We start from the raw sequence: 65,664 nt of genomic DNA on the forward strand, positions 1-65,664 counted from the left end.
GGTCACTTGCTGCCAACCTCCACTTCGCAGGGGAGGAGGATGAGGTCAGGGAAGACTTTCTTGCCCACACTGACTTGACCAGCGATGCCAGCGCCAGAGTGAACATGCCCCCTCCTATGACAGCCTGCACTCAGAGGCTGATGCTGAAACAGTCATGCCAAAGGCAACCAATCCCTGTGTACAAGGAGAAAAAAATAGTTCCTCAGAGCTGTGTCCCTGGGCCAGCCATCTGGACCCCTCTCAATCTCTTTCCTTCTCCCTACACTTGGGCTGAATCCACCTTCCCTGCCTGCCAGGTTTGGTTTGGGTCCAAATGAGTGAAAGTCTGTGAGATGCCCCCAAGTATTCAAGTGCTTAGTAAATGACAAAAGCCCGATTCGTTGACCATGACGATGTGCCAGGCATTGCGCAGAGCATCATTTCACCATCACAATAAGCACTGCTGGGCGTCAGGGACACACCCACCCTCCTTGTACACCCAGAAGTAGGACTTTGGTGAAACGGTTCTCTTAAGGCCTCACAGCCTTGAAAACTCAAGCACTTATTTAATCCCCAACAATACTATCTTTTGGCCATGCAATGTGTCATGGCCCATAATTAGATTTGCAAACACATATAACCAAAGACAATTAGAGAAGAAATATATTCTACATAAATTACATGAAAATAACACTTTCAGTATTTTCCTGATTTTTTCTGGTAATTAAAAATGATGGCCCTTTATATTTCTTCATGGATACAGCTGCATTGTTTTTAACAAATTGTAGCCCCCCCTTTTTAAAGAGTGAATTAGTGCTAGTGAGAAAATAGTGTTATCCAAGATTTTAAGAATCTATTGTGTGGTGTGTGTGTGTGTGTGTGTGTGTGTGTGTAGGATGGGTTTTCTAAAATACTTTTCTTGCATGCAAATGTGTAATTTTAAAGATTGGCTTTTAAAATACTGAATTGAGGTAAATTCAGCTTTTCTTACAGACTCTATGATAAATGTGAAATTGAAAATGGAAATGCTCCATTCAGATTGTGCGCCAACTGCAACCTCAACATATGGATAATTCGCTGAAATAAGTAACTTCCTCAAGGAATATGATGGCCAGCCTTTGTTTTGGGTAAACATTTAATGAACCGATTTCCTATTAGTTTCTGCTTTTCGGCAAGTTGTGTCAGTTGCTGATAAATATCCAGCCTTTTACTAAGGAACACTGATTTTCTCAAGTCTCAGTGTGTGGAGGGGATGGGAGTTTGGTGGGGAAGCTTTTCAATTTGAGAAGCTTTGCCATTTTTTGTTTCAATCATGACTAATATATAAAAGTCCTTGGTCAGCATTGCCAGTTGCTACCTGATCACTGCCTCCCCGAGGGGTAATGAGGCCATCCAGAGTTTTAATGATTAAAATATTTTATTATTTGTATTCACACCATCATTAAGAAAAATAACTTCTAGTGGATCAATACGGCAAATGAGTAAACCAGAAGATGGCGTTGAAGATTAGCAATTACATTTAAAAACAAGGTAGTGGTGTGAAGGCTCAGAGTTTCACACAATGACTGTTGTTCTGAACTAAAAGCAGAGGATGTAGATGAGTGAGGGAGGGTATGTTGAAAATGACTAAACCCGGTGCAGAGGACACGTGTACGAAAGTGCAAAAATTTGCCATTTTTATCCTTAGCAAACTCCTCTCTGGTACGTTTGTGAACGTTTGAGGGGAAGGTAACTATTGACTAAAATATAATGCAACAAGAAGGCAACGATCTTGCTTTGTTCACTAATGTGTTCCAAGTGCCTAGGACAGTTCCTGACAAGTAGCAGGTGCTCAAAATATATTTGTCAAATGAACAAATCTGTGAAAGGAAAGGAAGAAAAACAGGTTGTGACCAGAACTTTTTTTGAACAAAACCCTGTTGTTTATTACATAGACTTTGGTAATGGAAAACTTACTTGGGTGAAATAAAAAATGGCATCCTGTTAATTTCTGAGAATGTCTGTTGGTTGTAGGAAAAGCATACCTACCCACACCTCACTACCTGTTCTGCTCTAGCCTAGACCTAGTTTCTCCTTTGTTTAGGAGACATTGACCCAACATATAAGATTAAAACAAAACTGAGAAATAAGTGAAATCAAAAGCTTTTCAAAAGTTGCAAGTTGACCTACGGCGGTAGTGGTCTGAAATCATATAGAAACCAGTGATCTGATGGTTTACCTGAAAATGCGAAGTAAATACACATACTCAGCATCCCAGACCATCTGGTGAAAGCTCAACGGGTGAAAGCTCAGAGGGTTAATTTTGCGATTAAAGACATCTTGGAAAAGTATGTAAAATCGCTGGTCCACTTAAGTATTATTCCTATTTTGGACTATTATTTATTTATTTTGAGATGGAGTCTTGCTCTGCCGCCCGGGGCTCGTGCAGTGGCACCATCTCGGCTCACTGCAACTTCAGCCTCCCGGGTTCAAGCGATTATCGTGGCTCGTCCTCCCAAGCAGCTGGGACCACAGGAGCCCGCCACCACGCCCGGCTAATTTTTGTATTTTTAGTAGAGATGGGGTTTCACCGTGTTGGCCAGGCTGGTCTCGAACTCCTGACCTCAGGCGATCCACCGCCTCGGCCTCCCAAAGTGCTGGGATTACAGGCTTGAACCCCAGCGCCCGGCCTATTTTGGGCTTTTATACCCCACTAGGAAACTGCTTTCCTCCAGGTTGAGGTTAAAACGACATCATTTTAAGGTGAACTAAGTCTGGAAGTGATTAAGCACTTGGATCCTTGGGGATCTCTCCCCGCCGCCATCTCTTTTATGCTAAGATAATTAAAACTCTGGGGGCCGGGGCATTGTCTGAGTCACTTCAGTTCACCAGCCTAATAGATGCGAAGGGATGTAAGCATGGCAGGCGCGCAAAAACAGTATTTGAATCAAGCTCGAGGGGGCCAGGCCATTTCCTATTTCTTCTTAGTGAGTGCGATGTTCTCCAAGCGCCGCGGAGGGGCAGGGTTCTCGGTGCCGGCCTGGCCAGGCTCTCCCGCAGCCTCCACTCCAGCTCCATCTGGACCGTTCCTCCGTCTTCGGTTCCGCGCTCTGCAAAGCCAAGTCCCCTTCGCACCGGACTCCCGCCGCTGCACGCCCGTCTCCCGCCCCGCACGTCGCCGCAGTTTAGCTGCCGTCGGTGACTGACCGGCCTCCGGAGGTCCCGGCGCAAAGGCGAGATTCGCATGTCGCACCTCGCCCTTCGCGGGAAACGGCCCGAGGGACAGTCCCCGAAGCCGAGGCGGCGCGCGCCGGGCGGAGGGTGCGCTCTCCGGGCGCGGCGCGGGGGGTCGCCCAGGGCGCGGGAACCCCACGCTTCACGCGGGCCCCGGGGCTCGCCCGCCCGGCCCGGCTCTCGGCTGCGCAGCCCCGCTCCCCGCTCCAACCCGCGGCCCCGCCCCGCCCCAGGCCCCGCCCCGGAGAGTTCTATAAAGTTCCTCTTTCCCACCTCGCGCTCTCAGTTCCACCGCTCGGGCTCGCGACCCACCGCTGCCCTCAGCTCCGAGTCCAGGGCGAGGTAAGGCTGGAGTCGGCCGGAGGAGGGGTGTGAGGCCGATACCACGGAGGACCGCGAGCGCCAGCCGGGGGTTCGATCTCCAGGGCAGCGCCGGGTACCCGGCTTCGGGGCGGGAAGGGAGCGCGCCCGGTCCTGGAGCTCCGACTCCCACCCCATCCGCGCAGAGCCGGGGGCGCTGCTGCGGGCTCCAGGGCCCACCTCCCGGGGCGCGGCCCGAGTCCCGTCTGCTCTCCTCGCTCCCGCGCTGGGGTCGCCACGAGCCGGACGGGATGAGCTAACGGGACTGTCGGGGCCCAGGAGTGGCTGAGGCGGGGCCGTCCAAGGCACCCACACAAGACGGCACCATTGCCCGCGAGAAACAGCGCCGACCCTGTGGAACCCCGTCCGAGGCTCCTTCCCCTGCTCTTCGTTCCTGAGGGGCCCAAACTCACCGCGGCCTCCAGCGCGGCGCTCGCCCGCCAGTGCATTTGGGTCTCTCCGAGCGCGGCGTGCGGTGGCCCAGCCGGCCTGGGGCGGTCCCTGCCTCCCCGGCTCCGCGGCTGGCGTCGCCCTTTCCCGCGCCCTCCCCGCCTCCGCTCTCCCGGGCCTGCTCCGGGGTCGCGCGGACGCTCTGCGCGCGGAATCCCCCACCACTGGGCTGCAGCCCCCGCGTCACCGCCACTAGTTGTTTGCAGAGCCCACTCGATCCTCGCTAGCTGGGCAGGGATAGGGGTCCTATTCGGGGCGAAGGGTCTGGATGCGAGCAGAGAAAGCGGAGGGTGGAGGAACCCGGTGCTGCGCCCCTGGAACGCCCGGCCGCAGGCGAGGTCCAGGGGCGTGGAAAGTGACAGAGTCGCGGGGAAGGGGCGAGAAACGGTTTGGGAGTGAGCGAAGAGAAGCCAGAGCTACCAGTGAGTGCGGACGGAGGGCCCGGAGGGGGCGGCGGGAGGGCAGAGTGTGCAAAACCAGCAACGTGTGTCGGGAGCCTTTGGGCCGCAGGTGCGTTCCAAGAGTGCACAGGTGGAGCCGCGGGCAGGGGCCTTCGCGGGGGCCGAGCTCGGAAGGCGGACGGCTGTGCCCGCCCAGGGGATGCGCCCGGGCCAGCCGCGAAGGTGCCTTCTTCCGGGGGCCTCGACGACCCTGACGCGGCACGCGCGCGCTTCGCAGCCTCAGAGACTCCAGGGCCTCCGGGTCACCGACACAGGGTCGGGCGGGTCCCGGCGCGCTGCGCCTCGTGGCTGAAGGGCCGCGCTCCTCCCCGCAGCGCAGAGCAGAGCGGGCGGAGCACCCCGGGCGCGGGCGCGGACGGCACGCGGGGCATGAACCTGGAGGGCAGCGGCCGAGGCGGAGAGTTCGGCATGAGCGCGGTGAGCTGCGGCAACGGGAAGCTCCGCCAGTGGCTGATCGACCAGATCGACAGCGGCAAGTACCCCGGGCTGGTGTGGGAGAACGAGGAGAAGAGCATCTTCCGCATCCCCTGGAAGCACGCGGGCAAGCAGGACTACAACCGCGAGGAGGACGCCGCGCTCTTCAAGGTCTCCGGCCTGGGGAGCCGGCGGGGGCGCGGGGGAGGGCCCAGAGGTAGAGCCCGGTCCCGGCGCCCACTCCGCGGCGAGCCCAGGGCCCTGCGCGGGGCGGACTGGCGGGCAGCGGAAGCACCGGGTGGCATCGCCAGAGCCACAGGAGGAGGAGAGGAGGCCTGGGCTCTTAGGGGGACGGGAGCCAGGCGCCAGTCCTGAGCGCGGGGAGCCTGCAGGGGAACCCCCGGAGGCGGGGCCTGGGGAAGGGCAGTCCAAGACTCGAGGGGTTTTGGTTGTTGGTCTGTGTGTTCCCGTTTCCACGCAAGCCTCCCACGCTTCCCCGGATTCCTGTCTGCCTCCTCCATCCGTGGGTCTCCGTCTCTCGCGGTGCGTCCGCGCCTGTGCTCGTTTCTCTCACCGCGTTTGTCTCTGTTTCTCTTTCGCTGCTTTTCTCTCTGAGTCTCTCTCTCTGCATATGTTTCCTGAGGTCATCCTCTCTTCTCTCTCCTGTTAGCTCTTCGGGAACTTCCACCTCTGTGTCTTTCTCTCTGTGTGTGTCTCTGTCTCTCTCTTTCCAAGTCTCTGGAGACCTCCCCCCATCGCTCTGGAACTCAGGGCCTCTGTCTAGATCTGTCTCCCTTGCCCTTTGCGCGAGTGCACACACCTGTGTCCCTGTTAGGACTGTTTTTCCCTAAGGCAGTGTACCCAGAGAACTGTGCGTCTGGGCCCAGCCCCCACCTGTGGGCAGAGCAGGGGAAGGGGACTTCCTCCGGGAATTTGGTCTGAATTTGCTCTCAGAGTGCCTCAGCTGTGCGGCCATCCAGATGTCTCCTGTGGGCGGCAGCTCACACCACAGCTGTCCTTAGTCCTAGGCAAGCTCACCTCAGACACTGGGTGGGTAGAGCCCCCTCAAGGAGCCTCCGCATCTCACTCTACCTTTTCTAAATACCCAGAAAATGTGTCTTCAGCTTGGCAGTGATAGGGTCCAAGATGGAAAATCATTTTCCTAGAGGATAGTTGGGGTCTTTCAGTTTACATTTTGAGCAATGGTGTAAATCTGAAGGACCCACGTACCATTCTTTCCTTTAGAAATACAATTTCAAGATTCCTTACAAAAGATCTGTCCTTTGGGTTTAGCATGGTGGCTCACACCTGTCATCCCAGCACTTTGGGAAGATGAGGTGGAAGGATGCCTATGCAACACAGTGAGACCCTGTCTCTGCAGAAAATAGTAAAAAAAAAATTAGCCAGGTGTGGTGGTGAACACCTGTAGGCCCAGGGCCCAGCTATTCTGGAGGCTGAGATAGGAGGATCCCTAGAACTCAGGATGCTGCAGTGGGCTGTCATCATGCCACTGTACTCTAGCCTGGGTGACACAGCAGGACTCTGTCTCCAAAAAGAAAACTAATAAACCAGACCTGTATTTTGACTTTGCATTCTCTTCATTCTTTCCCACCAGGCTTGGGCACTATTTAAAGGAAAGTTCCGAGAAGGCATCGACAAGCCAGACCCTCCTACCTGGAAGACTCGTTTACGGTGCGCTCTGAACAAGAGCAATGACTTTGAGGAACTGGTCGAGCGGAGCCAGCTGGACATCTCGGACCCGTACAAAGTGTACAGGATTGTTCCTGAGGGAGCCAAAAAAGGTAGGGGCTTTCCGGAATTTGGGTCACAGAACAGAGGCAGCCAGATCCTTGAGGCACCTTAACTTCACTTCATTCTGAGCATCACTTTCTAGCCTTCCTTTTGTATTGCCTGCCTGCCTTCTGCCTCACAGTGAAGCCCAGCCTCTCTGCCTGGGTTATGTGGGTCACAAGCTGAAGTTCCTGTGATGTTTAGCATAGGGGAATTAATCACACTGTATGCCTCAACGTATATGGGGGGGTGTGTGCATTGAATATGTGTTTTCCAGTTAGTCTTTCAAAAAAAGAAACCCAGATAACTTGTTAAAATTGACTTATCTAATAGTCTTTAGTGAGTAACTATTTTGCAGAAGAGGGATAATGAGAGGAATATCTCATTACCATTCATGGTAATAAAATGGTCAGCTGAGGTGCTTATTAAAAGTCAGATTCCTGGACCCCTCTTTTCAAGATTCTGACCAGTGTGTCTGGAAGAGAGCCCAGGAATCTGCATCTCAAACAGATCCTTCAGGTGACCTCACTTGGGAAACATCTGGCTGGCGAGGTCCTTCATGTCACAAGGCACATTCGCATGCCATCTGTCCTGTATTTCTCTACCTGTCCTGTACAACTCAGACCTTGTGGAAAAAAAATCAGTTTAATAGCATGAACAAATAACTTCCCAAGGGAGTTGCTGAAAAATACCTTATTTGTCAACACCGTGTTATGCATTCTAAGAATTAAATGCTCAGGTATTTTTACAAGATTTGACATTTAGTTAGGTCAGTTCCTGTTTTTACATTGTGCCATTTCCCTTTTCTCCAAACACGTAGGAGCCAAGCAGCTCATGGAGGACCCGCAGATGTCCATGAGCCACCCCTACACCATGACAGCGCCTTACCCCTCGCTCCCAGCCCAGGTATGGTGGAGGGCACTGGGCTCCCTGAGGGTGGGGCTGTGCAGGCCAGCTGCCCACGTGGCCAGAGAACTACAGCAGCCCAGACAGCAGAACTTGCCATTTGCTGTTGCTGGTCCAACAGCCCAGAAAAACCCCAGGTCACCGAACGAATGTCTCTCCTTCCACACGGTGCTGCCATTGGTGTGGGTCTTAAGCAGGGGAGGGTTGGGCATGTCCGCCTGCTGGCATATGCTCCTCAGGTCTTCTGGGAAACAGATCTTTTGTGGAAGTGGAAGGTTTTGGAAGTAGTGTCTTATCATGTGAAACCACAGGGCAGCTGATCTCTTCAGGCTTTCTTGATGTGAACAACAGCTTTGTTTCATCCACTTTGGTGGGTAAAAGAAGGCAAATTCCCCTGTGGTATTTTGGTGTCAGGTTTAGCCATATGACGAAGCTTTACATAAAACAGCACAAGTGTCTCCATTGTCCTTTATGATCCGTGGGTGTCTCCACCTAGTGTGATGAACGATTCACTCCAGTCTTTTTGGATGATAAAATTCTTCGGCTGTCAGCCTAATAAGGGATTCCCTTAGGAGTCTGGAGGCTATAAGAGCACCCCCCTACCCGCCGTCTCAATGCCAGTGCTGCTTCTCTCAGCCTCTCCTGTGCTCCTTTAGCAGGTTCACAACTACGTGATGCCACCCCTTGACCGAAGCTGGAGGGACTATGTCCCAGATCAGCCGCACCCGGAAATCCCGTACCAATGTCCCGTAACGTTCGGACCTCGCGGCCACCACTGGCAAGGCCCAGCTTGTGAAAATGGTAAGGAAGTTACAGGGCAGGAAACAGAAGAACTAACTGCTAATTTGGCCATGGGCCATGGTGAATCCTGGTCTGTCCTGGGCAGCACCAAAGCTCTTTCCCCTTCTTGGAGGCTGCGTGTGCAGCTCAGGGGAGAGGAGGGTTTTCTCAGTCCTGTGGGATGGTGGCATCCCACAGCCAAGTTTACTGTCAGGATCCATGCTAGGCACTGCCCTTCATGGGATCTTATTTAAATGCCACGGAGATCACTCCAGGCAGTGGAAAACAGTCCCCCACTTTTTATATATAGAAGAGATCATGGAAGCTCGTAGATAATAAGTAGGGATGCTGGGAGATTACCGAGCTGGTATATTTCTCTCGAATAGTGGTGTGTTCATTGTTGCTATTGTTGGTATTAGAGGTGATACTAAAAAAGGAATGGGAAAATACCATGGGCAAACACATGAAAAGTCTCTACAGGTGTCTACCTACCAGTGGGTCCCAGAGAGACTTCTGATTCTGGAGTAGATGTGGTCCCCTGCCCTCAGGAGTTCCCCAGATATCAAAATAAGCTCCATCCGCAGAAGCACTCATTAGCTAGGTGCAGGGAGAATCTCACAATGCTGTAACTCAGGCTTTCAGGACTTTTGAGTTAGTTACTTAAATAGAAGTCCTGAGATGGGTCAACACATTGAACCCTTTGGATGTTTTAGGAATATTTGTTCCTTTGCAATTTGGCCTTTTTTCCCCCAGTCACGTTCAGGTTATCCTTGGCTGCAGGTAGTGAAGAGGTGTACCGCTATTTAATGTTTGTATTGAGTGGCACGTTCACAAAAAAGCCCAGAATTCAGTGGGATTGGCTTTTCAAGAGGGATTTGTAGCAAGGGCTGGTTTCCAATATGGTAGTGGAGGAATCGGCTGACATAAAACTAGTTCCTGAAATTCAGACTTGTGTTCAGTGCTCTGGCTCTATGGAGTTAGTGACCATGGGAAAGAGGCGAGGCCTAGAATTGTGTAAAGTGATGGTGGAATAGATAGAGACCTGTCTTGAAGCATAGGTAACAGTAAATGAAGCGGCAGCACAATCAGGTGTTCTGTGCCACATTCTTCCTCCATTCGTGTTTCATACAACATTGTCTTCAGGAACATGGTTCAGTCTTCTCCCAACCCACAAGAGACAAGCAAAATAAACATGGACTAAACCATTTGTTACTTTTTTAATTGGGCTCTTTGGCACAAACTCAAGTGGACCTGAACTCTCAGCTCTGTTGTGAACCCGCTTTGCGAACAAGGACAAATCATGTCATCTGTCTCTGAGCCTCAGTTTCCCTGTGGGTCAGTTACAGAGAGAGCACTCCAAGTTTCCTTTCAAAGCCGCGCACTGTCTCGTTTTTCCCTCAGCTTTGGTTTTCCAGTTGGCCTCCGGCTCGTCTTTGCCTCACAAGAGTATGCCCTGCTAGTCACTGGTGCTGGGAGTGGGTGGGAAGGTGACTGGGCGCCAGCCTCTTCCTTCCCAGGCTTCACACACACACCCCAGGAAGCCCTGCAGTGCGTCGGACTCTCTGCCTAGACATCATCTGATTTTTATTTGCAAATGCAGGTTGCCAGGTGACAGGAACCTTTTATGCTTGTGCCCCACCTGAGTCCCAGGCTCCCGGCATCCCCACAGAGCCAAGCATAAGGTCTGCTGAAGCCTTGGCGCTCTCAGGTGAGTGCAGGGTTTGGTTCCGGAGGCACCGCAGGAGGCCAGCCTCTGCTGCCAGCTCTGTCATCTTTGGGCAGATTTGATGGGACTTTAGACACTTGCTTTGCTCCCCCTGAGGTCTGGAGTAGATGTGGACACATCCTGTGCGTGAGGTGACCAGAGTGAATTAGGAGCACCACTGGAAAAACCCAGCATCATTGCTTGTGGTTCTGCTGACAGTTTCAGCCACTGGCTTGAATGGAGTCATTCTGGCGTCTTCACTGGCACCTCTCCGAATTTCCAGGAATGTGCAAACACTCCAGTTTCCTTTACCAAGAGCCCCTCTTCAGCCAGCATTCTCCATGTGGAAGTGTGGAAGGGCTTCTCAATTTGAGAGGCTGATCATCCTTCCAGGTTGAGCCACAAATAAGTCCTCCTCCTCTGCTCCCTGGGGACATTAGTTCTGGTCCCTCCATAACATTGATATGCCTAAAAGTAATACACATTTTGGTCTTTAATATAGCTTGCAAACAAATATGGATTCAACCTGATTTTTAAAGTTTTATTTCTAAAAAAAGAAAAAAGAAAAAAACTATCATAAAGAAGGCACCCTCAGACTTGCCAAGCATGTGTGCTATACGTCTATTCATTTTTTAGATAATATTTTGGATTGTTTTTAAGGTTTGGAATTCTCATCTTGCCCTTTGGCATCTTTAAAAATCATTGAAGAAAAATGCTAACTAAATTCTGAAGATTTCAGGGAGACGAGAGTTGTGGCACTACGGCTGCTCATGGGGGCTGGAGTTTTACCTGCCCGCTCCTTCTAATTCTGAATGAGGCTTGCACCTTTTTTTCTGAGATGCTCATGAGTACCGAGGATGCCCTTTGGGAGGAGTTACTTCTGAGCAGGAAGGCTTGTGTTTGTTTTTAGAAACTTTCAAACCCTTTTCTTGAACACCTAAGATTTGTGTGGGTGCCTGAAGAGTAGGAAATAAACAGCTATTTATATCTCTGCAACCTCGTGATTTCTGATGACATTAAATGAAATGAAACCTGCCCCGAGAATCACCTCGAATGGCCAACACCCACTCTCTTTGGGGCGCACTGTCTGACTCGTTCTCAGTGCGTCAAAGCAGAGAATTGAGACAGTGATGTGGGTTAAGTCTCAAAACCTGCTATTGAGGAATAAGACAGTTTTGTGGGTTTCTTTTTTTTTTGGTATGCATAATACAGATTATCAGCCATGAGCACATTTGTTAGAGAACTGTGATTCCCATTGATTGTGGGATCCCATATGGTTACCAGTGGCAACTGCTCCCTGTCTGTGCCACTCCCCTGCAGTCTGGCTGAGGAGCTTATGCAAACCTAGCTTGGTTCTTTCAACTCATGGGCGATGTTTCAAAGAGGTTTCTGAAATCAGCAAAACATTTGTAAATGGATTCATCTTGTTTAAAGTTTCAGAGAGTTTTAGAGTTTTTTTCAAACTTAAACACAAAACCCAGTCAGCAGACTTTACATGAACTTTTAGAGCATTTTTCTCATTAATTTCTTTCTTTTCACAAGAATTAATTTTGTGATAAAAACACCACATATCCAGTGTGGAAAACTAATTTAAAAATCAGAAAAACAAAAATGGAAAATAAAAACGTCACATTCCGCCACCCAGAAATCACCATTAAGGCCTTAGTACCTACCCTTTAATGTGTATATGTGTGTGTATGTTTACATATAAACTCTATAGACATAAATAAGCACCTAATTATATATATAATTTATATATATGTATACACACACACACACATACTTGCTTTTACCTAAATGATGTCATATTATTATTTTGAGGACCTTTCAGGTTTGTGGACAGACTTGCTTCTCTCTGAAACACTGTCATATTTTTTGCTAGTAGAAATTAAACTTAGGGTTCATTTCTTACCAAAGTAAAAACTGATTTGCTTAAAGATGAATTTTCATTCAGTGACACACGACTTAAATGTCATCACCACTATCATCATCATCATTCACAAATAAGACTTAGTAAGCTCTTAGTGGTGATGATCTATAATATGAATTCAACTTACTTTTCCAGAAAATTAACGAAAGACACACTAGTCCCTTAAAAAAAGAGTCTGTGGCCACATACGTTTGAAATATGCTGGTTTAGACAAATTAAATGGGTTTATTTCCACGGGACTTCTCTAAGTGTTGACCGAGTTCGTGCTGCCTGTGGATCTCGGGGGAAACGGCAATGCAGCATCTCCCAGGCCTCCTGGACGCCACAACCTTTTGTTCCTCCACGGAGCCTGGGGGACAGTAGAGTCCCGCCACAGGTGCTTGGCTCTGTGGAGCCGATGGCCTCGAGCTGGTGTCCTCGGCCCCTAGCACTGACTCCGGAGCCTTGTGTTTGCAGACTGCCGGCTGCACATCTGCCTGTACTACCGGGAAATCCTCGTGAAGGAGCTGACCACGTCCAGCCCCGAGGGCTGCCGAATCTCCCATGGACATTCCTACGACGCCAGCAACCTGGACCAGGTCCTGTTCCCCTACCCAGAGGACAACGGCCAGAGGAAAAACATTGAGAAGCTGCTGGGCCACCTGGAGAGGGGCGTGGTCCTCTGGATGGCCCCTGACGGGCTCTATGCGAAAAGACTCTGCCAGAGCCGGATCTACTGGGACGGGCCCCTGGCGCTGTGCAGCGACCGGCCCAACAAACTGGAGAGAGACCAGACCTGCAAGCTCTTTGACACACAGCAGTTTTTGTCAGGTGAGGCACTTCATTATCTGTTAGAATGGAGGTGGTGATGGCCCGTCTGCCACAGGGGTCAGAAACGACAGGGTCCCTCTCACCCCAGGCTGAGGTCTTCCTCCTGTTGACTCCGGCGCCCACCGGGCTTGGGGCTTGACCCAGTAGAGATCTTCTGTCTGGCTCTGTTGAGGGCAGAGAGTCCGGATCAGATGGTCCAGGTGGACCGTGGCTCAGGCTGTACTCTTGCAATTCTGGTTTTCAACAGTCACCTCTTAACACAGTTCCGTTTTATTGCACTGTGATCTCAACAAACACGTCTGCTGATGTGACGGCTCTTTTCAGGTTCCCAGAAAAATCATAAAGGTTAGAAGCATATTGTTAACATTCTTGGTTGTGAGAGGGGTCACCCTCATGCAGATGCCGCCCCACGAGTGAGACGAAGGGTGGAGCGGACTGTACTGGTTTTGCACAGGAGAAGTTACAGGACAGTGCTATGAGTGGGCTCTGTGATATGAACGTTTCTAAGCATAGTTTTTAGAACCAGTGAGTTTTGTTTTTCTCCCTTGGATTTCATGACCATTCAGTGAAGCTCTGGCTGGCTTCTGGGAAGCCCCTGGCCCTGTCACACTGGGCTTCCTCCCAGGCTTCCTGCGGCTGTCCAGGTGGAGGGAGCCTCCCATGAGGCAGGGAGCTGCTCTGCCTGCCACCCCACCGCCAACTCTTCCCCTGCCTTTTCCCAGCCCTGCTCCTTCCCGAGCCGCTTCAGAAACTCCTGTGTCTTTGGTTTTTCATGTGCCTCCCCTTTTCTTGAATGTGCTCCTTCATTCCACTTATTTAAAATAAAAGCAGGACCCACCTCTGTGCTCTGGCACTGCAGACACGTGCTCGTGCTTTCAGGTGTCAGTGGCCCACATGTGTAAGCTCATCCAGATTTTCTTTTGGTGCCCAAAGCAAATGTGTCCCTAGATAACTAAGCTTCAGGCCGGGTGTGGTGGCCCATGCCTGTAATCCCAGCACTTTTGGGAGGCTGAGGCGGGCAGGTCAGTTGAGGCCAGGAGTTCGAGACCAGTCTGGCCAACATGGCAAAACCTCATCTCTACTAAAGATATAAAAATGAGCCAGGCGTGGTGGTGGCGCCTGTAGTCCCAGCTACTCAGGAGGCTGAGGCACAAGAATTGCTTGAACCTGGGAGGCGGAGGTTGCAGTGAGCTGAGATCGCACCCCTGTGCTCCAGTTCGCAGGACAGAGCAAGACTCCATTCCAGCCCCCAACCCTCACCGCCAAAAAAAAAAAAAAAAGATAACTAAGCTTCACACAGAGGCTGACAATAGGAAGAGGGAGAACTGTGCAGGTTCCCCGAGGTGAGGAAGTCACCTTGGGCTGGACACCTCTCATTCTAAGGGCAGAACCATCCCCAGACCCCAGCCAGGGAGGTTCCACCCTTCTTGGGGTTGGGCGTGGTGTTCACGGGGAAACCAAGGAAATTGAAGGGCGACTGGGGAGACCCCCCGTCAGCCTCTCCCGTGTCTGCCTTGGGGTCTGGAAGAGCTCACATGGGCCAGGAAGGCTAAGGCCCAGTGGGCCTGGATTTCTGAAGACTCTGGACCTTGGTGCCAGTGGTTTCGGAAGATACCACATGGTGAGGGCTTTCTGATGAAGGTGTCACAAGGAACGGGCACTGTCTTCTCCGAGTGCCTCTTGCCGGGCGTTTTTAGGAAGGTGGAGCCCCCATGGTGACTAAGCTGGAAGGTGCACTCTGAGTCACAGGTACGCTGCGTGAGAGAAGGCACAGGCGGGGGTGGACGCCTGTGAGTGTCCTGGGGCTGTGGACTTGCAAGCCTAGAACTTACTATGAATCTGTGAGCGAGAGCTGGTCTTGGCTTTCATTCCTTCCTCTGTGACCGAGGGCTGTGCTCTGCCCACTGCAGCCTCTCACCTCAACGTGTTCACTGAGGTTCAAGGAGGATGCTGTGAACGTAAAAACTGCAGCCGTGCGGACCAGCGTCTGCAGAATTAAGGATTCCCACCAAATGCTCTCATGTTTTCTAGGGTTGGAGGCAGGCTTTTTCAGAGAATTGTGCCAACTCGCCATTCTGATTAGCCTGTGTAGGTGTAGTCTCAGATCATGGCAGTGTGAATGTGTTTTACACATTCTGACTAAGTCATTTGGGTTTGATTTGAATTCTGGAAAAAAAAAAAAAAGCAGGAAGTCAAGCAGTCCTGTAAGTTAGCTAGAAATTTCTGTTCAGTTGAAGAGAACAGTGGAGATCTCTGATATCTCCCCTTTCAGGTCTGCACAGCACTGGGGACAGCCCCGGGGCACGGCCCCAGGGTGTGAGTCTGATAGGGACACATCTGTTCTGCATTAGCTTTAGCAGCTCCTGTGTCAACTGGTTTCTTTTGCGGGCTTGACATTTTATTGTAGGTACAGGCAGAAGATTTGTCTTCTGTATGGGGGAGGGGCATGGCTAAAGTCAGGGGATGGGCATTTGTCCTTCCAACAATGTTCCAGTCCCTTTCCTATCTTTTGGGTAGGTGTGGTGGCTTCAGGAGGTATTTGTGCGTATCCACAAGCAGGAGGCCTTCCCCACTCCCCTTCTCAGGTCAGGTTACTGTTCTGTCCCTGGAGATAGGCACGAGTCTACTCAGAGTCACGCAGTTCAGGCCCAGGGACAGCAGGACTCAGCTGGCGAGGGCTGGTGCTAGTCACCGCGTTGGTGTTACGTGTTTTCTGTGGTGCCTGAGTTACGTGGATATCTGCAGTAGCACAGACACTGGATTGTGTGGGCTCTGTAGGGACGGGATGAGGTTTTAAAATGATCCCAGGATGTCAAAACTTTCTGATTTTTTAAATGAAAACTTGTCCATGGCATAAATCAATCTTTTGCCATGGCGTGACTACGTTTCTCATCCCTTATCTCCCAACTTCACTGCGGTCTACTACCTTTGTGGGCCCACTGCTGCAAAGCGGTGTGCTTTAGCTGTCGACTAGTTCCTCCTGAAGCATGGAGGGAGACCGAGGGCCCTGGGGAGAAAGCACGCATGCTGTTTTCTATCTGAGATGTTCACATCAAGAGCCCTGCTCAGGGAAGTCGACGATTCAGAGTCACAGTAAGCTCCTGCTTCCTGTTTAACCTGGTGTGTTTGGTGACGAGGGTTTCTGAACGTGGTCTTTTTCCTGTGGGCCTCTGCAGAGTTGCAAGCGTTTGCTCACCACGGCCGCTCCCTGCCGAGATTCCAGGTGACTCTGTGCTTCGGAGAGGAGTTTCCAGACCCTCAGAGGCAAAGGAAGCTCATCACAGCTCACGTGAGTCCTCAGTTGCACTCACCCCACAGTGGCTTCCTGTTCTTTGTAAAGGGCAGAGTTTCATTTAGAAAAGTCCCAAATGAAAAGTGAATGTCAAATGACCTGGAAAAGTAAGCGTAAGCCTTGAACTCATGAGGGAGGAAGCATGGTCCAGCAAGCAGTACCGTCTGAGGACCCACGTGCTCCTCCCAGACTTGAGACCTGCTCGTCAAAGACCCGGGGAGGACAGCCTCCATGGAGGGTGCCTCTCTCCCCATCTTTTTTATTTTTCAGGAAAGTTGTCATAGTTCCATTTTATAGGGATTGAGAAAGATTGATGGTAAAAGCTGCCCTTTAAAATTCTCCATGCTAAGATGGCTTTAAGAATGCTGTCTAGCCTGTAGTCCCAGCTACTCGGGAGGCTGAGGCAGGAGAATGGCGTAAACCCGGGAGGCGAAGCTTGCAGTGAGCTGAGATCCGGCCACTGCACTCCAGCCTGGCGACTGCAAGACTCCGTCTCAAAAAAAAAAAAAAAAAAAAAAAAAAAAGAATGCTGTCTAGCTGGTGGAGCTTCGTTCAGTGGAAAAGCTTTTCCCAGGTGGGAACCTATCCATTCCCTGGAGGCATTTTGTAGGTCTGCATGTGTGTCCTAGCACCTCTTTTACTTCTGGAATTTTAGAAATTATTCAATTATTGGGCATATGATATTTGAAAGAGGCTGAATCTTTCAAGGAATTCAAGTAAATCAGACCCTCGTAATGTTCTCTGGGATAGTTCAAGATGGGTTCAACTGTGGCAAGTAATGCTAAAGGGTTAGGGTTAGGGTTAGGGTTAGTTTTCTTTTTTATGAGAAAAGGTTTCCATAGATAACATGAAGCATTAATTTGCCGTGGAAAACAGAATCTTGAACCCTTAAGACTTTTGAATTTGAAAACTTCACATTGCTACCTTCCTGCAAGCTTCATTAATGGGCTTGCATGGTGAGCAATACCAGGTAAAACTTACACCCCTAACATCAAAATTCCCATCATATTGTAGCTCTGATGCTGTTTCTCATTGAAAACTGAAATGAAACATGGTTTAATCTCGAACATACAACCCCCCTTCTTGATTTTAAAAACAAAGACCAACCCACCAACCAATATATAATCCCATAGACTGAGGATTTCTCATGAGTTCTCTCCAGTGATTGACTTAACAATTGCTATGATTGTTGAAATCATAACTGATATGTTGTTAACAACAGGAATTGCTAAATGACTAAATAAACTTGGCATTGATAAGCAGCATTTAAGAAGTTGATGATCGGCCAGGTGCAGTGGCTCACACCTGTAATCCCAGCCCAGCGCTTTGGGAGGCTGAGGTGGGCGGATCACGTGGTCAGAAATTTGAGACCAGCCTGACCAACATGGTGAAACCCCCCTCTACTAAAAATACAAAAATTAGCCGGGTGTGGTGGTGCGCACCTGTAATCCCAGCTACTCAGGAGGCTGAAGCAAGAGAATCACTTGAATCCAGGAGTCAGAGGTTGCGGTGAGCCGAGACCGCACCACTGCACTCCAGCCTGGGCGAGAGAGTGAGACTCTGTCTCGGAAAAAAAAAAAAAAGAAAACAAAAGAAATTGATGATCAGCTCAGCTATACATCAGTCCAATTTTAAGGGTGACTTGGATGAAGTTGCCGTCCTCTAAGTCAGGGAAAGATGGATCTCCAGATGATCCCGTCATCCTGAAGACGAGGCTGTGTGGTCCGTAAAATGAATAAACGCACATGTACACCTATGAGTTCCACTTTTAAAAGTTATTAATTTAATTCATTTCAGGTACTCAGGAGTTTTGCTTAAATCGCTATATATAAAATATAGACTTTAATATCATGATTGATGGAGAGCATTCAGCTTGCCTTAGATGCTGTAAATATAGGAAAAGCTGAACGTTAAGTTGCTTTTGTTTTTTGGTGAGCGTGATGCATGCTAATAACCAGACGGGATAAATTTGAGGCCAGTTAACTTCTCTTTTTCCACAAGAGTAGTTTTGTTGTTGTTTAACTTTACTTTTTATTTCTTTTACCTCTGGTTTAGAACTATACCGATGACCTGGAAATCAAATCATTCAGGATGAGCTCCTTGCTTCTTTCAAACTGCAGTTGTGGAAAAACAAAATCATTGGCCTAAATTACCCTGCAGATTACCTCAGACTTCCTTTTAATTTAATCACTTTACTTGATTTGATTCAGTTTTAGTTAAATGTACATTTTAAGTGGCAGTTGATTTGAAAGTAACATCTTTAACCCAGAATTAAGTCGCTTTGGCTGTCTTTTTACATGTTGATCTGTGGAAGGACTAACAAAAAAATTGCTTCTTTAGATGGCTCCAAATATGAAATGTTTTGATGTGTTCTAGGACATAACTTTGGGCTTTACGTTACTGTCTCCTTAGAATCTGAGCGCTGTTTAATAGTGAGCCAGTTGCGGGATATCTCAGTAATGTCTTTTTTAAAATCTCTTATTAAAGGTAGAACCTCTGCTCGCCAGACAACTGTATTATTTCGCTCAGCAAAACAGTGGACATTTCCTGAGGGGCTACGATTTACCGGAGCACATCAGCAATCCGGAAGATTACCACAGATCTATCCGCCATTCCTCCATTCAAGAATGAAAAATGTCAAGATGAGTGGTTTTCTTTTTCCTTTTTTTTCTATTTTTATTTTTTATTTTATTTTTTTGATACAGGGTCTTGCTGTGTCTCCCAGGCCGGAGTGCAGTGACACGATCTCAGCTCACTGCGACCTCCCCCTCCCAGGTTCAAGAGACTCTCCTGCCTCAGCCTCCCTGGTAGCTGGGATTAAAGTGTGAACCACTGCGCCCACCCAACACAAATGATTTTCGTTGTAAATATTTGACTTTAGTGAAAGCATCCAATTGACTGCCCTCTTGCTGTTTTGAGGAACTCAGAAGTGAAGATTTCAGTGCAGCAGTTGCGGAGAATTGCCGCCAGACAAGTGTGGAAAATCAGTGACATCTGATTGGCAGATAAGCTTACTCCGAAAGGAAGGTGGCTTTGCACTTCTTGCGCTCTGTAAACTGCCATCATTGATGATCACTGTGAAAATTGACCAAGTGATGTGTTTACATTTACTGAAATGCGCTCTTTAATTTGTTGTAGACTAGGTCTTGCTGGAAGACTGAGAAAACTTGCCTTTCAGTATTGACACTGACTGGAGTGATGACTGCTTGTAGGCATGTCTGTACCACTTCTCAGGGAAGTAAACGGAAGAAGCCTCACACATAACAGGAATGTATTAACGTATGTAGGAGCTGCCGTTCTTGTGGAAGACACTTGCGGAGTGAAGGAAATGGAATCTTTGACTGAAGTGGTGCCTGTAGCCTGGGGGAGGCCCCTTCCCCACCTGCCAGCGGTTTGCTGGTGTGGGCCCCTCGGCCCCACCCTCCTTCCCACTGGCTTCTCTCCTTGGCCTCCCCTGGAAGTCAGTTAGTAAACTTACTAATTTCTTGTGCCAAAAAACAGGAGAGCTCCTCTTGGTTGGAACATTTTTGTCTGTCTTACCATCTAGTCATGTCTAAGTAATGGTTAAGTTTTCTTGTTTCTGTGTCTTTTTGTCTCTCATTCTCTAGAAATGCTAAAATTCTTCTCATAAAGAAGAAGAAATTAAGGAGCATATATCTTACTACCTGAACTGTTGCCCTTCTGTCCAAGTACTAACCTGTCTGTTCCCCTCCTCTGTGCCACTCTCCTCTGTCTGTTTGGCTATGCACTAATCAGCCACGGTGACACTAAAGGAGGAGGAGCCGGGACGCGCAGGCTGGAGAGCACTGCCAGGAGCCGCCCCTGGAAGCAGGATGGAGCTGGCGGCGGAACTGCACACCCAGTGGGCTGTTTCTGCTTCTTTCGTCTGTTCTGTGCTTCCTCACACCAATTATAGTTTGACAGGGTCTTAAAATTACTTGGCTTTTTACAAATGCATCTATTTATAGAATCCCAAAGACCTCCACTGGCTTAAGTCAACCTGAAAAAAGGAAAACATTTTTGTGGTTTTGAGAAAGTACAACGGTGTAGACAGGGGCGCCTTCCCCAGGGTGTTTCTTGTACTGCAGGATATTTCCTGTCACTCCCAGGATCCACAGACTGCGTAGCTCTCAGACGTGTGCTCCTGCTTTTCTAATCGGTATTTTAAATGGATTCAACAAGCACATAATAGGCGTCTGCTGTATCCATACATGACACAGTTCAGCCTTTATCAAGCTTAGTGAGCAGTGAGCACTGAAACATCATTTTTTAATGTTTAAAAAATTTCTAATATTAAAGTCATATGTATTAACTACAGAAAAGACAAACAGTAGAGAAGAGCAAAAAATAAAAAGCATCTCCTTTATTCCCAGCTCAAATTCTTCTCTCTCAAAGGGTCTACAAGAAGGGGTGTTTACTCTTCCAACACATTCCACTTTTCTGTAAATATACATAAACTTAAAAAGAAAACCTCATGGGGTCATCTTGCACACACTTTCATGCAGTGCTCTTCGTAGCTAACAGTGAAGATTTACCTCGTTCTGCGCAGAGGCCTTGCTGTGGAGCTCCACTGCCCTGTACCCAGTAGGGTTTGACATTTCATTAGCCATGCAACACGGACACGTATTGGGAGCACACTGTGTGTCGTGAACTGAAGTGATGTATGCATCTTATAGATGCAAAGTGTTTTGGGGTATATTATCCTAAGGGAAGGTAAAGATGATATTAAGAACCGCTGTTTCATGGGGCCCTTACCTGTGACCCTCTTCGCTGAAGAATAACCCCACACAGCACTTCAAAGAATGTCTAAAGGGCATTCTGTCTTAATTCTCCAAGCCGATGCCCCATTTCAGTTGCTTTGTGACTTCTTTTTCTTTGTGTTTTTAAATATTGTGCTGCTTTAACAGTGGAGCTGAATTTTCTGGAACATCCTTGTTGACTGGGGCCACTACCTCCTTTCTTATCTTCACATCTATGTGTATGTTGACTTTTTAAAGTTTTGAGTGGTCCAGGGTATGACCTAGGGAATAAACTAGCTGTGAAATACTCAGGGTTGGGAATCCCAGCACTTGTCTCAGGACTCTGAAAAGGAACAGCTTCCTCATTCCTTGTCTTGATAAAGAGGAATTGGCAAACTAGAATTCAGTTTGTACTCAGTGGACAAAGCTGTTGAAGAGTTTGGGGACCTTGTTACGTTAAAGAGCATTGGGTCACATGGAAAAAATGTACGTGTCTCCCAGCTGCATTTCTTGGTTGATGTCTTGTTCGTGAGATTTTGTATATTTAGGAGAACCTCAAGCAGTCATTAATATCTCCTGGAACACTGTAGAGAACCAAGTGACCGACTCATTTACAACTGAAGCCTTGGAAGCCGCTGACTCATTTACAACTGAAGCCTTGGAAGCCGCTCAGTTAGAACCTTGGAAGCCCCTCCGTCCTGAGCAAAAGCAGGAGAGTTAGTTGCCCTGCGGAAAACCCAGCTAAACTATTGGGTATGAGCTAAAAAGAGACTGCGCTATGGTGAGAAAACATGTAAAATCCTACCGTGGAATGAGCAGCCCTTACAGTGTCATTACCACCAAGGGCAGGTAGGTGTTTGTGTTTGAAAAAGATGGTCTTTGGGTGAGGGCATAACTGCAGCAAGCCCCAGGGGTGGAGCGACTCTGGGCGTCTTGGGTGCTTGTGCCTCTTGGCTTTGTGGATGCTCCACCAGGAAGGCCACTTTGTGTGTGCGTGTCAGTTACTTTTTTAGTAACAATTCAGATCCAGTGTAAAGTTCCTTTCATTGCTCTCCAGTCACATGCCCCCACTCCCCACCGGTGAAAGTTTTTCTGAAAGTGCTGGGATTGGTTAAGGTCTTTATTTGTACTGCATATCTCCCCAAGTCTTCCGTGGCCATCTGCATCTGTCTGGATGGTGCAAGAAGGCTGCCAGACCTTACACACCAGTTTGCAGGTTATGTTTTACATGCCCCGTTTTTGAGACAGATCCTCAATGTAGGTGGATCTCCTTGAGATCCTTATAGCCTGTTACATTAATGAAGTAACAGTCAGTTTTTCTTGTATTGATTTTCACAGCTTTAAGGAACATGCCTAAGAAATGTAGCTGAAGTAGAGGGGATGTGAGAGAAGGGCCAGGCCGGCAGGCCAACCCTCCTCCAGTGGAAATTCCCATGTTTCAAACTCTGAGATAAATGGGACTTAACAGGCAATGGGGTCCGCGTCCCCCTCTTCAGCACCCCCTGTGCCCCACTTTCTGCTAAATGAACTGCTGGCAGGTGGGACCTCAGAGACCCCCAGCTGAAAGCTTGAATTTCCCCTACTGGCTCTGTGTGTTGCTGAGATCTATAGCAAGGGATGCATCACAAACTGAGGTGGTCAGTGCTATGCTGCCATTGGTATACGTCGTGAATTTTTATGTAAATTGCTCTGCAAAGCAAATTGATATGTTTGATAACTTTATGTTTTTAGATAAATAAAAACTTCTAAAAATTTGTTATGGAATGTGTGTGTGTTATTAAACACGCATCCTGATAGCTGTTAAAGCACTTTCTCCTGCGGTTACGTTCCTTCGGAGAGGCAGCTGTATGTGTCCCTGCAATCAGACCTCCACGTGTTCACCTTGTAGAAGAGATAAACACTGCCCCAGTGCCGGGCGGCTCCTCTCGCACAAAGGAGTGTCTGTGAAGAGTGATCGTCCTGCTCTCCCGTTGGCATCTGCCTCCTCTTCCTTTACCTGTACTTTAAAAGGTTTAGGGCTTTCAAGGAAGTTGTTTTTAATGTTTTCTTTTGTTTATATTCGAAGCTCCTCTGATTTTGGTCATTGCTAAAAAGAAGGGATATAGGTTAACTAACATTTGAAATGTGAAAGCCGAATGAAAACTGGATACAGAGAACAGGATTTAGATGGAACCCCTGGGGATCTGTACATCTGCTGTTGACCTCAGCTCCAAACTCTTCCTCTCTCTGAGCAGCCAGGCAAGGGAGTCTCCTTTCTCAGCTTCATCACTTCTACTGATTACATGGCTCAGCTCCTATGCACCTACTATCTTCCAGTCCAGCAGAAAAACTCAAAGAACCAGGCTGCAGCTACTGGTGCTAAAATCCTTGCAGCTGAAGGTTACATGGAGCTGTCACAAAACTTTGTAGTTTGGATCCAGAACCCCCCTAGAATAGGAGATTAGCATAATTTTGATTTTGCTAAATGGTAACTAAAGGAGAGGAAATATAATTTCTAAACCCTCATAAGTTCCGTTGAGACACCTTCCTGAAAACAGAAGTCAGATTAACAGAAAAATCAGCAGGTGGTGTGTGCTGTACTTACTGTGTGGAAGAGATTGCAGTTCAAAAGTATCTCTCAAGGCAGTGGCGTAAGGGTCTTGCTTAAATGGTATTTTAACAAAGATCAATAAGTCTTAGCATAATGACAACACAAAGGAGACAGCAGCTCCAGAGTTTTAAAAGGGGACAAAATAAGAGAAGGTAGTAAAATCTGTTTCCAGATTCCACTGCTGCCTTCTCTGGCAAGTGCTGTTCCCAGGAAGGAAGGATTTACGGCCCGACCTCAGGAAAACAGGCTTAAGCAGAGCACTTCCCTGCGAGTTCAGTGTTCCTAACTTAACAATTCTCAACATTTTGGGGAGAAATATTTTGGTTTCCTTCAGTCCCCGCTTGAAACTGTACTTTCAGAAATTTCACATGTTAAAAGCTAAGTTGGTAGTTTTGGAGAGACTTGGGTTAGAAGTTTTAAGATAAGAGATTTGGCAAAGCAGGAGAAGAACACAGTTTGGAACAAGTAGAAAGCAACCAGTTTGGGTACATTGTCCCATCTCTTATCATATCAGTCTTTCAGTCCTGAAAACAGGTCAGTTCCGTTAAATCATTGCATCCCATTTCAGAGGTGGTGTAAGCGGATTTCCATCAGAGTTAGGTCTGCATATGGTGTAGGCAAACAGGTACTTTATCAGAGACATTTCTATGGAAACAAAAAGAAGACAAAGGTCTATGTTTCAAGCAGTCTATAAGCTAGTTTCTGGAGAGCAACCAGCTGAGATTTCTAGATTTGGGTTCAAATAATTTAAGTTGGAATGGACAGGTGGTGGCAATCTGACAGATTTTTCTGGATTATAGTTTGCATCAGACATTCCAGTGAAGTTTTGTGCATAAATAAATTGTGATGATTTCTCCAAAGTTTATGTCAAGTTATCCAGCTTTAGTCTGCGGGGCTTCGGGAAAGGCACAGTTTTAATTTTTAATAATTTCAAGTCAGAAAAGTGGGAGAAAGTTGGGAATGTTAGTCTGAAGAGCCGTAGCAGGTATTAGAGGAAACTAAAAATTCGGGATTCAGTCCAGATAATTTTTAAAAACTCTGAAACAATGGACAGGGCTAGAATCTAATAACAGCTATAATATAGCTATTCTGAAACATATTTTTCCTCTTTACAATCACCTCCCTGTTTACCAAAGATAATCACAGCAAGTCCAATTCACTTACAAAATAAGTTTAGTGTCATTATATTTAACCTGATCACTTACCTAAGTACAGCAAGAACAGTGCTTTAACATGTAAGCTCTTTTTAAGTTGGATTTGCTGGAACTTTTGGTAAAGAATTTTATTAGATTAGAACACTAAAATCCTCTCCAGGCTAGGAAACTGTGCCACAGACTTACTGACATATTTTATCTGAGATACCTGGCTAAAATTTTTTTCTTGAGGTCTCCAAAATGTTTTTGAGGTTCCTGGGCCTGTCAGAAAATGACATTATTTATTTACTGCAAGGCTAGAAATGCTGGAAGGGCACCACATAGTTCAAGAACAAAGTGCCAGGCCAGTTCTTTCAAGGTTTTTATTGGCTGCTTAAAGTTAACGCTCATTCCTTAAAGCAGTCCGGTCATATCTGAAAAACTGACATCCCCGTCCTAGCCTTGGTGAAACAACCTGTGCTTCCAGTCGTTCCAATCTGAAGAGAGCAGATTCCTAGTGAACTTATGCAAATAACTATCTTGCCATAAAAATAAAATTTCTCACATACAGTTTCTAAATCCTGCAGGGCTCGGGTAAAGAAAAAGATAAATGTTTCAATATTTGTGCACAAAAATACACTTTACAAAATTACTGTAAAGCCATAGACTACTTAAGAGGGAAAAAAACGTTTTCTCAACTATGGAAAGAAAACATAAAAAGAATCAGCAATGTTTTAAACAAAAAATGTTGCAAAACATCATTTTAGTCCTTCCTTGGTTTAGTTTTGTGTAATTCTTGTTTTGCTTGATTTGGGGTTGGTAATTTTAGGAGTCCAGTTTTTTTTTTTCATTAGCATTCTGGGAATTTTTAATGACTCCAATAATACGGTCTCAAAGTTGTCAGGAACCTGTATTTAACTTCTTGCAATCCTTTCTATGAACCTTCTTGAAGACATAACACTTTAGGATCTGCACAGAGCTTTTAGAAAAAAGTATCATAATAAAGCAATTAGTAGCAGATAACAAGACAAAATGGACATAGTTAAAGGCACAACTGACATGGAAATTTGGTTACTATCTGTGGCCTACAACAATTTAACATAATACCCATAATTATAACTGACAACATATACCAAAACAGATTTTTAGGACTCTCATACAATTTTGGCACACATATTAATAACATATCCATATGATATGGTCTGGATCTGAGTCCTCACCCAAATTTCATGTTGAAATGTAAACCTCAAGGCCAGAGGTGAGGACTGGATTACGGGGTGGTCCCTCATGAATGGTTTAGCACCATCCTCTCAGTACTGCTCTCATGATGTTGAGTGAGTGCTCTCAAGATCTAGTTGTTTAAAAGTGTGTGGCACCTCCCCCACTTCCTCCTGCTCCTGCCATATGAGATATACCTGGTTCCCCTTCACCATCCACCATGACTCTGTGTTTACTGAGGCCTTCCCAGAAGCCAGGCAGATGCTGCCATGCTTCCTGTACAGTTGGCAGAACTGTGAGCTAATTAAACCTCTTTTCTTTATAAATTACCCAGTCTCAGGTATTTCTTTATGAAGTGCAAGAATGGAGTAATACAGAAAATTGGTACCAGTAGTGGGATATTGTGATAACGATAGCTGAAAATGTGGAAGCGGCTTTGGAACTGGATAACAGATTGGAAGAGTGTGGAGGGCTCAGAAGAAGACAGGAAGATAAGGGAAAATTTGGAACTCCCGAAGGACTTGCTGAATGATTGTGACCAAAATGCTGATAGTGATGTAGACAATGAAGGCCAGGCTGAGGAGGTCTCAGACGGAAATGAGGAACTTATTGGGAACTGGAGTAATGGTCACTTTTGTTACGCATTAGCAAGGAGCCTCTGCTCTAAAGATCTGTGGAACGTTGAACTTGAGAGCAATGATTTAAGGTATTTGGCAGAAGAAATTTCTAAGCAGCCGTGTTTAAGAGGTGACCTGGCTGCTTCTAACAGCTTAGGCTTATATGTGTGAACAAAGAAATAACCTGAAACTGGAACTTATATTTAAAATAGAAGCAGAGCATGAAAGTTTGAAAAATTTGCAGCCTGGTCATGTGGTATCTTTAAGAAAGGAAAATCTTGTTAGCACCTCTATCTAGGGTCTCAGGTTCTCATCTGACAAAGTACACAAAGGCCTTACAACCCCATGTGTCCACAGATAGAAGAATAAAAAAGACAATCTGTAAGGAGGAAATCAAAAGCTGTTCATGCTGGTAGAAAGGATTACCAATGGGTACCACAAAAAGTCAAGACTCATATAAATAATTAAAAACAAGCCATTTAAACTAATTTGTATAAATGTTTCTCTCCCAAGCTAAGGTATTCACTAAGGAAATCAATTTGGTGGTGGGTCTAAAGAACTTTAACTCTGTGTCAAATCCAATCTCTGCTCGAATGCTGCTTAATTTCCTGAATGACATTTCAAAAACGTGGTAAGATTAACATCTTCCATGAGCTGAGAAAGACTTAGAGAATCAAGCTGAAGAGCATTTTGTCAATCTTGCAATGACTTACAGGCAATTGAAACATGAACTTCTCTAAAAGAAATTTATTTTAAATACAGTCAGTCTAATTTATTTCAAAGTGATTTAAAGTGAACTTCTCTAAAAGAAATTTATTTTAAATATAACCAGTCTAATTTATTTCAAAGTGATTTAAACCAATAAGCCAAAATAAAAACACCAGAGTCACTATATCTAAGAGCCAATTTATACAAATAATTTTCTCCTATTAATTTGAATTTGGAAATGAAGGAAAAAAGAAAAAAACTCTTACCCTCCCCTCTCAACTGAGCACTACAAATAGAGATGTGAAGAGCTGACATTGGTAAGAAACCTTAACCTTTTCTGCTGGTTTCTGTCAGATCTCTCAGAGCTCCATCCACTGGCCCTAGTACGAGCAGAGTGTCCCTTTGTGGTTGTCAAATTGAAGGAAAGAAAATATAATTTATTTTCTCAATCCTCATATTTTCTTACCTGAGACATTTTCCTGGAAAAAAAAAAAGTCATATTAACAAGAGAAAAGCCAGAAGAGGTTTATTGATGAATATTGTACCCATCACATAGGAGAAGGCCTCAGTTCAAATGTATTTCTCTCTCAGGGCAGAGTAGATGAGGAATCTTTCTTAAGTAGCATTTTAACAAAAAACAGTAAATCTTGGCACAGAGACAAAGCAAAGGACGGAGCAGTTCCAGTCTTTTGAAGACTGGGAAAACGTGGAAAGATAGTAAAACTTGTTCCCAGATTCTTCTGGTGCTTGCTGATGCCTTCTCTGGGCCGATTTCTAGTAAAGAAGGATTTACGTCCTGACATCAGGCAAACAGAGGTAGAGAGGCAGAGTGTTTCCTTGCATTTTCAGTATGTTTAACTTAATATTCCTCAATATTTTTGGAAGAAGTATTTTGGTTTCCTTCATAATGAAATAGAAGTAACGGACAAATAAACTATCATTCTTCTCAGGGCTCCATTTGCTCAACAAATATAGGCGGACTCAAGTCAGTATACGTACATAGGCAAGTTTTTCTTCAAATTATATACCAACTGGTTATATCTAAAAGGGTATTCCAAAGGGTTTTGAGCCCTTGAGATTGCTCTGAAGCAATTTTATGTATCTTTCAGGTACCAGTGTTTATTCTCATAGTGAAACTGTTCTGTAACTACAGCACAAGTTTGACTGTATTAGATCAGATTTCCTAAAAACAGTTATCACCTGACAATTAAACACGCTTGTTCCCGTGTGCCACCAGTGCTCCCCTAGGCGAGAAAGACATGTTGGGTCCTATCTCATCTCTCTGCAAAGGAGCTCTGGGCAGGCTATACCTAAATTAACCCAGGCAGACATGTATTCTCTGTATTAGTGTAGCATTATGAATTATATGGTGTTTGAAGGCAACCTGGTATTTTCAGTGACCCCTCCTCCTGCCAGGCTGGTAGCATGTTGGCAAAACATCTGTCCTTAGGGGGTCTTCAAAGACTCCTTCCTTCTCTACCCTCTGCCCTCTGTCCTCTGCCTCTGCTCCCCTGGCCAGTCTGCTCCCACAGGTCTTGGCTGTGGCACACTCCCCTTCTGCAGGCATTGCTTCACTTCTTATTCCACCCTCTGTTTGGGTCTTCGAAGTGTGATACTTGTATTGAGAAACAATTTCCCCCACTATGTCATTCCCCTTTCCTTACTCTCCAAGCAGCTGGGCCACTGGCGCTCAGGACTCAAACTGGCTGGGATGTGAGGAAGCTAAGCCCCTGTCCCCTCCTGGCCTGCGACTTGAGACTAGAGCAAAACGCTGAGGGTTGAGGAAGGGAGAGCGAGTGCTCGCTGAGGAAGGAAGAAATGCGTGTTTAGACTTCAGCCACTCCCTGATAAAGGGGGACAATCTGCCTCCTGGGAAAAGCCTTGAGGAGACAGCAAATTTGAGAAAAGTTTGTGGGAAGGAACAGTGAGAACCGCAGGTTATGAAGGGGCCAGATGGGCAGGACTAAAGGATAACTCCATGGTAACCTGTGTGGATCCATGATTATGGGGCCAGAGAGTGGGCATGCCTGGGCGTGTCTGAGCAGAAACTGCATTGAGGACAAGACCCCCTGCCCACCACCACAGGCTCTGGCTCTGTGGGAGCAATGCCAAACTTTGCCCCAGCTCAAGGGAAGGAGAGGGATCCAAAGTGAACTGAACTTGAGTGTGCATTGCCCTCGTGGAATATGAGCTTAAAATTAACAATTATATTGTTAAAGAAAATATGAATTATATTTCTTAAAAACTTTGGCTGTGGACTTAGATTTCTACCCACCATGTCCATAGCATAACACTGCCCATTCTTTATTGTAATTGTTTATTAATTTGTCTTCAGTACTATAAATCCCTTGAGGAAAGGAACTGTGCTTTCCAGTAAACACCCAGTACGGGTGCCACGCCTGGCTCATAGTCAGCACCACAGAATTCTCAGGAAATGACACAGCTGGTGAACTTCGATGTCTTCCATGTCCAACAGTGTCCAATAGGATGCTGGCTAAGTGATGACCCACCTATGGCATGAAACGCTATAGAGCCACTGACAAATTGTGCAGTATACAAGTATTTCATGGCATGGGGAAATGCTGTTACTTCCTAAAGTAAAAAGAAACAGGTTTCAAAACAATGTGATATCTTTTTTAAGTTTTATGGAGCGCATACATAGAATTTTTTAAAAAAGAACATTCAGCAGTGTAAATTATACCCCTGAGATGTGGGGTTATGGAGATCTTTAATTTTCTTGTGTACATTTTTGTATTTTTCAGAATTTCTCCTGAGACCACATATGTTGTTACTAAAAGGGAGAAGGGCACAAATGTAATCTTTCTAGTTGATATGTTCTTTACATTTTTTGGTGGGCTTCCACTTTCTCAAGCTGCCTTGTGGGGTCCCCAGAGCTCTGGGGGTGGGGCAGGAGGTGCAGGGACCAGGGGCTCAGGGGCTCAGGGCCCGTCTCCCAGCACTGTCTCCATTAATTTCTCTTCCTGCCATTTCCTCTTGATACGCTTTCCCCCACCTCATCCTTCCCAAGGGGCTTCTTTGTTCTCTGAGCTATGCCACTGTGGATGAACGCTCTCAGCTTTCTGGCTGCAGCTGCCTCCATGCAGGGACCCCCGGCCTGTGAACCTCCCTCTGCCACCCCCATCCTCCCATGCGGAAACTCCCTCGGCCACCCATTCTCATCCCCAACCCATGGGGGACCTCTCGTCTCCACCCCCAGGTGGGACTTCCCTCCCTTATCAGCACCCCCACGTGGGATTTCCCTCCCACACCAACACCCCCATGCAGGACCCCACCAGCACCCCCATGGGGGACTTCCCTCCCCACCAGCACCCCCATGGGGGACTTCCCTCCCCACCAGCACCCCCATGTGGGGACCCCCCTCCCCCACTAGCACCCCCATACGGGATCTCCCTTCCCCACCAGCACCCCCATGCGGGACCTCCCTCTCCCACCAGCACCCCCATGTGGGGACCCCCCTCCTGACCATCATCCTCATGTGGAGATCTCCCTCCCCACCAGCACCCCCATGGGGGACCTCCCTCTCCCACTAGCACCCACATGCGGGACCTCCATCCCCCACTAGCACCCCAATATGGAATCTTCCTTCCCCACCAGCACCCCCATGCGGGACCTCCCTCCCCACCAGCACCCACATGCAGGATCTCTATGCCCCGCTAGCACCCCATACAGGACCTCCATCCCCCACTAGCACCCCAGTATGGGATCTCCCTTCCCTCCCCCACTAGCATCCCCAACTCAGGACCTCCCTTCCCCACTCCCACCCCCATGTGGGGACCTCTCTCCACCACTAGCACCTCCATTGTGGGATCTCCTTCCCTCACCTCCAACCCCTATGTGAGAACCTCCCTCTCACTCTCACCCCCATTCTGAGACCCTCCTGGGTCTCTGCCCTTCCTCAGTCATCACAGTCTCTATACAGCAAGGGGCTGACTCTTTGCCTTTGGCCCTGCTGTTTCCCCTCACGCTAATGTCAGCATTTGGGGTTGCCAGGAGACAGGAAGGATAAGAACATTGATTCTTCTTTTTTATTTGTGGAAAATAAGCATAACATAAAATTTACCATGTTAAACGTGTTTAGGTGTACATATTACGTAATTCACATATTAAGTAATTCACATTGTTGTGCAGCCATATCCAGCTTCTATCTCCAGGACTTTTTCATCTTCCCAAGTTAAAACCCTGTCTCCATCCCACACGATCTCCCCATTCCCTGGCCCCTTTACCCCCAGCCCCCACCATTCTACTTTCTAGCTCTATGAAACTGAATACTCTGGATACCTTGTATGAGTGGAATCCTACAGTATTTGTCCTTCTGTGTCTGGCTTATTTCACTTAGCAAGATGTCCTCCAGGTTCATTCATGTTGCAGCATGTGTCAGAATTTCCTTTCTTTCTAAGGCTAAATAATTGCATGGGTGGACCATATTTTGTTCATCCATGTATCTGTCCTGAACACATGAGTTGCTTCCGTGTTTTAGCTATTGTGAATAACGCTGTTGTGGACATGGGTGGGCAAATGGGTCTTCAAGACCCTGCTTTCAATTCTTTCATGTATATACCCAGAAGTGGAATTGCTGGATCAGATGAAAATTCTATAGTTAATATTTTAAAGGTACCACTATACTGTTTACCACAGTGTCTGCATCATTTTACATTCCCACCAGCAATGCACAAGGATTCCAGTTTCCCCACATCCTCACCAACACTTGCTATTTTCTGAAGAACATTGATTTTTTAAAAACAATTCATTCAACAAACATCTTCTGAAGACTCCCCATGTTCCTGACCCTCCCTGCTTTCCAGGGATAGCCAGCTTTAATTGCACAGCTTCTGGGTGGGTGCAGGAGGACAGCAAACACTGAGACAGATGCTATGGGCAGGACATTTCCAAGAAGGAAATATTTTCATTCTCCATTTTTAAGGCGAGAAACTGAGGCCCAGGAGTGTAAAGCCATTACCCTAGTATACAACTACTAAAAGGGGAAGCCAGGATTCAAATCCAACTCTTTCTGGTTTCATAGCCTTATCTCTTAATTCTGATGCCAGCCTGCCTTCCCTTCCACCACTGACAAACAAAGAATCAGACAGGTGACACAGTGTACCTGTATCTACACTACTGGTGAGCAGCCCTCTAGCATCACACTCAGACTTTCTAAGATGCTTGGCCTCTTTGAAAAGAGTCAAACAAAGAGCCATCCCACAGATGGGAGTCAATTTCTTTAGGTGGGGAAAGAGAATGGGAGCAGAAAGAATAAGCCTGTTCCACAAAGAAAGGAGAAGAACCAAGGGTTTGGGATTAGGCATAAAGGTCTAATTAACATTTATTAGATGCTAAGTGCACTGCCATGTGTCAACTCCTGTAATCCCTGAAGTAATCCTGGGAGACAGGCATTTCATTTCTCACCTTACAGACGGGGCCACAGAGGACAGGGAGGTATCTCGTGAGGGTCCCATGGTGAGCAAGTGTTGGTGAAAGTATATACTCCTGGCTGGTCCCACCCAGGTGCTTCGTCTTCATCCTACAAAACTCTCTGTGCTTTAGTTTCTTCTATGAAACAGGACACCTATTTCATAGGGTAGCTGTCAGGATTGGTGATAAAGTACTAAGAGTTAACTGGGGCACAGTTAATCCTATGTAAATATCGACGCATCGTCTTAGTCTGTTGCCTGTTGCTGTAATGGAATACCATAGACTGGGTCATTTATAAAGACAATAATTTATTCTTATGATTCTGGAGGCTGGGAAGTCCAAGAGCATGGCACTGGTGCCTGGTAAGGACCTCCTCACTGTACCATAACATCGCATGGCTGAGGGTGTCGCATGGCCAGAGCGCATGAGCGTGCCAGCTCAGGTTTCTCTTCCTCTCCTTATGAAGCCGGCAGTCCCATCATGGGAGCCCTGCCCTGACGACCTTATCTGATCGTCATTACCTCCCAAAGGCCCTACCTCCAAATATCATCAGCAAATCAATGTGGGGATTAAGTTTCCAACACATGAAATGTGGGGGACACAAAGCACAGCAGCTATTACTACGACTAACGTGGTATTTATTAGAAGCTCCTCTGAGAGTAGGGCAGTATCTTCTTACCTCAGTGTTTCCTAAATTTTAGTCCTATTTACACTGCCTTCAAACTTTTATTGATTATTTATTTAGATATTATTTAATTTAAAAACATGATGACTATTATGCATTTAGTATCTGTTATCTATTTAAAACACTACTTCTTAAAATACTTTAAACAGTATTGTTATTTTCTTAAGACTGTTGGTTTTAAATTTTTTTTCTTCAGACAAAATATTACTCTGTCACCCAGGCTGGAGCGCCATGGCACCATCTTGGGTCACTGCAACCTCTGCCTCCCGGGTTCAAGCAATTCTCCTGCCTCAACCTCCTGAGTAGCTGGGACTATAGGCATGTGCCACCACACTTGGCCAATATTTGTATTTTTAGTAGAAATGGTGTTTCACTATGTTGGCCAGGCTGGTCTCGAACTCCTGATCTCAGGTGATCTGCCCGTCTCAGCCTCCCAAAGTGCTAGGATTACAGGCATGAGCCATTGTGCCTGGCCTAAAGTTAAATATCTACTTTAGTATCATGTTAAGCAATAAAATGTGTAAAAGCCACAAGTTTGATGGGCCAGTGATATATCTATTTTCCAATATCTTTTAAAAATAATTAATAAGAATTAAAATGCCTTTAGATGCATCTGAAGTCCTCTGGATTCTGCCTGTGGCAGGTGTAGTACTACTTAGAGAGACACCAAATTCCTGCCTGTCTCCCATGGTGCCTAGCATCTGCTTTTTGGGCCTCATGCTTATCAAATGAATAAAAAATTTAATCAAGAAGAATTAATTACTTGATTGATTATTGACTTCAGGGGAGATCTTCTTCATTTTTACCCTGTAACTTTAATCAGTAGGTCAAGTCATAGACTAGAAGGAGGAGTTTCCTCTTTCTCTGGCCAACCATTTTCTGTGATCGGTCATAAATCTCCAACAAGCAAATCTCTCTTTGAAACCTGGTGACTGGATGCTTTCCTACATCACAGCTTAGTTGGGAAATTCTGCCTTCCTTCTGGATAAGGAACATAAAGTCCCTGTCCATGGCCAGTCTCATAGATTGATTTACATTATTTCCATGTTGCTGAAACATGACTCTTCTCTGTAAATGATTACATGTTGGAGTCTTTTCCTGGCAAAAAAAAAAAAGAAAGAAAGAAAAAAGCCAAGAAATGCAAACAACTGGAGCTGAGATACTCACTTCAGAGGCGCTCGAACATTTTAGTCATCCCTGTGGCTATGTTTGCTTGGGTGACCTTGCACCGGGGCTTGCTCACCATCATGTGATTTTGTGACCAAATCACTTTTGCTCAGTGTTTTAAAGGTTCATGAAACAACCAAGTGGCCTGCTTTCCCTCAGGTTCCCAAGCAACGGCAAAGCAAAATTCAGGGTTTTGGTTTTCGTTTTTTGTTTTGTTTTGTTTACATTTAGGACCCAGGTCACGATACAAAACATTAAACTTTAAAAAATGTTTAGGCCAAAATTTCTAAAAATAGATTTTAACTGTCTAAAGGAGAGAATAAGCAGAATGAGTGACAGAGCGACGTCCCCTCTCAGCGTGAGCTGCCTGGCCACATGCGGCCACCCTGGACCTGGTCAGCTGGTCACTTTGTTCTTAGTATCCTCTGTGCTGGGGGGCTGTCCCTCCCCTTCTACTGGGTTCCTTCCACCTGGAATCGGGTGCTAGTTCATGTCTCCCCTCACCAGTGACCACAGCCAGGAGAAGAAGGAGGAAGGTGAGCGGAGGGGCTGTGGACGGCTCCCACAGGCTTGCAGCCTGGCTGGACGGAGTCCCTGCTTTCCCACTGCTCTGTTCAGGATACTCTGGGTCAGGAGCAGGAAGCCCTTGTGCCTCTTACTCTTGATTCCAGACTTTCCTCGGCCTCCAAAGAGAGACCGTGTGTGGCGCAAGATACCACCTCCTCTGCGCGATGAAGGAGGGAGCCCTCAGAGTCCCTCTGCAGCGCAGAAGACAAGCTCAGCTGTGGAACAAGGTAGAGAATGGAAGCACGTTAGTCCTACCAGAGAGTCTGCCTGAGACCTGGATAGGCCCCCAGCACTCAGGACGGCTGCTTCTGTCCTGGAGACTTTGAAGGAGGAACCCCTGAAAGATGGATGTGGCCGCGGGGAACGAGGTGGGATGTGGGTGGAGGGACCTCAGGGGAAGGCTTGGGGTGGGGCGGGGGCTGCAGAGGCTCCCAGTGCTGTGAGATGCGTGGCCGCGGCCCTGCTGGGTAGGAGCCCGTGGGGGCCCGTGGGGAGGGCAGGAGGTGCTGGGCCCTCCATCCGCAGAGATGGAGGAGAACCGCTTGGCAATGGGAAGCCGACACCAGCAGCAAAGCACAACTTTCTGTGGGAGAAAAACACACCTTCATTCATCTGGCGCTGGGCCTCGGGCTCTCCGGGGGGCAGGGTCCCTTCCAGGCCGCCGCGAGCGCTGCTGAGCCCCGGACGGGGCGTCCCGCCCCCCCTGCTGAGCCCTGGGCGGGGCCTCCCGCCCCCCCTGCTGAGCCCTGGGCGGGGCCTCCCGCCCCCCCTGCTGACGGAGGTCCCCTGGGCCTTCCCTTCTGCGCCACCCTCCCCACCCTCCCCGTCCTGGGCCTGGCCTGGGGGTCAGGGCCTCCTCCTGGGGCATCGGGGGCATCGCAGGGGCCGGGCTCCCTCTGTGCGCAGCGTCTCTGGGGTCTGCTCCACGTTTCCAGCCAGCACCGCAGGAACCTGCGCACCCCGAGCGGGCAGCGGGGCAGAGCGGAGCCGCGGCCGGGGAGTGGGAATGCGAGGCCTGCAGTGGGGCCAAAGGCCGCCGCTACAGAGAGGGACTGGAGCGGGGATGGGGGGTCATAGGGGGTCCGGCCGAGGATCACGGGGCAGAGGGTCTGGGCAGAGCCCCACTGAGGCTTGTCTTGAAGCCAACGAGCGAAACTCTCCAAACCAGAAAGTCCCCGGTGTGCCTCCGCGGGGCAGCCCCAGGGCTCCTGGTGTCACACAGGCCCCTGCAGAAAGGAGAAAACGAGGCTGCACAGCGCGGCTTCCTGCCGGCAAAGACCTGGGAGCAGCCCTGGGCTCTGCACTGGGTTTGCGGCTGCAGAGGCACAAGGGGAAGAATCTGGCCGAGGCAGGCCTGGGGAGGGGGGCCAGGCCCCAGGGGCCAGAGCCAAGTGTCAACTTCTCTGCTGTTTTTCAACAGAGCCACCGCAAAAAATACATTACATAAACTTCTAATGAATTATATTAGAAACAAAGGTCAACTGCATTTACTAGCGTCTCTGCTTTAGAGACGGTTTGTGTGTACTGCCTCTGTGGGTGAAGGGTGTGCTGAAGTGCAGACTTTTCCAGTCCTGTGTTCAGGGGCGTCAGGCTGGGAGCTTGAAGCTGGTGGGAGTATTTACACCACAGGGATGCGCAGACACCGCACATCAGGGCTTGCCCCACCCCCTCCTCCATGCGCCTTGCAAGCCGTGCATCAGCACATTCTGAGTGGGTTTGGTTTGCTCTTCTGCTCCCCATTCCTTCCACGTCTGGTCTTAGCAGCTTGGGGCCATTAGGGTGAGAAGGAAGGAAAGCAGAGATGGAGAGGGACTGGGGCCTCTCCCTCTCTGGTAATATTATAATACAGCTTTTTCTTGTACAACTCTGGCTGGCAGAGGTGTCCAAGGGCTGGCTCTCGTGAATGAGTCCTGGGTGAGGCAGAGGAAAAGTTCGTAGGGATGGAAGGAGAGCTCTTGGAAGTCCCATCCCTGCAGGCCCTTCCCAAAGCACTTGTCCTGGGGCTGGGCCAACTCAGCCAGGCCCAGCGACTTCTGCTGGGTCCGCTCCTGCCTCCCCGCACCACGGCTGCCCCACATCTGTCTGTGTCTCCCTTTCCCTCTCTCTTCAGACATCTTTCCCCACTTCTCAGACACTGGGGCCAGGGAGATGAGTGTGCGTAACTCCTGAGTGCCGCTGTCTGCAGGCTCTCTGTGTATATCTTGGAGCACCCCTCCTTTGGCTCTGGCAGGGAATGAGAAGCCAACCACACTGGCCTCGGGAGGCAGGAAAACCCACTGGGTTCTCTCCAGCCACTGACACTCCTTGCTGTGGAGGTGACCGAGCCTCCCCCAACCAGGCATCTGCCTGGCCAAACCAAGAGATGCAGTGCTGACCCTTGATCTGAGGAGTCTCACACCATCATCTTCAGATTTCTTTCAAATCAGGCTTCTCCTTGCCTCTTTGCCTTGGTCACACATGGCAGGTGATTCCTGAGCATCAGCCAAGGCTCTGCAATCTCAGGGCACCGCATCTGCAGAAGGAGCTGCTGAGGGTCTGAGTGCAGGTGTGTTAGCTTCCATGAGGACCGCCTCTGCCTCGCCGGATGGTGGGGTGGAGAGAGCTGCATTTGTCCCAGTGGGAGAGGGGCGGCAGGACAGGGCCTGGGCTAGTGTATGCAGGGTTTCCTCTGCAGAACCAGGACGCCCCTCTACAGGCTTAGCCAAGAAAAAAACAGGAAGCCCCTCCCACACTGCCCAGCACACAGAAGGTGCTCAATAAACCGCAGTCATATTCAGCGTGGGAGAAGGGGCACCAAGGCACAGGGACGTGGCCACACATGTGCAGCCGCTCTCAGTGGGGAAGACGCCCAGCGGGCTCACATGCACGTCTCTGTCCCCATCTTGGGGCAAGAGCTGTTTCTTAGGGACTACTTTACTGCATAGCCAGGGTGAATGCCCACTGCCCTCATGCCCATGCCTCACGAGCCCCTGGAATCTGTAGGAGGTGACAGCACCTTTCTGCAGGCTCTGCAGCCCTGACAGGAGAGGGCTCAAAGGTACCTCAGTTGTCCGGACATGCCACCTGTCGAATCTCTGATGGGTCCAAGCAGCAGCACAGTCCCAAGCCCTCTACCTGCCGAGACACCTGCTGCATGGGTTAGGAAGTGGCTCAAGGGGAGGCAGCAGTCTCACCCCTCTGCTCACGGCAGCCCTTAGAGCCTGCGTCCCTGCTCTCCTGCTCCTGCTGACCCTTCTCTTCTTGAAACCCAACATTTTCACTTCCTCAGGGGCAGGGAGACATGAATAAATAAAAATAAAATCCGAAAAAATGAAAGGTAGCCCAAGTGGTAGGTTCCGTCCCCATCTCCCTTGGCCTGCTGCCAATATCCCACAGTTCCACTGGACGGTCTCTACGAGGTTTGGGTGTCTCATCTCTTCACTATCCCTCTCACACATTTCGCCCAGGGTGGAGAAGGATTTCTTTAATACCAGAGACGTCATGTGGAAATGAGACCCCAGTCGAGTGGTATAACTGTGGGAGTGATGACGGTCTCTGACCCCGTCCTTCATCCCAAGATGAGCAGACTCCATTGAGCGAGTCGTGGCACTGCAGGAGAGAAGCAAGCACTGCCTTCACTCCTGCGTCCTGCTCCTAAAACGTTGAATATCAAACACAATTCTCCAGGTGTTAACTGAGCAGAGCACAGGGAGGCTACCACCTTGCTTTTTCTAGAAACTGGCTTCCACCAAGGCAGCTGAAATAATGTACAGATGTACAGAGTACTGTATAAGCAGAAGGTGCCTGCTCTGGAAGCTGTGTGGCTGGAATCTGAGGGGAAATGTTGCAATGGGTACAATTTGTTATCCTGCCTGTTTATGCCAATGATGTTATTCTCTTCATTTAGTCATCTTAAATTCAACTGTTAAGTCATTATTAGTAATTGTAATTTCTTGTTTACTTTCCATGCAAGGTAGGACTTCCCTGTAACAGGCACAGATAGAGGCAGTGTTCTATATTTGGTGAGAGAGATATTATCTACAAATTACAGGGAAATGATTACATCAAGGTCCTCCATTGATGAAATAAACCACAAGAAAGAAACGAAGAGTAGGAGAGGAACGCTGTGCTAACAATGGCTAAGAACCAAAGCCGCCGGGCGCGGTGGCTCAAGCCTGTAATCCCAGCACTTTGGGAGGCCGAGACGGGCGGATCACGAGGTCAGCAGATCGAGACCCTCCTGGCTAACACGGTGAAACCCCGTCTCTACTGAAAAAATACAAAAAACTAGCCGGGCGTGGTGGCGGGCGCCTGTAGTCCCAGCTACTCGGGAGGCTGAGGCAGGAGAATGGCATAAACCCGGGAGGCAGAGCTTGCAGTGAGCTGAGATCCGGCCGCTGCACTCCAGCCTGGGCGACAGAGCGAAACTCCGTCTCAAAAAAAAAAAAAAGAACCAAAGCCAGTTGACTCTCCTACATCTAATGATTCCTTTACCTCCACGCGTCCCCCCGTGAATGAGAAGCCTTTGTGCCCTTCGGGGTTAAGGGAACCGCATTAGCATCGTGACAATTTCCTCTAGACCCGGAGAAAACCATTATCTTCTCTACTGGACAGTGATGTCTCCAAACCACAAACCACGAGGGTAATTGGCTGTGTTCTTAGGAGGGACAAGAAGCAGGGCATGATTTTTTTTGGGTGCCTAAAACCAGGCATCCAGAGAGAGCTTCCTGCCTCATACCCAGTCCGTCTTTCACATTCTTAAAGAAGGAAACTCAGGTAGCGTGCAGGAAAGGGACCTGCCCAGGGCTGGATGGCTGATGAAGCAGAGACTGCCCAGGTCCTCAGCGTCCCCGACATGTTCTTCCCTTTCAGAATAGGAAGCTCTCTCTAAGTTTCTCCTAGCAGTTAGTGTCCCGCAGAAACTCGATACAGTCTGCAGATGAGAACCCTTCTGTGAATTTCTTAGGAGCCACATTAAAAAGTACAAAGTAACAGGTGGAATCAATTTTAGTAATCTATTATATTATAGTAATCTAATATTGCTAATTTTCGTGATCTATTTTATATAATCTAATATTATCCTTTCAACATGTATGTACTCAATCAAAGCAACGATTAATGAGATAGTTAGTATTCTTTTTGGCACTAACCCCGGTGTGCATTTCATACTTCCTGTATATCTCGGTGCAGACCAGCCCCCCTCAAGTTCTCAGTCGTCACATGTGGCCAGTGGCTGTGGTGTTCAACTGTGAAGATGAGGACATACCTCTGGTCAGAAGGCACAGCCTGGGCTCTGATGCTGGCTCTTCTGCTTCTTATGGGTGTGACTTTAGACATCGTCCTATCCTGCTGGAAGCCAGGCTTCCTCAAGCCAAAAATGAGGGTACAAATACCTATTCCACTAACCCGTGAGGCCTACCTAATCCCATAGAGTCCATGATCCCCAGGAGGCATCTTGCTTGGTGCCTGGCACACAGTGGTACGCTGAACCCTATTGCTATTATGAAGAGTTGTGCCATTGATTGGGTGAAATTCTTTCTGGGGGTTCTAGGAAATACATCTTTTCTCAGATTTTCGTCGGGGTAATTCAGGACCACCTTCTGGTAGAGATCATCGGTTATGAGTAACTCAATTTGATGTTTTAAAAAACATGTATTGAAAACCTCCTGGGTAGCAGACATTGGGCTTGGATATAGGAACTTGATATTTGAAAAGACATGGTTCCTGGTGGTGAGAGAGACAGTATTTGGGAACTCCCTGTACTTTCTCCATAATTTTTCTGTGCACCTAACACTACTCTGAAAAATAGAGCCTATATATATTTTGAAAAGACGTGGTCCATCATTAGCCTGACTGGACCTTTGTACAAATTAGACAGAGGCACCTCTTTGTGAAACCAATTTTATTGCCAACAATCAGAAAGTTGTGCTAATAAACGTATGTATTACATCTATGTGTATATTTATTAATACACATACAGCGACCACAGTGTGAATGGTGTGTTGGAATTGTGCAGCATAAAAACCTGCACAACAGTGCACAGCAGCCCTCTTTACCATCAGTCCACTGGAGGAAGCAGACACACAAATTGACTGTAGACTAACAGGCAAGGTGAAACAGGTCCAATCACAGTGGGAAAAATGAGAAGGCAGAGGATAAAGGACACCAGCCCGGGAAGAAAAGTATGTGGCAGAGGTGAGCAAAGAAAGTGGGGACTGAGGCAAATGAGGTGAAAGGCAGTGGTGGGTGTCACACTCCCCTCTGCCATGTTTTGTTCTCACTGCTTCCTGTGCACTGAGCATCCGTCTGTGTACTCCTGGGCGTGTCTCTAAGGACTGGGGATGCCCCTGGAGCCGTGTGGTCTTGTGAAAGTAAGATACTGAGTTAAGGTTTTTAGTTCTGCTGGGGCAACATTAGACCAAGAAATGGGTCTCTGTTCTGGTAGAGGCATCGCCACCATCTGAAACAGCTTTAAAACACGCTCCACTCCCATAGAGAGAGAATGTCGTTGACCCGCCAGCACCAGGGATCCAGCAGGTTTGTTTCCCAGCGGTGGCAGATCCTTAGTTCCTTCCTGCCACCTCTTTTCCTAGATACTCATGGAAATATGTGCTCTGAGGATGGCTGACACCTGCTTGGTATCCACTGGTTTCAATGCCATGGCATTGGCCTTCTTACCCCCTCACTAGACAAATAAACGAAACTAGCCTCAGACCCATGCAGAGGTGCCACCTTTGCTCATTTCCCCGGGAGTCATCCTTAATGAGTTACAAAAACACGTGACGTGACCCGGGCAGTCATGCAGAAGCCAACACCAGACATGCATGTCCTTCCCGCAGGGTGGTGGGGTGGGGTAAGGGAGAGTTCCGAATAAGCAGCTGCCTTTAACTTCCTGAAGTCAGGGTCAAATCCAGCAGCCACCTCAAACCACACCTTCACAGGAACAGTCATAGCTTTGCAAAGAACTGAGAAGAGACAGTTGTGTGTGACCACATCCAACCAGAGGTTACACTCACATCCCAGCCAACCCTGTAGAGAGACCACAGGAGAAAAGTCAGAGTGTGGCCACACAACAGAACCGATGCAGCCTTGGCCAGCTCATGGAACATATCAGGAGACGTGGACTTGAAGAGCCCGGTCTTTTTTTAATGTATATATAATTTCAACTTTTTCTTTAGAATCAGTTGGTGCATGTGCAGGTTTGCGACATGGGTACATTGCCTGATGCTGAGGTTTGGGATATGTTGGATCCCATCACCCAGGTACTGAACATTGTGCCCAAGAAGTAGTTTTCAACCCTTACCCCACTCTCTCCCCTACCTACTAGCCCCCAGTGGCTATTACTGCCAAAACAATCAGATGTTGAAGATGGGTGGCAATCTCCATTTCCATTGTGCTTTTCTGGAAATATTCTATTTTCATGCTGCCTCTCAAGCGGTATTGTTTGTGGTGACCAACACAAGTAATAAATAAACAAAAGCATCCCTGGGAATGCTACACACCAACAGCCAGACAAAGACTCAGTCCTCCACGCATCAGGGGTGAGTGGGCAGAGAAGAACCTGTTACACCTGCATGTTTGAACATTTCATGAGCAAATAAACCTCCACCCAGGAAGATATGTGGATGGCAGATAGGTGTACAGAGGTCTGTTAAATGCTATTCATCATTTCAGAAATTCAAGTTCGGTTACAATGGGCTCTACAAGCCTATTAGAATGGCTGAAACGGGAATGAAAAAAATCTGGCAATACCCAGAGGACATGGAACAACCAAAACTCTCACATGTGTTGCTGGTGAAAGTGAAAAATGGTAAACCAGTTTGGGAAACAGTTTGGTGGTTTCTTACACAGTTAAACATATGCTTTTACCATCTGACCAAAAGATTCTGCTGCTAGGCATTTAACCAAGAAAGATAAAACTTACCTTCACGTGAGCATGAATTAATTTTCAGTGCATTTAAGTGGAAGAAGCCAGACTCCAGAAACTACCTACTGTAGGTTTCACTTATACGACCTTCTGGAAAAGGCAAAAAATGGTCAGAACAGAGGAGAGAGAGATCAGGGAGTGCCAGGGGCTGCAGGTGGGAGAAGTCTGCCCCAGACAGCAGAGGAGGGTCCTAACTGTTCAGCACCATGCTCACGGTCGTGTTTACCCAGTGTGATGCACGCACACCAGAAAGAGTGAATCTGGCCGGGCACGGTGGCTCACACCTGTAATGCCAGCACTTTTGGAGGCCAAGGCAGGCAGATCACCTGAGGTCAGGAGTTTGAGACCAGCCTAGCCAATATGGTGAGACCTTGTTTCTACTAAAAAAGTAAAATAAAAATGCAAAACTTAGCCAGGCATGGTGGTGCAAGCCTATAGTCCCAGCTACTCAGAAGGCTGAGGCATGAGAATTGCTTGAACCCAGGAGGTGGAGGCTGCAGTGAGCTGAGATCATGTCACTGCACTCCAGCCTGGGCAACAGAGCAAGACTTTTTTGAAAAAAAAAAAAAAAAAAAGTAAATTTTACTGCACCTAACTTTCCTTTTAAAAACAGAAGAACAAAAATCCTACATCAAAAGTAGGCATTTTAGTAGCTTTGGATCTGAGAAAAAGTGTTTTCCCACTGAGGAATGCCATAACATTCTGTTTTTCAAATATATAATGTTCCTAGAAGAGCCAAAATTAAACTTAAAAAAGAAAAACAAAAGAAAGAAAGAGGCTGACGTCATTGACAACTTTTATAGTCTCCTCATTTCATTCAGGTCAGGAAAGAATCAGCAAAGAGAAGCAGACACCCAGTAGGCCACGGCCGGGACCCTAAGCACCGCACAGGCCAGGCTGGAAGATGCCTCCTAGACCCAGCACGCCTTTGCTTACAGGTGCGGAAGCTAAGGGCATGTGTGAGCGCACAGAGTCGGGCCTGGACTTCAGCTGCTGCTGTGCTCTGCCGGGACAAAGGGAGGCACTGGTCCCCAGGGGCCAGCCAGACACTGGTGCACTTCTGACTTTGCCAGCATCTTTGCTACCTTCTCTTTCCTTTTCCTGTAATCCTGTTTCCTTTCACAGCATGTTCCCTATGTGAAGGGCAGCAAGTACCTGCAGACCTAGAACCAGGGCCCGGGGCCACAGAGACCGGCCACGGGATGGGCCAGGAGGGAGGGAGGAGGAGATGGTCAGTGTGTCTCTGTGTCTGTCACCAAACTCTTCATGGTTCTGTTTCTTCCCTTGGCATTTCTGTCTTGCTGGGCAAGTTTCAAAATGCCAGGACCCAATCTATTTTCAGCTGTGGCCAGGCACCCCCCAGCACAGGACACAGGAAAGGCAGAGTCCTGTAGTCACTTTCCTGTGGCCCTCCAGACCCCACAGTCTTCCTGAGAGGTTGTGGAACCATGGAGCCCATGGTCTGAGGACACACTGAGTCCCTGGAGGCACACAGGCGTCCTCCCTCCACCCCCGGGGCCCAGAGCGGCATGTTACTCCTTCTGCATCCCCAGGCACCAACAAATAGCTTGGGATGTCACGGATAGATGTGCTTAAAAATTAAATGCACGGTAACAGGGCTAGGACTGCCACCCCTGGCTCCCCTGCTCAAAGGAAGGGAGCAAGAATTCTGTCAGAGACACAAGATGGCTTTTTGGGGGGAGGTTAACTCGTCTTAGATGGACTATTTTCATCGAACTTTTGGATGACACATACTTGGAATAAACATTTTACCATTCCAATGAGAATAACCTTCACCGCAGAGCTGGAAAGCAGTACAGGGAAAGAGGTCAGTCCCCTGCGGCCCAGCAGGAACATGCCAGGCACGTGTGTCCATGCTCCATCCACTCTTTACAAAGTGGCCTCGTGGTGCCCGAGACCCCGTGGGCACGCTGTGCAGTGGAGACAAACACGAGGAGAGGCAGCAGCCCACGGATGGCAGCAGGAGGGCCACCGCGAGGGACGGAGCGCTGTGACTCATCTCGCCGCCGACGCCCAGTTTTCATCTCTGCAGGCTTGATCAACTGTCGGCTTTCATGGGGAGACGCCCAGGTCAAACGCAGTTCTTCAGTTATTAGAAACACTGCGTGGGGTCCCCCAATTCCTCGGCCTCAGCCGCTGGCATGAACTGAAACACAAGGCAATCCGCCCACAAGCTGGTCTCATTTGTTTTTGATTAGGACGTGTTGGAATGGGAAAGAAATGTTTCTTTATCAGTTGAGGTATTAATGGACCGATGGAGGCCTGCAAAGCTGCAGAGGCAGGATTTCTGGTCCAGGGGCTCCTCTGGGGCTTTGGAGTGGCAGCACATCAGCGGCCGTCACGCTGCTCTCGCCACGTGGCATCCTTCTGGGTTCTGTCCTGTCCAGCACGGTTCCCTCCCAGGACAGGCCAAGCCCCATCTCATTCTGAGCTAGGAAGCCCCCATAGAGAGTCCACATCCTTTGGCCTCCGTGCCCAGCTCCAGGCCCAGGAGATACCTGCTGTACCAGCCGTGCTGCCCTCTGGGCACGCATTGTGTGGCAGTCACAGGTTTAAGCTTCTGTTTCTGGGATTCATAGGCAGTCGCATCCATTTGCCGCCACATACAAGTGCAGAATCACACACCACCTGCCGACTGGACCCTGAGTAATATCTGGCTATTTCCCTAAGTCAGTTTCACTGGAAACAACTGTGAATGTTCACAGAGAATGTGTTTCATTCTGCTCTGGAATGAACCCAGGAGAGAGCACCAGGGGTCTCCGCTAGGTGCAGGGAATAGAAGGATGAAGGAAGCACAGACACCAGCTTTTTTATATACACAATAATATAAAAATGCACCATTTTAACCATTTTTCTGTGCATGGCTCGGTGGCATAAAGCACATTCCCAGGGTTATGCAACCATCACCATCATCCTTCTCTAGCACGTTTTTATCTTCCCAAACCGAAACTCCGTCTCCATCAAACACCAGTTTCCCATTCCTCTTCCACCCGCCCCTGGCAGTCAACACTCTGCTCTATGAATTTGACAGCTGGAGGCGCCTCACAGAAGTGGAACCACACTGTGTTTTTCCTTTCATGACCTGTTTATTCCATTCAGCAAATATCCTCCCAGTCCATGCGTGTTGTAGGATGTCTTAGAATCCCCTTTGTTTTGCCATCTGAGTAACTTTCCCTCGAATCGTATCATTCCACATTCTGCTGGTCCATTCTTCTGTTGATGGACACTCGGGCTGCTTTCTTTGGACTCTTGTGAATAATGCTGCAATGAACATGGGTGTGCACACATGTCAAGGCCCTGCATTCACTTCTGTTAGAATTCTACCCAGAAGTGGAGTTGCTGGGCCAGGTCGTAGTTCTGTTTCACTTTTGAGGACTACCGTACTATTTTCTGCAGCAACTGCCCCATTTTACATTTCCACCACTGATTTGACTGCTTTTTAATGGAGACAGGTGTGAAGACATGATGTTAACTGAACAGATCCCGTGCCCGGCAGAGGTGTGTGCAGCAGTAGCAGAGGCAGGACGGGAAGCGGACTTCCAGCCTCACCGCGGCAGGCTTCCCCAGAGAGGCATCCTTAGCCGAATGCCCAAGGAGGCTGTGTCCGCAGGGTGCAGTGGTGAGAGCAGGCGCTTGGCGAAGCACCCAGCAGTGTGCACGGGGAGGGGCCCCTGCACTTGTGTCCCAGGAGCTCCCAAATCCTTGATGGTAAAGGCAGAGAAAACACCATTCTATGAAAGCTGCCACAATTTGAACCTGTTAAGAGTGGGAGAAGTCAGTCCTGTTTTAGGACAGAGTGGATTCTTTTTTCTTTTTGGCAAACAGGGTAGATCTAGGAAAACTGGCTGAAGGGACACTGAGTTGTAGAAATGCAAAACAAAGGAGCTCAGCCTCCATGACTTCTGGCCGCCACGAGGGTGGTCATCACTGGAACACATCCATAGCCGCCGTTTACTGGCTGGCATTGACTTACTGATTCATTAAAAGAATTCTATGAGGGAAGTACTATGGTCATCCCATTTTACAGATGTGGGACAGAGAGGTCAAACAAGTTACCCAAGGTCACCCGGCTCATAAGGGGGACAAGTTCTGCTCCAGGTAGCCTGACTGTGCTTAATCTCATCTCTGCAGGGTGAAGAGGGCTGAAGAAGCAGACACCTGCCTTCGTTGTGCTTGTGCTGTGGCTGGGGATACAAATAATAATAAACAAATGATCATAAACATACAGGACGTAGCACAGGGGGTGGCACCTTTTCTGTGAAGGGGTCAGCATGGCTCCAATGAGACTTTCTTTATAGACACTGAGATTTCCCTAGCGAGACGGTTGTCAGATGGGGTCGGTGGGCTGGTTCTGGGCCTCACGCCGTCCCTTCTTGACTTCGTGCTCATCTGTCTCTGATATCACTTCAGGAGTCTGCAAACGATGGACTGTGGGTCAAACCCAGCCCACTGCACATAATTTTTTTTCAGCCGTGAACAACATGTGAAAATTATTCTTACCTCCCAGGTATTTGATCTCATCATACATTTTTCATTGTCAGCAGCAGACCAAGAATTGCTCTACTGTCTTATAGGAACTTGTCTGTTCATGACAAGTGTACATGAAATGACTTTTAAAACACGCACCAAGTGTACATGAAATGACTTTTAAAACACGCACCAACAGAAAGAATAGCACAATGGCCATGTACACTCATCACGAGCCCAGCCTTATCTCATCCGTGACCTGCCCTTTGCCCCTCCCCTAGAATTCTTTTGGAATAAATCCCAGACATTGTGCCAAGAAACAAATGAATCTTAAAAGACATATGTCTCAGAAAATTTTTATAAGTCTCAGAATATTTAACATAAATCTATCATACACATCAACTCAGGATTATATTAAATATCTGTTATTTTGCTTTATTTAGATTTGTCTGAATTTACCAGAAAGAAATCTAAGTATTTCCTGATATAAATGTACCAAATATATTCTACTAGTCTACTTGTATTGAAACTCAGAATTTTCCGTGGATGTTCATTGTCCAAAAATATGGCCAAATAGAAGAGCATCACGCAATACTAGAAAACATTGGAAATTTAAATTTCCCAGGAGAGCCCTACTGATCTGCTGATAGGGGTGTAACAAAATCACTCTCTGCCAGTGATGCTGTGAAAACTGGAGGAAGCCTAAGCAAAGGGTTTTGCAGCAGCTCTTGCGGAAAGAGAGTTCCAACGGGATAGAGTCAGTGCAGCCATGTGATCCAAGTCTTCCACGGTAATTAACACTCTGTAATCTACCACCTGTGGCTTGGACGGTAACGAAGTACCTGGCATTCGTCCAGCACCTGCTCACGAGCCCTACGTTCACTTGCGTCGTCTCGCTGTGCATCTCTATTTCTATCACCCGTGGTTCACAGGACCAATCTTGTACCAACATTGAGATGGCCCTGTCCGAAAAGTCACGTTTGGCATTGAACTTCCCTGTGAGCATCCTGTTCGCTTTGCTGAGGTCCTTTCATATCACACTTGCCTGCTGAACTACCTTTACTCAAACCACTGGCCAGTCTGAAAGTGATCTTTGTCTTCTCGGGTTGAGGCTGGGGCTGGGCATGTCATCAAGGTCTTGGAGGGTAACAGTCCAGCCCGTGACGCCACTCCTAGGCTGGGAGTTAATAGGACTGGCCCTCGTTTGGGGAGCAGGCATCCCATTCCTTCCTCCCCGCTCCCCTCCCCTGCCCTCCTCGCCCTTCCCCTTTCCTTCTGATCCTATCCCATCCCTTCCATCCATCCCGTCCCTTTCATCACATCCCATCCCATCCCAGTTCATCTCACCCTTCCCTTCCCATTCCACCTGTCCCATCCTTTGCCTTCCCATCCCTTCTATTCCCATCCTATCCGATGCCATCCCCTCCCCTCATGTCTCTTCCCACCGTTTTCTTCCATCTTCTCCCTTTCAGTCTACCCCATCGTTCCCATCCCATTCAACCACATTCCATTTCATTCCTTACCATCCCTTCCATCTCATCCCAGCCCATCCCATCCATGCCATGCCATGCCATTCCATTCCATCCCATCCCATTCCATCCCATTCCATATCATTCCTTACCATCCCTTCCATCTCATCCCATTCCATTCCATACCATCCTTTCCACCTCATCCCTTCCCTCCCATCCCATCCCATCCCATTCCATCCCACCTCCTCCCATTCCTTCCCATCCATCCCATCTCCTCCCATCCCTTCTCATCCATCCCACCTCCTCCCATCCCTTCCCATCCATCCCACCTCCTCCCATCCCTTCCCATCCATCCCACCTCCTCCCATCCCTTCCCATCCATCCCACCTCCTCCCATCCCTTCCCATCCATCCCATCTCCTCCCATCCCTTCCATCCATCCCATCTCCTCCCATCCCTTCCCATCCATCCCATCCATCCCATCCCTTCCCATCCATCCCACTCCTCCCATCCCTTCCCATCCATCCCACCTCCTCCCATCCCTGCCCATCCATCCCATCTCCTCCCATCCCTTCCCATCCATCCCATCTCCTCCCATCCCTTCCCATCCATCCCACCTCCTCCCATCCCTTCCCATCCATCCATCTCCTCCCATCCCTTCCCATCCATCCCACCTCCTCCCATCCCTTCCCATCCATCCCATCTCCTCCCATCCCTTCCCTCCATCCCATCCCCCATCCCATCCCCCATCCATCCCAACTCCTCCCATCCCTTCCCATCCATCCCACCTCCTCCCATCCCTTCCCATCCATCCCACCTCCTCCCATCCCTTCCCATCCATCCCATCTCCTCCCATCCCTTCCCATCCATCCCATCTCCTCCCATCCCTTCTCATCCATCTCACCTCCTCCCATCCCTTCCCATCCATCCCATCCCATCCCTTCCCATCCATCCCATCTCCTCCCATCCCTTCTCATCCATCCCACCTCCTCCCATCCCTTCCCATCATCCATCTCCTCCCATCCCTTCCCATCCATCCCATCTCCTCCCATCCCTTCTCATCCATCCCACCTCCTCCCATCCCTTCTCATCCATCCCATCTCCTCCCATCCCGTCTCATTCCACAGCTGCGTAGAGGAGTGAACTCGTTAGTTACGGCACAGAGGCACTGTCTTTACTCTTTGGCACCCCCCTCCCATCACTGAAGACAAAATCGATTTCCCTTTATAGAAAGCATGAGGTTTCACAAACTTTCTGGTGAGTTGTACTCCCCTGGCTTCTTTGAGGAAAGCTCAGCCACATCACCAACTTCAACAGCTGAAACGTGAGAGGAAGTGACCCCATCACCTCCAGGCGGACACTTGCGAACTGGCACATGGTACACCAAGGGGCGATGGAGGCACTGTCAGAAAAGCTTGAGGGCATTCCTGCTTCTCCCCTGCAGCCCACCCACTGCCCTGTCTTTGCCACACACTACGGGACACTCGTGTGGAGCCTGTGGGCAGCTCCAGCTGCCAACACACCTCCCATTTGAACCCCGCTCAGGGCCCACCCTCAGGTGGGTTTCAAAGGGGAGCAGGCTGAGTGGAAGTGGAAGGTGGCTGCTGCAGGCACCTCCCCTTGTGCTCTGGGAGGTGGGGCTGTCCACAGCCCTCCATTGCCACACCAAGACAAGAGCCACAGGGGCCTTTCGCAGGTGAAGGGTGGCCCCCCTTCCCGGCTCACCCAGGACCCATGAAACGGTCTCGGCACTTATTCTTTTTGTCCCCTCCCAAGTCCCTCCTGCGCCTCCAGTCTCAAGGAGAGTGGCCTCTTCATTTCTCTCCACCGTGCTTCTGGTGGCAGGACTGGCCTCTGGGAAAGGGCTGCCTCATTTGTCACCTCCTGCTTGGGGTGCAGGTGGGATGCAGGTTCAGAATCCATGGAGGAGACATGGACTGTGTACTCGGCAGTCCTCCCGGGAGGGGCCAGGCCCAGGGACATGTGTTAGGCTCAGAAAAGCGGATGTTTCTGGTACATCCCACCCTCTGCGCTGTCAGTGTCCATGCTCAGGGACCCTGTTTCCCCCCAGCCCCAGGTAACGCCCACATGGAGGAGGCCTGGCGGGAGCCCTGGCCACAGCCCTCAGGCTGGGGTGCATTCGAGTGGAGGACATAGGCCTGGCTTCCTGGTATTCGGTGGTGGGGACCTCTCTGATGGTGATACACTTCAGTGTCCCAGCACCTCAGCAGCCCTGCCCCTCTGCAGGCCCCTCTGACCTCCGCCACTGACTCCACCATCCAGACACTCACTCACGATGGGACACCACAGAAGCTCCCCCAGCAAATGCACTAAAAATTTTGGAAACCTGTTTGTATATTCATTTCTTAAAATTCTCGGGGCAAACATGGGTCACAAACGAACTGCACATTTTGTGAAATGTCCCTCTTCTGTCCTTCAGCTCCTCCATGTCCACTTCCATGGCCTCCTAATCGCAAGGAGAGCCATTTGCCTTCACATTTCCTGGCCAGACTCTTCCTCTCAAGTTACGGTGGGGAAAACGCCGTGGCACCGTCCCTTCTGTGCAGCGATGGCTGCCTAAGGACCGCGGGACTAACCCTCAGCTCCAGAGGGAGGGGCTGCTTCTCCTCAGAATGGCTGTTGAAGGAAGGAAGGAGTGGAAATCTAGAAAATAATCTCTTATTGCACACTTACTCACGCAACAGATACTTTTACTTTCTGTTATTCCTTTCCAATTGTATTCATGCTTTAGACATGGCTACAGTCATCGTATAAATGCAGGTGTATTGTCTACTTACAGTGGAACAAACAGAGTATTCATAGCATGTTTCAGCAGGACTAAGAGCCACATTTGTTTGTTTGTTTGTTTTGAGACGGAGTCTTGCCCTATCGCCAGGCTGGAGTGCAGTGATGCAACCTTGGCTCACTGCAACCTCCGCACCCGGGATTCAAGGGATTCCCCTGCCTCAGCCTCCCAAGTAGCTGGGACTACAGGTGCGTGCCACCATGCCTGGCTAATTTTTTTGTATTTTGGTAGAGGTGGGGTTTCACGTTGTTGGCGAGGCTGGTCTTGAACTCCTGACCTCAGGTGATCCGCCCTCCTCGGCCTCCCAAAGTGCTGGGATTACAGGTGAGAGCCACCGTGCCTGGCCAAGAGCCACATTTGACAACTAGTTTCTGCACCGTTGAAATGTAGGTCGGTCCCCTCAGATATGTGCATGTATCGCAATAATTATTTCCAAGGAACACGTTTTCAACAAGTGGAGTGAGTGGGTCAAGGGTGACCCTTTGAACAATTTTGTCTACATACTGTGGGTTTGCCTCCTTGAGGGCAGAGCGACCCTTGCTGCAACCAGCACCTTTTCAGATACAAGTGTCATCTCTGCAGGCCTCAGGTGTTCCCTTACAAACATTCTCTCTCCATCGAAAAGGTGTCGAATGGCTCTCATTAGTGTCTTAATGTATTTTTATTTTTGGACTGGTTTTCACATCTGCCTTCCCTGTTCTAAGAATGATAATAATGCAATAGTCACTACCACCATTGCTACCAATTGAAAATGCCCTGGCTGATTTGGAACTATCTAAATATCTCCCTTGAGCCTCAAAACAACTATGTGGGGGTCCGTGGGGAAGATATTCATTAACTAACTACAGGCCGGAAGCTGTGGCCCAAACAGGAAACCAAGACATGCACCCAACTCCTCTGGTCCTGTGTTCACCGGTAAAAAATTGTCGAGGTAATGACATCTGTGGCAAAATATCAAAGAACACAGCAAGGCTTCGAATGGGAAGAAAAAGCCCCAGGCACTCCTTCCCCAGAGCAGCACCCGGCTCCCTCCACCTGTGCCCCTGCAGGTGCCTCCACCCAGGACCATGGACCCAGGACTGCCTCCATCCAGATTCCACCCAAGACTGCGCGCCCTGTGCCCTGGGTTGCTGATTGTCTCACCGACTGACGTCCTCAGTGAGTGGGAGTTTGCCCTCGAGAGCCATCTACCTCCCACGACCCGATAGTGACAGTGCTGTCCTCAGCTGTCCAGCTGCCTGTCCCTCCATGGCAGGCCCCCTCACCTTTCCGCTCAGCGCCAGGGTCACCTTCTGGGGCGAAACTCCAATACGTCTATGGGTGTCTGTGATCAAATTGCAGCTGATGATGGGGGCTTTGCTTGGCGACCATAACCAAGTCTTCTGCACTTTGTCTGCTCTCCGAGCTGAGAGCCAACGGGGAGGCCACGTCCCTGAAGCACCAGGAAACTCTTCCCCACAAGCTGAGAGCCAATGGGGAGGCCACCTCCCTGAAGCCCCAGGAAACTCTTCCCCGCAGGGCCAAGGGGCGCTGGGGCAGCCTTCCCTTCCTTGTACAGCTTTTTGTTTTTCCTAGAGTTTCTAACCCACTAACTGGGGGCCCAAAGTAAGGCAGAGAACTGGGGAAAAGGAATCAAGGGAAGGGAATAAGAGCTGCAAAATGCTGTTCAAAAGCCAGCACGGTGAAACCCTGTCTCTACTAAAACTACAAAAATCAGCTGGACGTGGTGGCGGCGCCTGCAGTCCCAGATACTCAGGAGGCTGAGGCAGGAGAATTGCTTGAACCTGGGAGGAGGAGGTTTCAGTGAGCAGAGATTGCGCCACAGCACTCCAGCCTGGGCAACAGCGAGGCTCCGTCTCAGAAAACAACAACAACAACAACAACAACAATAACAAAGAACATCTTCCCATTAGCACTGGAGCAGCTTCCTTGGAGCGTAGAACAGGTGCAGGCAGGCACTGCACTGTTCACCTTCTCCTGCACACCCTTGTCTCCTGAGTGCCATGGTGGGTCTTTGTGGCTTTGTTCCAGATTGTGCCACTGATCGGCGGGGCGCCTGGGGCACCTCAGTTTTCATCGTCTATGAAGTGGGGGTGCAACTGCACACGGCTGGCAAAGCTGGGGTGGGCATCGCGTGAATTACACAGGTGGATGCGGACAGGGATGTGGGACTTGGGTCCCAGCTTACTAAGCGGAGTCCCCTCGCCGCAGCTGAGTCCTCAGGCCTTTTGTGCTTTTGTCCACTGGACAAGCCCTCCTCAGCGACCAAGGGGTGGACCCGGGGCAAGCCTGGCTTCGAGGGGGCCCTGTAGGGAGGGACAGCAGGCGCAGGGCCTTGGGGAGCTCCAGAGAACACCGCCCGGCAGGCTTGAGGCAAATGCGTGGTGAATGAATGTGATGACATGCTCAACATGTACTGAATGGATGTTGAGTGAGTTTGAAATCAAAGACCAAACCACAACACTGGAGAGGAAGCGAGAGGATGCTGCTAGGGAGGGCAGGGCGTGGTGTGGAGGGAGAACGGCTGGGCCAGGCGAGGGGGACTCACAGACACGGGCTCTCAGCTGCTCTTGCTTTTCAGATGGCAACCATGGTGGCATTTGCTTTTTTCTTCCTCCAGCCTTTAGGGGTCTGAAGAGCTAGTTTCGGGGATTCGTCAGGATGGCCATAAACAGGCAGAGGGAGGTGGGGCACACCTCCATGACATGCTCTCTGGCACTTCTGGTTTCCTGAGTTTTTAGCTTTGCTTCATGCAGTGGAGTCCCTGGAACCAAGACAGGTAACAGGATCGAAGAATCTGTTAGGGCCCTGGTTTGGGCCTTTCCAAAAACTATCACAGGAACTGTCCAAGAAACGGTTGTCAGAGAAATGCAGGCACAGTGGCACTCAGGCCCCTGGAAAAATGGTTTGATTGCAACAGAAATATCGTTCTCGAAATGAAGGGCAGCTCCGTTACAGTCAGAGGTTCGGGTAGGAAAACACAGGGACAGTGGTCAGTCAGGGGCACAGAAGATGGACCCGCACTGGAGCAGCCAGGGCATCTGGGAGGTGGGGGGCGGCGGGGCCGGGGGGGCGGTCACTCTGTCTCCGGCCAGTGACGGGCTGTTTCTGTGGTGCGTTACAGCCCATGACTCCAGGCCGCCAGCGTCACAGGAAGCTTGGGGCCAGAGTGGGTCTTTGAGAGTCACGCTGAAAGCTAGATGTGGTCTCATTGTGTCCACTCCTCTAGGAGAGGACACCGGGATTTCCAAATGAAACAATGCTTGTCCTATGTGCTGGTGATGTGAACATACTGGGGTCACTGTGGGCTTTCAGGAAGGGCCTAGGAGGGGCCGGAGGCTGCGGTGAACAGAAGGGATGGGGTGGTCAGGCAGGAGGACTGAGGGACAAAGCTAGGAGAGGGAACTGGGCAGCCAGCCTGGTGGGGACCTCAGAGCTGCCACCCTGCCCAGCCTGGCACAGCCATCTCTGCTCTGAGCTCAGCTGCTTCTCCTGAGCCCAGCTGTGACTGAGCAGGAAGCCCCTGGGCTTGTCTGCCAGGGGTCCTGGCTCAGTGCTGAGTCACACTTCTCATGGAAATATCAGGTGCCTGTCCCTCACACTTCAGTCCCAGAGTCTAATTCTTGTTGCTTCCTCAGGCCCTGGGCCTAGCCTTCCAATTCCAGGACCTGCCCACCTACCTGCATGCCCACCTGGTGGGCCCGTCCCTCCCCCAGCCCAACCTGACTCCCTGGAAGGATGAGAAGCAGTAGGGGAGACGAGGCATAAGCTGGGGCAGCTCCTGGAGGGAAAGTTGAGGCAGGGATCATCTATTCACATGCAAAAGGGAGGGCTCTACGGGGTGCTGGGGGCCCTACATGGAGAAGTTGTAGCTGCAGTGCTGGGCAGCCCGGGAGCAGCAGAACGCAGCAGTGCAAGGCGGCTGCTCCGAGCGGCCACGACCAGAAGGCACAGGTCTGCCCCTCCCCCGGCGCCGGCTGCCCCTGCCTCTGCCTCCCTGTCCAGCCTCTGCTCATGCTTCCCATCGCTGATGGGATCCAAACAGCCACACAGAGGATTCTCTCGCGTGGAGGGTGCTGGGGGGCGGCACTGGGAACGTGGACTGGAGGTGAGCGTACCCCATTCACCTCGTTTAACCTATTTAGTGTCTTATGCAATTTAAGAAAAACCAAAAACCAAACAACAACAGCCAAAAACCCCCACAGAACCCACAGTCTTTGAAAGGGTTGGGTTCCACCAGGAGACTCGGGCGTCTTAGTGGAAAGAATGATCTGGGCCCTGCTGGGATGGCACAGGCGGCGGGGGGCGGCGCCCGCGGGGAGGCACAGGCAGAGGCACAGGCGGCTGGGGGGTGGCGCCCGCGCCGGGCCTGACTCAGTGGAAGGAAGTGGTGTGTTTCCATCGCAGAGCTCAAAAACAAGGTGGTTTGAGGAACGCTTGCGTGTCACCGGCATTTCCCTGTTGTGTTTATGAAGCGAGGTGGGAATCAAGCCCTGGGGTTACTCTAACTGTGTCTTTTACAAGAAACCAAGAAGCCCCCATGGAACTCAGGCAGGGGCTGAGGCGCCGGGAGGGGCTGGGGAAACCCAGGCACCGGGGGCCTGGACACCTCGCCCGGCTCTCCAGCACCCCATTTTAAGGATGGAAGTCTGGGGGCCACCCTCTGCCCACTGCCTCTTCCCAGGGCATGTCCTGAGCTCCCTGAGCTGCTTCCTTCCCTAGACGCTGGGTGGGTGTAAACAGCAGGCGTTCATGGGTGGCTCCACGTGTCCAGGCCAGCAAGAGGCTGGGGGCTGGGAGATGGACAGGTGAGCCTCGGGGCCCCCAGCCTGCTGACCCACAGCATGCAGCACTGCCCCTCCCCAGCCGAGGCCATGGGGGCCGTAGAGGGGGGGCTCTTCCTGGGGTGGCAATTCTATTTTCTAAGGTCACTCAGAGTTTCCCCGGGTGAGGCGAGCACTGTGCAGGGGTCTGCATGATGGATTCTGCACAAGGAGAAAGCCGGGCAGCCTCCTGGAAGGAAGTGCTGGTGAGGGATCCACATGCAAACAGCTCAGGCCACAGGGCTGGTCTCCCTCTTCTCCACAGGAATCTCCCAGTGCAGGCCGCCCCGCAGAGGAAGCATCCCTGAAGTAATGTTTCTGAGGGAGGGAAGGAGAACGAGCCAGAGGAAGGGCTGCACCGAGTGCTGCAGTGGAGAGGAAGTGGTGAGACCAACGTTCCACTCACCTGTCTGGGCTGCCATCGGACAGCAAAACAATGGGAGAAAAAATCCCCACATTTTCACAAGGAGGTTTACTGGAAAATCTTCTAATAAACAGGCTCGTAAGCACAAGCACAGCAATCTCGAAACCACCTTCTCATCATTCAAATGTTGCTTTCAGAATTGCCTCCTTCCTCCAGGCCACTGCCATGGCGGCCTGGCACGAAGTCCCCCGGGAGGTCCTGTGGCTCCACTGGAGGCTGTGGCATTATGATCTGTTATGGGCTGCCTGTGTCCCCCTCCACGGTCCTATGTTGAAGTCTTAACCCCCATGCTATGATTTGAAGATTTGTCCCCACAAAACTCATGTTGAAAAGTCATCCTCCGTGTGGAAGTCTTGAGAGGCGGGGCCTTTAATAGATGGTTCATGCATTAATGGGTTAATGGATTAATGGTTTATCATGCTATTGGGACTGGTGGCTTCATAGGAAGAGGAAGAGAGATGCGAGCCCACACGCTCAGCATCCTCACCACGTGATGCCCTGCACTGCCAGAATCCCGGCCAGCAAGAAGGCCCTCACCAGATGCAGCCCCGCGATCTCGGACTTCCCCAGCCTCCATAACTTCAAGACACAAATTCCCTTTCTTTAGAGATTGCCCAGTTTCAGATATTCTGTTATAAGTGACAGAGAATGGATGAAGACACCCCTTGTACCTCAATGTGGCTGCATTTAGAGACAGGGCATTTAGAGAGAGAATTGGGTTAAAATGAGGACTTTACGGTGAGCCCTAAATCAACATGAGTGCTGCTGTTTTAAGAAGAGGAGAGGGCACAGCGCCACAGGGAGAGGACACCATCTGCAAGCCAAGGAGAGGCCTCCAGAGAAGCCAGCCCTGCCACACGTGGCTTGAAGCCATCTGCCCTCCAGGACTGTGAGAGAACAAATGCGCATTGCTGAATCCCCAAGTCCACGCCCCGCGCCTGGTGCTTGTTAAGGCAGCCAGAGCAGACTGATCCCGCATCCTTCTAGAGTGGTTTCATATCGAAGCTTGGAAGTCACTGAGGCCCCTGATTTTATAACTGAGGAGATGGAGGCACCGCGTGTTGAGTCCCACAGCTTACCAGCTCAGCCAGTGTTCCCTGAGCCTGGAGCAGGTAGGCGCTGGGCACCGCAACGGGTGGGGGCTGGGCCTGTCAGGCTGTTTGCTCAGGAGTCACACGGGCCCTAAGCATGGGGATGTGGCACCAGCAGGTGCCACAGAGGAATCCAGTGGGTGTGGGGGGGGCTCTCACGGAGCCCCAGAGGCAGGGAGGTGGCGGCTGGGACCCCAGGGAGGGAGGTGGAGCCGAGGGAAGGGAGCACGAGGAATTTCCACGTAAGGGACCCCTGGCTCACCTGGAGGGAAAGGCAGGACCCAGAGCCCCAGGAGGCAGTTGCAGGCTCAGACGAGAACGGAGGGCGGCGGCCAGAACATTCTGGATGGATTTTAAGGTAGAGTTAATGAAGCTTGTCAATAGATTCGGTGTCGGGGGAGAGGGAAAGACAACACCCCAAGAGTCCAGGGAAGCTGAGGCTGGAGACGGGAAGCCTGGGCGTGGCCCTGGGCGTGGCCCTGGGCGTGGCCCTGGGCGTGGCCCTGGGCGTGGCCCTGGGCGTGGCCCTGGGCGTGGCCCTGGGCGTGGCCCTGGGCGTGGCCAGTCGGACACGGCCCCAACACCCCGGCCTGCCTGAGACCCTGTAAGCAAGAACTGCTGCGATCCCAGGATGGGTCCTGGGACACCCAAGGGATGGGTTAGGAGGCGAAAGGAACCCAGAGTCCGGGAAACCGGGAGGGGCTGCGTTTTGAGGAGCGAGGGCTCAGCTGCTTATTTGCTGCTGAGGTCTGGAGTGACACAGGGACTGAGGAGAGAGCTCAGGACACATTCCGAGTGCCGTTCCTGGGAAGACAGAGGAGGTATGCACAGGACTCTTCTACAGTAACCGGGCTGCTCTCTGAGCCAAGCCCTATTTCTTCACTGCTCAGGGCACCCAGCTTCTGTTCACCACCTCCGGGCGGCCATGCAGTTCCAGGAGCCACAGGAAGCCAGCACTGCTAGGCCTAACCCGGTCAGGTTGAGCTCAGTCCTTTCGCCAGGACGCAGCTATGGGCACAGGCAGTTGCCGCTGGGCTCCGGGAGGGACCGCCTCACACATATAAAGGGAGAAAAGAGAAGGAGCGTCCCCTTCTTTGTCCTGCCGCTGATTTCCCCTCTGCTTGTCGTAGCCGTCTTGGGATTGCAAGGGGATCATTTTAAGAAGAAAAGCCTACAAGCTGGGCACGGCAGTGTCCTGGGCCCCCGGTGTCACTGGGTCACTTGTAATCAACCTCCAGCCTTCAGCCTGGGGCTGAAGTAATAAGAAATGCCACTGCTGCCCCAACACATCACGTCTGGGGTTTTGATTTGCTCTTGGCAGACAGGCATAGAAGTTTTAAGTTCAGCCTAGAAAAGCCTCTGCGTGTTCCAGAGTCAGTTCCAGGTAGCAGCAGGGTAAGCAGGCTCGAGGGCGTGCGGATGAGGCCAGGAGCCACGATGTCACTCAGGGATGGCCAACTGCGGGCACACGGCAGCCCTGACTGGGGCCAGAGTGCGTCCTGGGTGAGGAGGTGTGCTGGCAGCTTGCAGGTCCTTTGGGGAGGACCTGGGGCAAATTCCTTAGCTCTTCCGTGGCTGTCTCTGCAAATGTAAAATGGAGATAAGAGTGCCCACCTCATAGATTAGATGAATTTCCACGTGTGAGGCAACTACATCGTGCTGGGTGTCAGATGTGCTACATTATAACCGGTGTGTGGCCATTTTTTTTTCTTGAAAGAAATTAAAGATAAAAATAGCTAAAATGGGCCAGGCGCGGTGGCTCAAGCCTGTAATCCCAGCACTTTGGGAGGCCAAGACGGGGGGATCACAAGGTCAGGAGATCAAGACCATCCTGGCTAACCCGGTGAAACCTCATCTCTACTAAAAAAATACAAAAAATTAGCTGGGCGAGGTGGCGGGCGCCTGTAGTGCCAGCTACTCGGGAGGCTGAGGCAGGAGAATGGCATAAACCTGGGAGGCGGAGCTTGCAGTGAGCTGAGATCCGGCCACTGCACTCCAACCTGGGCGACAGAGCGAGACTCCGTCTTAAAAAAAAAAAAAAAGCTAAAATGTACTGAACACATATGAATGGTCGGGCATTACACAATATGCTGGATAAATGTTGCTTAACAAATTCACCCAGCTTGGCCATCACTTTCTGGGGCTCCCTACCAGTCTTGAGCTATCCCAAACACCTTCGTCCTGAGCCAGTTTCCCCAGAGACTCGAAGCATCTCTCAGACAGCAAAAGTCATCGTCACGTAGCTCAGCCTCAAGGAATGCCAGATGTGCCAGCCGCATCCCAGAAGATGGCGGCTGCAGCCAGGGCTGAACACCTAGTGGGCCTCCCACCCTGGCGTAGGAAGGGCAAAGGCAAAGGACTCTGAGAACACAAGGGGCTTCGGTGCTGGGAGGCACAGCCTTTCGTGGAAGGGACGGCAATGCTCTCAGTGGCACTGACCAGGGAGTCTGCTGCAGCATGGGGAGCCCTCCTTCCTCGGGTGCACCTGTGTGTGTCTCCGCGTCTGTCCGTGTGGCTGACCTGGGGAGAAGAACCCAGAGCGGCTCTCCTCAGCACGACTCTGGTGGGGATCCCTGCCCCGGGAGAGACACACAAGCTCACTCAGGGAAACAGAGCAGGAAGCCATAGCCTGCTATGGTGAAAGGCCATGGAGGGTCCTGGCCAGGTCCCAGGGACCTGGGAATATTGGCAAGGCAAGGGTGCCTTTTCCTGAGCGGTGCTCCTGGTGAACTCGGCGTCCTCGTCACCCGGGTCCCTCGTCAGTTACTATTGACATGTGTACAGTCTGGATTTCCACTAACAACTCCCGGCACTTCTGTGGTCGCCACTGCTCTGCTGAGAAACCTCCGAGGGCTCCCTGGGGCTCTCGCTGAACTACATGCAGCCTTTGATGGGATTTTGAAACTGGTGACACAGCGGACTCTGGCAAGGATCGGACGCACAGCGAGCTGCCCTTTGCACACAGAGCCCTGAGCCACGGTCCCCTTGTGAGCCTGACTCGTTCCTGGCACAGACTCACCCTGTGACGCTCCAGGGACCAGTGGGGAATGCCGCTGCTGCCTCTTCCAGGAGGCCAGTGGGGCAGGTCGCTGATGAGTGCCCATTCCTGCTTCTCAAGCTCTTAAGGTAACAATCCCATCACCGTCACCAGCTCTCGCTCCAACACGGGAGGACGGAATGGCTCTGCCAGTCTTCAGATGAGCGGAGTCCACTCAGGGCTGCCAGTCCTTTAGCAAAGGCCACAGGTGGGTGGGTGAGCAGCAGCAATGGCATGGGAGCTGAGGCCGCGGCCCCACGTCCACGTGCTTTTGTCCATCAATTAAGAGGATCAGACAGTTTTTCTTTTTTAAAAAATACCTTTTCAGAAGATGAATTACATTCGTTAATTTTCAAACGTTGAACCAGCCTTTCACTTCTGGGGTGAACCACGCTTGGTCATGCCATTTACCCTCTTTGTCTGTCGCCGGATTCTGCTTGCCGACTTTGCATCAGGCCTTTACCATCTGTGTTCGTCAGCGTCACTGGTCAGGAGTTTGCTTTTCTCGTAATGTCTGTGTCTGGTTTTGGCATTAGGGTAATGCAGGAATTAGAAAAATTGGGAAGTGTTTGCTCCCATATGCTAAAAGAGTCCTATATTGTAAAATAATTAATGATGCTTTAAATATTTAGTAGAATTCACCAGTGAAGACATCTAGGCCTGGAGCTTTTGTTTTGAGAGGATTTTAAACTGTCAAGTCAATTTCTTTAATAGAAAAATATTTGGGTGATCTAAATCTTCCTGAGTGGGCTTTGGTAGTTTGTATTTTTGAGTCTGTCCGTGTCATCCATGATATCAAATTTCCTGGCGTGGTGTTGTTCATAACACGCTCTTACCGTCTGCAGGCTTTCAGCCCAGACACCAGCGACTTGCGTCTTCTCTTTTTTTCTACATCACTCTAAGGATTTCTCAATTTTATTGATTTTTTTCAAATACTCTGATTTTGGTTTTATAGTTTCTTTTCCTTTGGCTTTTCTCATTTTCAGTTTGATTCCTTTCTGCCCTCTGTTATTCCTTCCTTTCGCTTGCTCTGGATTTAATTTGTTCTCCCTGCCCTCTTTTCATAAGGTGGAAGTTTCATGTGTTCATTGGAGACCTTTCTTGTTTTCTGGTGAAAGCATTTAATGACGTTCATTTTCCTTTCAGCACTGCCTTAGATGGGCCCCATAGTTTTTGATATATTGTCTTATTTCATTCATTTCGAAATATTTTCCAAGTTACCTTGTGATTTCTTTTGTGACCCATGGGATATCTAGAAGTGTGTTGTTTAATTTCCAAATGCTTGGGAATTTTCCAGATATCTTTCTGTTTGTTATTTCTGCTTTAATTCTGTTGTGGCCAGAGAGCATACTTTTTATGAGTTCAGTTCTTTTAAATTTGGTAAGGTTTGTTTAACAGATGAGCAAATGTTTTCTGATCTATCTTGGTTAATGTTCCGTGTGCATTTCAAAATCATGTGGATTATGCCATGTGGCAGAGCATGTAAATGTCAGTTAAGTTGGTTGATAGCATCACTCAGCTTTTCTATACAGTAAGTCCTCAATGTCCTTGATAGGTTCTTGGAAACTGACTGTAAATGAAACAACTTAGAATGAAACCAGCTGGATCACAGGCTAATTGATATAAACAAGGATTAAGTTCCTATGGCATATTCCTGGTCACAAAAACACCACCAAATTTCTAAATAAAGACCCTGCACTCTTCTAATACTAAACGTTGAAGTAAATGGGAGCCATACATACATTAGGAAAGATTAGGCCCGGCGTGGTGGCTCATGCCTGTAATCCCAGTACTTTGGGAGGCCGAGGTGGGCGGATCATGAGGTCAGGAGATCGAGACCATCCTGGCGAACACGGTGAAACCCCATCTCTACCAAAAATACAAAAAATTAGCCAGGTGAGGTGGCGGGCGCCTGTAGTCCCAGCTACTCAGGAGGCTGAGGCAGGAGAATGGCTTGAACCAGGGAGGCGTAGGTTGCAGTGAACCAAGCTCGCACCACTGCACTCCAGCCTGGGTGACAGAGCGAGGCTCTGTCTCAAAAAAAAAAAAAAGAGAAAGAAACAAACAAGTAAGATGACTATTAACCCGATTTCTGGTGAGTCAGTGAGTGACGGCAGTGGTGGTGGTGAGTGGTGCAGGGAGGAAGGCTTAGTCCTCACGGCTGGTGACAGGCGAAGGTGGAGCGTCTGACAGCCACCCCTCACCTGCCCAGCCTCAAACCTCTTTATCACTTGTAGTTTTGTTTCAAATGTCACACTTTTTCTGCTTTTTAGTGGCCACAGACCTCAGGGGAGCACGGTGCACCCTTAGCACTCACTGCAACAGGGTACGTCAAGGAATCCATGCTCGAAAGCGAGAAGTGTAGGAAGCACCCCCATCGCCACGAGTTCAAAAACAAACAAGATCGAATATACGGTGGGCTTGCTGAGCACTCCCTTCCCGCCTTTACTGTCACGCATTTGTATGCTTATCATACACTTTACACATTTTTATTTTACAAGAATTTGCATTCATTCTTTTTTTTTTTTTTTTGAGACAGAGTCTCACGCCGTCACCCAGGCTGGAGTGCAGTGGCGCTATCTCTGCTCACCGCAACCTCCACTCACTGCAACCTCCGCCTCCCCGATTCAAGCGATTCTCCTGCCTCAGCCTCCCGAGTAGCTGGGACTACAGGCATGGGCTACCATGCCCGGCTAATTTTTTGTATTTTTGGTAGAGACGGGGTTTCACTGTGTTAGCCAGGGTGGTCTCGATCTCCTGACCTCGTGATCTACCCCCCTCAGCCTCCCAAAATGCTGGGATTACAGGCGTGAGCCATCGCGCCTGTCCTCATTCATTCTTTTCTAATGCATTCGTTCCAGTTAAGGGTTGTGGGTGGCCCAGCAGCTCGGGGCACTAGGCAGGAACCAACCCTGGTGAGGATGCCATCCCGTCACAGGTGCACTCACACTCAGGCCCACCCCCACAATCACCCAGACAGGGACTGTGGCATAGGGAATGGGCACAGACATGCCAGCTCACATAATGTGCACGTCTTTGGGATGTGGGAGGAAACCAAAGTTATCTGGAGAAAACCGATGCAGACATGAGGAGAACGTGCAACCTCCACACAGTGACTGTGGACAGGAATTGCGTTTAATTGATGGATTTTTCTCAGGAACAGGGTGCAAGCTGTTGGTGGATCTACCGTTCTGTGGTCTGAAGGACAGTGGCCCTCTTTTCAAAGCTCCACTAAGAGTCCCACACTGGGGACTCTGTATGGGGGCTCCAACCCCACATCTCCCTTCTGCACCACCCTCGTAGAGGCTCTCTGTGAAGGCTTTGCCCCTGCAGCAGGCTTCTCTCTGGACATCCAGGCTTTTCCAAACATCGTCTGACATCTAGGTGGAGGCTCCTAAGCCTCAACTCTTGCACTCTGTGCACCTGCAGGCTTAATACCACATGGAAGCCATCAAAGTTTACCACTTTGATGTACCCTCTGAAGCAGTGGCCCAAGCCATACCATGGCCCCTTTGAGCCATAGCTGGAACTGGAGTGGCAGGGATGCAAGAAGCAGTATCTGGAAGTTGCAGGGATACTTGAGCCTGCCCCATGACAGGCTTGAGCCTGGCCCATGAAACCTTTCAGTTCTCCTGGGCCTCAGGGCCTATGATGGGAGCCGCTTCCTTGAAGGTCTCTGAAATGCCTTCCAGGATTTTTCCCTATTGTCTTAGCTATCAGCACTTGCCTTTCTTTTAATTATGCAAATTTCTCCAGCAGGTGGTTGCTCAGCACCCCACTGGAATTCTTCCTCTGAAAATTGGCATTTGCGCTTCTACCATATGGCCAGGCTGCAGATTTTCCAAACTTTTATGCTGTTTCCCGTTTGGATGTAAGTGCCAACTTACTTCTTTGCTTCTGCATCTGAGTGTAAGTTGTTAGAAGCACCCAGGTCACCTCTTGACACTTTGCTGCTTAGAAATTTCTTCTGCCAGATACCCTAGGTCATCACTCTGAAGTGACTGGCTAATTTATGAAGACAAGAGATCTGATTGGCTCACGGTTCTGCAGGCTGACAGGAAGTGTGATGCTGACATCTGCTCAGCGTCTGGGGATGCCTCAGGAAGGTTGCAACCGTGCCGGAAGGTGAAGAGGGAGTGGCCATGCCCCATGTCAAAAGCAGGAGCCGGAGAAAGAGTGAGAAGACGCCACACATTTTTAAACAACTACATGTCACAGAACTCACTCCCTGTCACAGATACAGCGTCAAGTGGATGGCACTGCGCTGTCATGAGAGATCTGCCCCCACGATCCACTCACCTCCCACCAATCCCCACCCCCAATACTGGGGATTTCAATTCAACATGAGATCTGGCGGGGAACACATCCAAACTATAGCACTCTGCCACTTCCGCAAGGGGTGAGAACACTCACATTGGGGTTCTTTTCCATCCTTTGTGCCATTATTGTCATCACTTTTACTTCTACGTAAAAGTTATGTAGAGTACATTATTCCTATTTTTGCTTAGTCTTTTTTTGTTTTAAGTTCTGGGATACATGTGCAGAATGTGCCAGCTTGTTCCTTAGGTATACATGTGCCATGGTGGTTTGCTGCACCCATCAACCCGTTATCTGGGTTTTAAGCCCTGCATGCATTAGGTATTTGTCCTAACGCTCTCCCTCCCCTCACCCCGCCC

General features: G+C 49.5%; 1 protein-coding gene across 6 annotated transcripts; it reads left to right on the top strand.

Annotated features, from left to right (window-relative positions):
- The first annotated feature begins 3,458 nt into the window (after nt 1–3,458).
- IRF4 (interferon regulatory factor 4) lies at nt 3,459–22,585 on the top strand. 6 transcript variants are annotated; one of them, XM_033216029.1, is made up of 9 exons: nt 3,459–3,534; nt 4,778–5,048; nt 6,493–6,679; nt 7,489–7,574; nt 8,231–8,375; nt 9,955–10,062; nt 12,446–12,799; nt 15,976–16,088; nt 18,579–22,585. In XM_033216029.1, the coding sequence occupies exons 2-9, from the start codon at nt 4,833–4,835 to the stop codon at nt 18,720–18,722; spliced, it is 1,353 nt and encodes a 450-aa protein (XP_033071920.1). In that variant the 5' UTR covers nt 3,459–3,534; nt 4,778–4,832; the 3' UTR covers nt 18,723–22,585. The 6 variants fall into 6 exon arrangements, with proteins under 6 accessions (XP_033071920.1, XP_033071921.1, XP_033071916.1 ...); XM_033216030.1 differs by having other exon boundaries at nt 8,234–8,375; XM_033216025.1 differs by having other exon boundaries at nt 3,484–3,534; nt 4,758–5,048.
- Nucleotides 22,586–65,664: the final 43,079 nt, after the last annotated feature.

Source organism: Trachypithecus francoisi, unplaced genomic scaffold (assembly GCF_009764315.1).
Source record: "Trachypithecus francoisi isolate TF-2019V2 unplaced genomic scaffold, Tfra_2.0 Lachesis_group10, whole genome shotgun sequence".
Classification (NCBI taxonomy): domain Eukaryota; kingdom Metazoa; phylum Chordata; class Mammalia; order Primates; family Cercopithecidae; genus Trachypithecus; species Trachypithecus francoisi.

What these genes read in the sequence shown, in the direction of transcription:
- IRF4 (XM_033216029.1), top strand. Translation starts at nt 4,833, where the DNA reads ATGAACCTGGAGGGCAGCGGCCGAGGCGGAGAGTTCGGCATGAGCGCG. An exon ending in AGGCCCAGCTTGTGAAAATG is followed by an intron (nt 8,376 to 9,954) that starts GTAAGGAAGTTA and finishes TTGCAAATGCAG; the next exon opens with GTTGCCAGGTGACAGGAACC. An exon ending in TGAAGCCTTGGCGCTCTCAG is followed by an intron (nt 10,063 to 12,445) that starts GTGAGTGCAGGG and finishes TTGTGTTTGCAG; the next exon opens with ACTGCCGGCTGCACATCTGC.